Raw genomic sequence first — 72,089 nt, 5'->3', positions numbered from 1 at the left:
TCTCAGTGAAATGGACAAAGTGTTATAAAGTTTATAAACTAAAGCTCAACCCTCATCCTCATTTAGTCCACACCTAATGGTTAGATTCCTCCTGGCTCCCCACACAATTATATGCATAAGAAACAACACATAATGATTAAAATATATATTGGACATCAAGAAAAAGTATATATCAGAGATTAAATACTATATACAAAATTACGACAGTAAGATGATTAAAGAAGACCAAGTCCTATCACATGGTAACTTTTATGTCTTTGAGCAGCAATGGCTGGCAATGTAACTTATACCCCTTTTACACTGGAGCTAGAACCCGGGTTTTTGAAGGGTTAACCCGGGCAGCTCCCTGGTGTAAAAGGGGAGAGAGTTGGATTGCCGGGTCGAGTGACCCGGCAATCCAACCCAGGTAACTAGCAGGGTTTAACACGGGCGTAGCCCTTGAAACCCTGCTATGAGAACAGCGCACTCCGGGTCACGATGACCTGGAGTGCGCTGCTAGCCGGCCGATTGGTCCGGCTTCAGTGGCGCTTGGAGATGACGTCATCTCCAAGCGACCACTTTCACTCCGCAAAAGCCGGGTCTATGCAGACCCGACTGCGGTGTAAGCGGCGCTGACTCGGGAATATCCGATTCGGCGCCGGCAAAATTCCGGGTCTGATCCGGATAGGAACTTTGTTCCAGCTCCGGGTCAGACCCGGAATTTAGGTGGAAAAGGGGTATTAATGACTCCAACAGGGCAGAAGAAGTCTAGGTTCATATCACTGACAAACTAACCACCAGCTGGTATTGACAGAGAGAATACACATGAACACTCAGGGAACACATGACATCGGGGGCATACCTGAGAGCTTAAATATAAAACAAATTGGTATTCAGGTTGCAGCTTTATAAAATTATCAATTAAAAACAATCAAGGTTTTTACAAACTAATGACAATTACAGGTGATTGCCTCCAGGTGATAATAATGTTACAGTCTCACAAGCCAAGTTAATGAGTAACATTTACCAACAAAGTTTCATGGTTGGGCTGTACTTCCCATTCATGGTTAGAATGTTAAAACAAGGAAAGAACACACATTACTGGTACTAAAATAAGAGGAGATAATTCTCTGCATTTTTTTAAATCATGACTACTTTCTTCTCCCAACACATTCTCTATAAACTTTTAAATTTAATATACTTAATTAAAATGTTGTAATAATAATTCTGAGTGTGGAAATCATAAACCAATAAAAATCGTTAAAGGAATACCAATTATAGAAATAGAAATAATGTTCAAAACAATTTTACTAGTGCTGCATGTTCACCTCACTATCACAAATGAAATAATTAGCACCACCTGTGGATCTTTTAACATGTCTCAGCCAGTGATGAAAACATGTGTGTACCAACTAGGAGATCTGGAAAACATGTACTGTTAAGGCTGTACTGCTATGTGCAATCTATAGAGTTAATTATTAATACTGTTATCCAGGAGGTGCATAACGAATATGTCCATATAAGTCCAGGGCAGTGCTAGGTTCTGCTGCTGCTCCTGAGACTCCCGTTTTGCTCCCATGCTCTAGAATGGTGCCCACATGTGAAATAAAAACATTCAGCTCAGGCAGGATGGCTCTACTGCCACATCTAATGGCTTACTGTGATCGCTGGTCCTGTATATGCTGGAATTATGACACACAATACACTTTGTATGATGCATATTAATAACTGGTTAAGTGCTGATTATGCCCTCTTCATGGACTGGCCTCTAAAATCAAGCATTTGGAAACCTCCCTCTATAAATCCTGCACGAGAGCACACTGGACGATGTGGACGAATTGTTGTTGCAATTAGTTTAAAATCGTCAAATCATCCAATATATCTTCTTGTGTGTACCCAGCTTAAGGGTATTATATGGTGAGCCAGATCGGGAACCCTCTGCAGGGGCACATATTATATATATATATATATATACACATATATATTTATACAGTATATATATATATATACAGTATATACAAGCCTTGCAATAACATTCTGGGACAGTACTGTGTAGTACTGTACAACAGTTTCTGTTCAGCATTTTGCAGATCGCCGACTTGTTGTGAATATAATAATCCTGCACTTAAGAGTCAGTTCAGGCTGGGCTTAACTAAGGTAATTATAGATATACTTATCCAGTATCCTGTCCCAGATTCTTTAGAAAATGTGATGCAGCTATCAATTCACATAGATAAAAGAATGATGGAACGTGGCAAAGGAAAATGGGACAGTTGGGTATGATTTAGTGGCTAAATGTTTGAATGGAATCAGTATTTAATGCTGGTGGCTGATTAGCCACCGGATGACATACGTACGCCGTAAGCACGAACGTTCTACATCCCGACCGGGGCTGGTAAGTACCCTAACTCTCCCCTGTCCCCTCCCTATCCTTAACACTCCCTTAGTGGTGCCTAACCATAACCTCCCCCCTGAGGTACCTAACCCTCCCCTCCCCTTCCCGCACCCTAAGCGTAACCCTCCCGGGGCGGGTGCCTAAACCTAACCTACCCCCCTGGTTGTGCCTAACCCTAACCCTCCTTTACCTAGCCTAACCCTAATCTCCCCTAAGGGTCCCTAAACCTAACTTCCCTCCCCCACAGCTAACACTTAACATACCCCACTTACCTTTGTTAAGCATGGCGGCTGTCGGGATCTTGGTGTCGGGCTAAAGATAGGCGTCGGGATTTAGATGCCTGTCTTTAATCACAAGTCGGGCTTGGATTTTCTAAATTGTGTCCTGGAGAAAAATCAAGTAAGAGGTTTAATAAACTGTATCTTTACTGTCATATTGACCATTCTTGGCTCAAGAAGTTGGGAAATGCCAGAGTGAGGCTTCCTCAGTTGCTTATGTTAATAAAATGCCTAATGATGTCTATACAATATTATTTCACTCATGGACAGGTTAATCTTACAGCTTTTAAGGATAATGGGGCTGCTGGGAATTTTATTGATTATGAGAAATCAATTTATTGATGTTAGGAAATGGTGCCACTGAAATTACCTGTACACATAGTAAGATGAAATATGTCACGGCTTGGCGTGCAACGGGTAGCCGGTGTCAGGAGACAGATAGTAACAGGAGCAGAACCGCACCAAGGCTGAGAGGTGAATTTGCAGGAACACACTGGAGCAATGGCACTTTTAAGGAGCAAGGGAGCACAGAGAACTAGCTCACAGCATACGCTGTGATAGACGTTGCACTGGCAACTAAGGAGCCTCTTGACAGCCCTTTAGTACCCTCAGGTAGTGCAGGATTGGCTGCTTGTCTCCCTAGCCCAGGCTGTTACCTGATTGGCCCAAATCAACATGTGACCCAAATCCAAGATGGCCACGCCCAGTGGTCAGTGTGCAGAAATACTGTCAGACTCAACCTCTCTCACCTTCCTCCAGATGGAAGCCCTTAGTCTGCGGAGGCTCACAGTACCCAGCGCTGCTCTCCAGGTCCCTGCACCCCTGCCGGAGACGTCATGCCAGAGCGCCCGGAGCGGTAAGGACCGCAATCTCGGCAGCCTGTCAGCCCTAATCATGACAGTACCCCCTCCTTTAGTAGTGGCCTCTGGACACTTCTTGGGTTTACCAGGATTTTCAGAGTGAAACTTAAGCACCAGGCGAGGAGCATGGACATCCTCATCTTTGACCCAACAATGCTCTTCAGGACCATAACCTTTCCAATCCAGCAAATATTGAAGCTGACCATAATGAAAACGAGAGTCCAGGATTTGTTTGACCTCAAACTCTACACCCCTCTCAGTTAGGACTTTGGCAGAGTGTGGCAGGACTTTGCGAAAGCGATTCAGGATGAGAGGTTTCAGCAGGGAGATATGGAAGGAGTTTGGTATTTTGAGATAGGAGGGGAGTTTCAATTTGTAGGCCACTGGATTGATCACTTGAGTGATGGGAAATGGACCAATGAAGCAGGGAGCAAACTTCATGGACGGGACTTTAAGGCGAAGATTACGAGTAGACAGCAACACTAAGGACCTCATTCAGAGTCGGTCGAAGTGGCCGCATGGTCGTACGGGAAAAGGGGCCGGATATGCAAATGATTTCCTCTCAAGTTGCGTCCCTAAGTTCCGATCGGTAGCTGGCCGACCAAGGGGAGGAAGCGGCCGGAATTCAAAAATATACGCCCCCTTCTCGTACGCATTGCACATCATCTCCGGGCATATAAGGATTAATCGAGACCATCGGGAACCATCGGAAATGGTCGTAGAGCTTAAGGTTGACCATACCCACTCTTAAGCTCTACGATCATGTCAGTGTAAAAACCTCCCATGTCACATGTGCCATGACGCTACTTTGTTAATTATGCACTCCCATAAACCGCATGCACTCCCATAAAACGCCGTTCGCATAATTAGGCACGCCTGCGTTCGGATCTCCACTCCCCCATTTTCAAGCACCTTCCCCTGTTACCACCCACAAACACCTCATTCTGTCACTCAAACTACCGACCTGGCTGTGTTCAAGGAGAGAGAAATTTCTGAACGTAGCGGCTAGTATGCGCACGCGCATTGCGAACTTTACGCATGCGCAGTATAGCGAACATCGGTGGCGTACGACCGTGCGGCCGCTTCGACCGACTCTGAATGAGGTCCTAAATCACCCGTTTTTAGGTTGGGCACCGCTCTCCTTTTTTTGTCAGCTGCTAATTTATATCGAACAGAGGCTTTTTGTAAGGCGGAATGAACCTGAGTCCAAATCTGAGAGAATTTCTGTAGTGTGGAGGTTACCGCTGGTACATCGAAGACTGGCAATTCTTGAAACTCTAGTACTCTGGGATGCAGACCAAAAAACTACAAAAAATGGGGTTTGCCCCGTAGAAGAATGATAAGAGCTATTATGGGCAAATTTGGCCCAGGGCAGAGTGTCTGCCCAGTTGTCTTGTGAAGAAGACATGTGGATCCGCAGAAAGGTCTCGAGGTCCTGATTGACCCTCTCTGTAGATCCTTTAGACTGAGGGTGATAAGCTGTTGAAAATTTTAGTTTAATTTGGAAGACAGAACACAGAGCTCTAAAAAATCTTGCTACAAACTGCACCCCTCTTTCGGAGACAATTTCAATTGGGAGTCCATGGAGACGGAAGATATTGTCGACGTACAGCTGGGCCAACTCTGGAGCAGATGGCATTTTCTTGAGGGGAACGTAATGAACCATTTTGGAGAAATGATCCACCACAACCCAGATGGTGGTAAACCCATTGGAAACGGGTAGGTCCGTTACAAAGTCCATGGATAGGTGTGTCCAAGGACGGGTTGGTATCGACAGGTGTAGCAATGTGCTGGCAGGAGCTTGTCTGGATGTTTTATGCTGAGCGCACTGTGGACAGGAGGAAATAAAAGCTTCAATTTCAGATTTCATAGCAGGCCACCAATATGAACGTTGCAGGAATTCCAAAGTCTTGCGTATGCCCGGGTGTCCGGCGAAACGAGAAGCATGAGCCCACTTCAAAAGCTGTTTGCGCATATCTGAGGTCACAAAGGTTTTCCCAGGAGGGGGTTGAATGCAAGTGACAGCAAATACTCTGGAGTCCAGAACTGGAGTCTCCTTTTGACCTTCGGAAGATGCATCGGAGGAGAGAGAACGAGAGAGAGCATCTGCTTTTTGATTCAGTGAGCCTGGGCGAAAAGTCAAAGTAAAATTGAAACGGGAGAAGAATATTGCCCTCCAGGCCAGACGAGAACTGAGGCACTGGATATTCTTTAGATATAGGAGGTTCCGATGATCCGTATAAACAGTGTTGGGAAACGTATCACCTTCGAGAAGATAACTCCACTCTTCAAAGGCTAACTTCACAGCCAACAATTCCTGCTCTCCAATGGGATAATTCCTTTCCGCTAGGGAAAATTTCTTTGAGAAGAACCCGCAAGGATGAAACTTGTTATCCTCAAGTTTCTGGGATAGTACTGCCCCTACTGCTGCGGAAGAGGCATCCACTTCTAGAAAAAAATGGGTAATTAATGTTAGGTTGTCTCAGTACAGGAGCGGAAATGAAGGCTTGTTTTAAAAGTTGAAAGGCGGTTTCGGCCTCGGGAGGCCACTGAGATGGGTTTGCCCCCTTGCGAGTCAGAGCGGAAATGGGTGCCATGAGGGTGGAGAATCCTTTGATGAATCTTCGATAATAGTTCACGAAGCCTAGAAATCTTTGTACCGCCTTCAAAGAATTTGGACGAGACCAGTCCAAGATTGCCTGTACTTTCTGGGGATCCATTTCAAGCCTGGAACCTGAGACGATGTAACCTAGAAAGGGAACCGAGGAAACTTCGAACACACATTTTTCAGCTTTACAGTACAGGTGGTTCTTTCGTAAACGAGTTAGCACTTCCTTGACTTGGGACCGATGATTGTCAATATTGGAGGAGAATATCAGAATATCGTCTAAGTAAACCACTACAGAAATATATAATAAGTCCCGGAAGATCTCATTCACGAAGTTCTGAAAAACAGCAGGGGCATAACAGAGGCCAAAGGGCATTACAAGATATTCAAAATGACCGTCCCGGGTATTGAATGCTGTTTTCCACTCGTCTCCGGCTCGTATCCTAATGAGATTATAGGCCCCTCTTAAATCCAGTTTGGTAAAAATAGTAGCACATTTTACTCGATCGAAAATTTCGGTAATGAGGGGTATCGGGTAGCGGTTTTTGACAGTTATGTAGTTTAAGCCCCTATAATCGATGCAAGGGCGCAGACCTCCATCCTTCTTTGACACAAAAAAGAATCCCGCCCCTGCCGGTGAGGAGGATTGTCGAATGAACCCTTTTTGCAGGTTCTCCTGGATGTACGCTGACATGGCCTTGGTCTCAGGCAGGGAGAGTGGGTAAGTACGACCACGTGGAGGAGTTTTGCCAGGGATCAACTCAATGGGACAATTCCACTCCCGATGAAGAGGCAGAATATTGGCCCCGGTTTTGCAGAAGACTTCAGAGAAGGAGCTGTACTGGCAGGGAATTGGAGTAGTGGTTGCAATGTGAATTTCTTTGATGGGCTTGATTTGAGGAAGGCAGGACGCTCGACAAGTTTCTCCCCAGGACAAGATTTGCATGGTACCCCAGTCAATATTGGGAGAATGCTTGCGTAAGCAGGGATATCCAAGGATGACTTCATGGGAGGCTTTGGGAATCACCAAGAGTACATAGAGAGACGACTCCATTGCTAATCTGGGTGCCATCCACTGCAGATAGGGTGACGGTATGGTCGAGAGAGGAGATGGGAATCCGAAATCTCTGGACAAGTTTGGCGGTGATGAAATTTTTGGCGGCCCCTGAATCATGGAGAGAAAGAACAACTTAAGAACCATGGGAAATCTCTAAAGTAATGGTCAAGGTAGATTCAGTTTTTGACGGAGACGAGGACATCACTCCCAACCTGGTGTCTGCGGCACAGGTTAGGATTGGGAGTTTCCCGGACGAAGTTGACAGGCCGCGACCAGATGACCGGTCTCCCCGCAGTACATGCACAGGTTATCCCGTCGGCGCCTTTGCCGCTCCTCTACTGTGAGGCGAGCCCCATTAATCTGCATGGGTTCATCTCCCACAGGTTCAGATAGAGGGGTGGTCGGAGTAATGGTTGGCCGGAACCTAAAGCGATCTCCCCTATTTTTCTCACTCTGCCGTTCTTGGTACCGCAGGTCCACTTTATTACAGAGAGAGCTAAGCTCGTTGAGGGTAGCCGGCAGATCTCGAGTGGCGAGGTCATCCTTTAAACGATCTGACAACCCACTCCAGAAGGCGGAAATCAGGGCCTCCTCATTCCACTTTAGCTCCGAGGCCAGTGTTTGAAATTGGATGATGTACTGGCTGACCGGTTGATTCCCTTGGCGAAGTCGCAGGATCTCCACTGCAGCTGAGGTTGTTCTCCTGGGCTCGTCGAAGATCCTTCGGAAGGACGTGAGAAATTCGTAGTAGTTTTCTAATAAGGGGTCTGACCTCTCCCAGAGGGGCAAAACCCAATCTAGGGCAGAAGCGGACAGCAGAGACACAATATATGCCACTTTGGATTTAGGAGATGGAAAGTTCGCAGGCTGTAATGTGAAGTGGACGTCACACTGGTTAAGAAACCCTCGGCATAATTTGGGGTTCCCGTCAAATTTATTGGGAGTCGGAAGGTGCAGATGGGATGGTGCAGATGAAACAGGAACGACTGGAGCTGCTGCCTAGCTTGTGGCAGCAGGCATATTAACGGTAACCAGGGAGGCTTGTAACGTGTCCTGACGACGAGGTATTTCCTGCAGGAACTGAGCCATTTGTCGCTGTGACGCCTCTAAACCCTCCAGGCAACTGGCGATACCCTGGAGCAGGTCGGCCCTCAAATCCTGTCCACTAGCCGAATCCATTTGGCCAGTGCAAACTGTCACGGCTTGGCGTGCACCTGGACCCAGAGTGGAGTCGGATGGCGAGTGAGGGTTCATTTGCTGGTACTTGAAAGCAGCCGGCCTTAGGGGGGTATGACTCATGAAGGAATGGTTTACACGAAGGGGTGAGACAGGCTGGGAGACACTGGCGGCACTCGGAGAACCGGGGTTGGCTGGGTAAACAACGGGTAGCCGGTTTCAGGAGACAGGTAGTAACAGGAGCAGAACCGCACCAAGGCTGAGAGGTGAATTTGCAGGAACACACTGGAGCAATGGCACTTTTAAGGAGCAAGGGAGCACAGAGAACTAGCTCACAGCATACGCTGTGATAGACGCTGCACTGGCAACTAAGGAGCCTCTTGACAGCCCTTTAGTACCCTCAGGTAGTGCAGGATTGGCTGCTAGCCTCCCTAGCCCAGGCTGTTACCTGATTGGCCCAAATCAACATGTGACCCAAATCCAAGATGGCCGCGCCCAGTGGTCAGTGTGCAGAAGCACTGTCAGACTCAACCTCTCTCACCTTCCTCCAGATGGAAGCCCTTAGTCTGTGGAGGCTCACAGTACCCAGCGCTGCTCTCCAGGTCCCTGCACCCCCGCCGGAGACGCCATGCCAGAGCGCCCGGAGCGGTAAGGACCGCGATCTCGGCAGCCTGTCAGCCCTGATCGTGACAAAATAATAACCTACTTAATGGTGGTTGTATTAGATTCAAAATGGTTTCTGTTCAGTTATTGTCATAACCAGGGTTTCTCGGCATGGTGTTCGATGGGTATTACCTGTGAGGTCACTGTGGCGGGGGGTATCTGGCGGTGGTGCTGGTGTGTGGCGAGAGGCATTGGCTGTGCGTGGTTCTGCGTGGGCATGCTGTCATGTTGGGCTGGTGAGGCCTGGCAGTGCTTCTGTTCCGTTTGGCATGGGCGCCGTCATCTTGCCTCCGGCCAAGTGAGTTGGTCGCCCAATCTTGGTTTGTCACATGCTCTCTCTGGCCAGTCACGGCACAGCACTTGGTGTCACGGACCTCCGGCCGATCTCTGCAGATACTTCAATCTGAGAATCGCCGCCCGTGACTTATACCAGTTATCTCAGCGCTTGTGGTTTTAACTCTGGTAACTGCCACCAGCAGAAGACCAATTTAATGCTAAGCGTAAGGCAAGCTTCTGCTCTCACCTGTACACACAACTTATCAATAGTTAAATATAGGTAACATGCCAAACATGGGCGTTTGGGGTCATAAAAACACAGTTCCAGAACTAGAATTAGTTTAGTTTAATTCAAGAAATATCTTCAAAGCTTATGTACAAAAATTACAAAGGATATAAGAATGTTACAAAAAGTCACAAACACAGTTAATCACAATTTCCAGTAAATCAAATAAAATAATAAAATGGGAGAAAACAGACCATTCAGATCACGACGGATAGAACAATCTTTGGGAATGAGGCCTTTCCCTGTGACGACGTCCGGTGCCCTGTGTCTTGTAGACAACCTCAAGCAGAGAATTACACACTCTTACCAGTGAGCCTGTATTTTATCCATGTGTGCCCAGCTCCTTCCCCCCTCATCCCCCCTGGGGGGTGTTAACCCTTCTCAGCCCAGAGTGTATTGTCCCTCTAGCTGGACTATGGGGTTTCTCTATCATTTGGGCAGGGGTTCTTAATTACCTTTCAGACCTTCCTAAAGCTTGAGAAGTGGGCTTAGGTCAATAAACGTGCACACAGATTGAGTGATTAATCATACACCTCTATAGCCTGACTGTCTGTGAGAATAACCAACAAGTCTTTGATCTCTGACCATACACAGAACACAGATCTCTTACAGACTGGCTATCCAGGATCTGGCCAGCTGGCAGGTAATTTCCCTGGACATCCTTCTTATGGGCTATATACAAGTTGACATAATTATGGCTGGTAGGGAAACAATCTTCCTATAACCTCTGGTTAAACCTTTCTGTCCATCTTCAAAGGTTTGTCATTTCCTTTACACAAAACAGTACATATACATTTACAAGGGAGAGTTACGGATTCTGCTGACGCAATCATGTGCAATTATGCCCATGCGGACGCAAAATCCGCTTTTTCTCTACACCTCCCTTTTTTAAAATCAGCAGGGGAACATTTGGCACCTCATGCTACAGTCTCCCATGCTGTACAATGGTAGCTGTCATTACCCTCCCTGGATGGACTGAGCTAACAGTTCCTCCATCCTGGGAAGGGGATAGGCATCAACCACTGTGGGCTTACTCAGGCTCCTGTAGCCCACCCAGAACCTGGTGCCTTTGTCCCTCTGTCCTGTTTCCACAGAACTGGGGCCTACCATTTCCATATATAGCACCTGAGAGCAAACATCATCCATGTCTCGTTTCTTGGGGCCTATATCAGGAAAGAAAGCAAACCCAGACACCATATTTTTACATATTTTATCGTCCTCTTGGGTTTCTGGCTCGGGGGATGGGGTTTCCAGGAGTACAGGCTGAAAATCTGACAGGCCCTTCTTAGCCATTTCAGTCAAGGCATTATCATCTGGCATTACCTGCATGTCCTTGTCTAGCAGCTCCAGGGGGCTGGACCAGCCTCCGCCCTCAGGAACCATCTCAGCACAATGCAGCATTTGCCAGCCTGCTGTTTCTGATAATCCAGAAATCCTACATATACCATCAGAAACATATGGGGAACATAACTTGTACACTATAGATTTGGATATCATGTCTTGGGGACCAGACTCCTCTGTCCCTATGTTTTGACTAGCAATCTCCATACTATCAAGAGTAGATTCTAGCACATAGTTTACTACATCAGGCTCCTCATTGCCCATGGTAACCAGTCTAATGAGCTCCGCTCTGGTGAGTAGGGACGCTACCTGCAGGGTGTCAGCAGCCACAAATTTTGGGATACCTGTGGTTGCTAACCAATTCCTTTTCATGCATCTAGGGATGGCTACAGTACGGGTTAGAGAAGGTTCAGCCTTATCACATACAGTGGGACATACGGCATCCTCCCTTTCACACCCAATCCTATCCTGTCCCTGCCCTGGGTTGGCACCAGCCCTTCCCTGGCACAAATAATCTTCCTCCCAGCAGAGCTGGTCATAAATGGCTTCACTAAGAGGTTGATCTGTTTGTTTGCTTAGGAAGTCCAGGGGGGGGGGTCAGCCCCTTGATCCATCTGAATATCTAAGCTTGTCACAGAGGGCTCAAGAGGTGGGCGGAGATCTGCCTTTGTGTGTGCGTGTGAGTTGATGGCAAGAGGGGGGGTCAGGGGGGAATCTGCAAAGTCACACAGGTCTCCCTCCAGAAACTTGGGAGGCTGTGTGACCTCAGTGGCCACTGACGCCTCCCCCAGCATCACATCACCTGAGTCCTGGCTCATACTCTGACTGCCTGGCCCTGATACACTTTTACCAGCAAACACATTGCCACCTATACCACAGACATTCACAGAATTATTTTTCAACAGGTCATTTTTCAACATAAATCCAATACCATTAGAATATGTACCATCCTCAGCAGACATATCATTCCCCACCGTACCAGCATTAACCACCTTAACCTGATCTTGTGCATTTTCCTTGGGTACCTGTAAATCAACACAAGCATGTTCATCATTACATGGTATCATTGTCCCACTCTTACACATATGCATTGCTATTTTATCAGGCTCACTTGCCACCTGGGAAGGAATGAGGTTAGTGGGAAAAACTGACAACATTGCATTGGGTAAATCACATTCATCGATAGTTCTCAAACGACTTAGGTCAGTCCCAAGTAATACATTTGTGGGTACAGGGGGCAACACAACCACCTCCCGGAAATCACTGCCCACCCTCCAGTCCAGGTTCACCCGTGCCATGGCTACTTTCGAGTGGATTTCCCCGACCTCGCGTATGGCCATTGTCTTTCTGGGAATAAAGTTCTCCAGGTCCACTAGTGTGGGATGCACTAAAGTCAAATCTGTCCCCGTGTCGCATTGCCCCACAGTTACCTGCTTTCCTACAACCACGTCTTGCAGATTCTCACTGACACCCGTCTAGGACTCTCGTGCGTACAAGACAGAGTGCACGGGTTTCACTGGTGAGGCTCCTGCAGAAGAGGGTGTCATCTTCTCCTTTACCGGACAACTGGCACTGAGGTGCCCGGGATCATCACATACACAACACCGGCGGCCCGTGGCCCAACCGGTTTTCCCCCCATCCGCTTCACTGGTGCTGAAACAGGAGTCGCAGTTCCAGTAGAAGGCAATGGAACAGCTCCTCCAGGTCGCTGCTCCTTCCAGGTGGGTTCCTCCAGTTGCCATTTCCATGCAGCCTGAGGTAGTAGGCTGCTTGCACTAACAGCCTGTCCCAGCAGAGCACACTGCGCCTCTGGCTGTGATAACTCGGTATCATATTCCACAGTGGCTGACTCTGGTGGGGTTACCTTTTCCTCGTGGGGCACCCCTGTAGGCTGTGTCATTGCTTCTTCAGCTGGAGAAAGAAGTTGTTGTAGGCGATACCTTTCAGCATCCACCCGGCGACATTGATCTTGCCAGAATGGGGTATCGTGCTGACCCCAATAATCTGTTTCTTCCTGAGCAAATTCAAAACATTCCTCCAGGTAGTCCAGCCGTTCCACACAACTCATATTATAAGCTGGATTCAGAATCACCAGCCGATACTGGCTAAAGGCATGGTACACGTCGTCCTGTGCCCACATGAGCTGCCTGATCATCTCGCTGCGGGTATTGTCATTGCAGGAGAGACCTTGCAGCTGACATTCATCAGTCAGTTCCTCTGTACTCATGGTGGTAAAGGGTCCCTCTGGTGATGCAATGGATTGGCTCTCTGCAGCCTCCCTAGCTGCCACACATCCTGCAGTCTCCCTGGAACTAACAGAGGGGTCAGATCTCTGTCGAGTGTCTGTTGTAATGTCCGGGGCCCTCTGATTGCCCAAATTACAGCCAGCATTTGCTGAGCTTTCTCCATCAAATTCCCACACAGGGAAATGCTCTGGATAGAGTCTGTTGGCATTCATGTCTCCGGTCACAGACTGGTGCTTGAGTTTGGCTAACTCCAACTGGAGTCTGCGATCAGCCTCCGCGTTATGCTCTGCAGCCTCTGTAATATGGAACCTTTCCACAAGCTGCAGTACCATAGCCGGGGCGGGCTCTTTCACGTACTTAAGAGCAGAGTCTAGATATCGATCCAGCTTTGAGATAAACTCCATATCTCTCGCCCATTTGCTAATAGAGTCCACATCTGCGTCTGATGTTACTCTATTACTTTCCGCAGTTAGTAACAATCCAGTACAGGGTACACCCAAGACTACTGCAGTAGCCCCAGCCGATGCATTCTTTCCCTCAGCTTGGTGTCTTGCAGAACTCTCCTCTGCCAGGCACTCAACTCTGGCGAGCTCCACGGATGGATGGGTAAGAACAGAGTCCACATCAGAGTCCAACTTTCCGCTATTACTTCCCGCAGTAAGTAAAACCCCAGTACAGGGTACATCCAAGGCTAATGCAGTAGCCTCCGCCAATGCACTCCTTTCCAGTACTGACTCGCTGACATTCTGATGCTCTGTATCATAGTCCATTAGATCCCGGATCAATCTCTTCTTAGAATGATCCATCCAGACCAGACCTTTCTGCACACACCGCGCTACCAGCTCTTCCTTCTTGAGGTTTTTGTACTTTGCGGCCATTGTTCGTCAAAATAAAAATAACAGGGTAGGGGAACAGAAATTGCTTTCACTGTGTGACTTTTTAGTAATATAAGCTTTGAGTTCTGGAATCTGGTGAAATTGGGTTCGTCCCTTGGAGTACTCCCTTTTTCACTTAAGTTTTTATAAAAATAAAACACTTTTTTATCATCCCACCGCTGCAAACCAATTGTCACGGACCTCCGGCCGATCTCTGCAGATACTTCAATCTGAGAATCGCCGCCCGTGACTTATACCAGTTATCTCAGCGCTTGTGGTTTTAACTCCGGTAACTGCCACCAGCAGAAGACCAATTTAACGCTAAGCGTAAGGCAAGCTTCTGCTCTCACCTATACACACAACTTATCAATAGTTAAATATAGGTAACATGCCAAACATGGGCATTTGGGGTCATAAAAACACAGTTCCAGAACTAAAATTAGTTTAGTTTAATTCAAGAAATATCTTCAAAGCTTATGTACAAAAATTACAAAGGATATAAGGATGTTACAAAAAGTCACAAACACAGTTAATCACAGTTTCCAGTAAATCAAATAAAATAATAAAATGGGAGAAAACAGACCATTCAGATCATGACGGATAGAACAATCTTTGGGAATGAGGCCTTTCCCTGTGACGACGTCCGGTGCCCTGTGTCTTGTAGACAACCTCAAGCAGAGAATCACACATTCTTACCAGTGAGCCTGTATTTTATCCATGTGTGCCCAGCTCTTTCCCCCCTCACCCCCCTGGGGGGTGTTAACCCTTCTCAGCCCAGAGTGTATTGTCCCTCTAGCTGGACTATGGGGTTTCTCTATCATTTGGGCAGGGGTTCTTAATTACCTTTCAGACCTTCCTAAAGCTTGAGAAGAAAGGCTTAGGTCAATAAACGTGCACACAGATTGAGTGATTAAACATACACCTCTATAGCCTGACTGTCTGTGAGAATAACCAACAAGTCTTTGATCTCTGACCATACACAGAATACAGATCTCTTACAGACTGGCTATCCAGGATCTGGCCAGCTGGCAGGTAATTTCCCTGAACATCCTTCTTATGGGCTATATACAAGTTGACATAATTATGGCTGGCAGGGAAACAATCTTCCTATAAACTCTGGTTAAACCTTTCTGTCCATCTTCAAAGGTTTGTAATTTCCTTTACACAAAACAGTACATATACATTTACAAGGGAAAGTTACGGATGCTGCTGACGCAATAAAGTGCAGTTGTGGTAACCTTGACTTTATGTGGTAAGTAAAGAGTTTACCTTGTGTGTTGTGGTTCAATCTTCACTCGACTTACGGAGAGGTGAGAGTAATGGAAGCACATGAAGGGGTGACGAGGCAGCTTGCGGTTTTTATTTTGTGAACACAGGTTTATTAAAGAGTCGGCAGGGCACTTGCATAAATAACACTCCGCATTCAATGAGGCAGCCTTTGTATTGCATCAGTGGGAAAAACATCAATAATGAGATTACACATAAAAACAATGGCATTTGCACGGCACCATACGGATTGGTGTAATAATACTTCGGCAGTATGACCATACAATGTAAGACAACTTTTACGTTACTATTCACAGTTAAATTCAGTATTGAGCATACATTCTTATCCCAAACGGTTGCACACTACAAGAAAACGATTCAGCAATGATGACAGTACTAAACTAACTAACAATTTCAATGTCCAGATGACCTTAAACACAACACTGTATTCCTACCCGTCTTCGCTGCTGCAGCTGGTGGAGCTCTTATAGATCAGTTTAAGTTGACCATGGTACTAGTCCCACTTAGTGTAACGTTTGTTAGTATTTAATCTGGGAGGGAAGAATCGCCAATGTGAATATGGAAGTCCTGTACACAGTACAGCAATTCAGTCACTGAATGTTAATTCCACTTTTCTCTCTATAGGCACATCCAATTCTCAGGCAATCAGAAGGTTATTCAATATTCCTGGACAACTGTTACTGTAAAGTGTCCCACAGTTCTATCCCAGTTTGATGGGCTATATTATCTCCTTTAAGTAGTGTATTCCAGCTTTCAAGTATCAAAGAATCACTGTGCTGTGAAATAGGACAGTCTTGGTGTGGTCACTCCTGTAGCTACCTCTGGTGCAAGGCTATGTAACTTTTCCACTGCTGGAGCTGTATGTCTATACTGCAGTTAATTGGTGGCCATCTTGTGGTTGGCAGCATGGCAACTCAAAGCAATTGTTGCTGTTGGCCTGCGGCCATCTTGTGGTTGGCAAAAAAAGTTATAAATCACAATAGGACAGCGACTTCTCTTATAAGTAGTATAACTGAAATGAGGGTGCTTTGAAGTTACCCTATGATGGCTGCTGCTGTGGTATGGCGCAGGGAGGATGATTACCCTGTACTGCGTGTTGCCACTGTGGCTGTGTACCTCCACGAGCGGCTCTTGCTGCTGCGCTGGACGCCTTAATGGTGTGCTGCTCTTGGTCTCAACTTCCCACTGCTGTGGCTCACCTGACCCGGTCTATCTTCCGCGCGTCCCCGGTGTCCACGCTCCCGGCTCGGCTGCTCCACACTCCACTAGAGCTTTGCAGCTTGACGGTCTCTGCCCGCTGTCCTTGTGCTGCATGCCACACTTCTCCTCAGCTCCTGGCATGCCCTCTATAATTCACCCTCTTCTTCGTGGGCACCTGACCACACCCACCGCTTGAGAGACAGGACAGGCTCATCCAATCAGCACCAGCTGTCCCCTTGCTTCACACGTGCTGGGGAGATATGTATTAACTCCTTCCTTGCCCAAGGTGGTATTAACCCCTCACAGTCCTAGGGGTGTCCGTTTCATGGGTGTCACATCCCTCCATACTGAAATAATGCGTGTCCTCACGCTTGGTCCAATAATAAAGGGAAACAGGACAAAGGATCATTCCCAAATAACAGAGTATTGGCATCTGTAAGTCACAAATCCTGGGCATCAATGAACATAGGATGAATAGATCATGACCCTGACTACGCCTAACCATTAACTATCACACTAGCACAAATGTACACATAAATACAACATATCAATGTCAAACAGATTAGTGCAATCAGGAAAATATAAACAGTACTAAAGGTGCCTCTACCGACCTCTCTATTGTCTGTAACGTGTGGGCAGTATTCCTTGGGTGCTCCTGGTCGAGCGTCTCACTTCACCAATTTCAGGGACGTCTGCAATGACTTCCTCAACCACAGGCAGATGCCTCATTTCTGGGGTCAGGGAACCGGCCACGACAGGCCAATACATACTCAGGACAAGACCCAATGGGTCATTTAGCATCGACAACTGATCTCGGGCTGGGTGTGATGGTGGAGAATCAGGTAGTAATTCTGGAGCTCTGTGAGGGTTAGGGCACAATTTGAGTTGATCCCGATGTACAACTTTCGGTTGACCACCTTCTACCTTATCAATCTGGTACACGGCTATTTCAGCGTTGGGAATGCCGGTAACTACATATGGATCAGGCTCCCATTGCGAATCCAATTTGCTGTGCCGCCGATTATTTCGCCTTAGCACGACATCTCCTACGGTTAATGGTTAGGCATGTGCGGTCGCATCGTATCGATCCTTTTGTCGATCACGGATAGCATCCATACGTTGGTCCACAAGAGCTCGAGCAGTCTGTAATCTACGCTGGTGTTCTACGACCCAATCCCCTTGGAAGCAAGAATCTGTGGCATCATCCGAAGCCAGGCCTAAGTGAACGTCAGCGGGTAGTTTCCCAGATCGTCCAAAAAGCAGATAATATGGCGTGTATCCTGTGGAGCTGTGCACAGTGTTGTTGTAGACAAAAATCAGTTCTGCTAGCAGAGTGGGCCACTCACGTCTTTGTGGAAGGGGTACAGCTCAGAGTAAATTTATCACAGTTTGGTTCATCCTTTCGCAGGCCCCGTTGCCCTGAGGATGGTATGCTGTAGTGCGTAATTTCACACACCCGTACAACTGGCATAGTTCTTGGAAGAGTAGGGCTTCAAAGGCAGGCCCCTGATCCGTCAGAATACTAGCAGGGTATACCCGTAGGGTCGTACAAATGCTCGCCAGACGATTTCTGCTGTCGTCTTTGCCATGAGATCCCGAACTGGCAGTACAACGGCAAACTTGGTGTAATGGTCAATTATGGTTACAGCATATTGATATCCATTGCTACTTGGTTCTAGCTTCACATGGTCAATAGTTACGAGTTCCAGTGGTTGGCGGGTAACAATGGGGTGCAGCGGTGCTTTCTCTTCTGATGGAGCCGGTCTACGTGCTGTGCATATGTCGCAAGATTTGCACCAGTCTTCCACATCCTGACGCATATTCCCCCAGTAAAATCTTCGACGTAGGGTCGCCTCGGTCTTTTGACAGCCGAAATGGCCAGAGTGATCATGATAGGCCCGTAGGATAAGATCGATTTTCGCAGGGGGCACCACCAACTGCTCAATCAACAGATGTGTCTTTGGATCTGTGCTCTGTCGTAGCAATAGGCCTCTTCGCAATGTCAAACGGTCCTTTTGCCGCCACAATTGGATTAGGTCCGGGGTTGCAGCTTGTCTCTGAATTCGGGTCAACCCCTGACGGGAGGCCAGCAACTGTTTCACCCTTTTTAAGGTTGGGCTTGCGTCCTGCCAGACAGTCCAATCTCCTTCCATCTCCACGCCCTGAACTTCCTGCACTCTCGCAGGGATGGGAACCATAGCATTCTGTTCCGGTGCTCTTCTTTTCAAACTGAAGTTGGGAGTTTCAATCTGCTCCCACCTGTCTATTCCTTCCAATTCACTTTCGCCCGTCTGTAGCCGGGAGAGTGCATTGGCATTCGCGTTACTTCGCCCACTTCTGTATACTACTTTAAACTGGTAGTTGGCCAGTCTGGAGGACCACCTTTGTTCCAAAGCTCCTAGAGGGGTGGTGGCTTGATGAGCCAGTGGGTTACAGTCCGTATAAGCTACAAACGGTGTTGCCGCTAGATAGTCTCTGAATTTTTCTGTCACTGCCCACACCAAGGCAAGAAACTCGAGTTTGTAGGCGCTGTAATTGGCGTCGTTCCGTTCGGTGGGACGTAGACTGCGACTAGCGTAAGCGATCACACGCTCTTGATTTTCATGAACTTGGGCAAGTACAGCTCCCAACCCTTGCTTGCTGGCATCCGTGTACAGCCGGAACGGGTGGTTGTAATCTGGGTAGGCCAGCACAGGGGCCTCTGTCAAGACTTTCTTCAGCAGGTCGAAGGCTGTCTGTCGTTCAGTCGTCCACTCTATGGGAATTCGTTTGTTATACTTATCCTTAGGGATCCCTCGTAGAATTTCTAATAGAGGGCCGGCGACTTTGGCAAAGTTCTTCACAAATCGTCGATAATATCCTACAAATCCAAGGAACCGTCGGACATCTTTGACTGTCAGCGGGATGGGCCATTCCAATACCGCTTTCACCTTTTCGGGGTCCGGGGTCCTACCCTCAGGGCTTACAATGTGACCTAAGTACTGAACTCGGGGCTTGAGCAGGTGGCACTTGGATGGCTTCAGCTTCAGACTGAATCTAGTCAGCTGTTGGAAAACCTCCCATAAGTGTTGCAGATGGTCAGAGTAGGTTTTTGAAAAGATGATAATGTCATCCAAATATAGGAGAACCACATCAAAATTCCTATGGCCTAGACAATGCTCCATCACGCGTTGGAAGGTGGCGGGAGCATTGCATAAGCCAAATGGCATACGGTTGAATTCATAGAGCCCCATTGGTGTGACGAAGGCAGTCTTCTCCTTGTCCTCTTCCTTCATCTGAACCTGCCAGTAGCCGCTGGTCAAATCTAGGGTTGAGAAATATTTGGCAGATTTAAGCGCCGTCAGAGACTCCTCAATTCGGGGTAGAGGATAGGCATCCTTATGTGTGATAGCATTCAGCTTGCTGTAGTCTACACAGAATCTTAGCTGGCCATCCTTTTTGCGAACTAACACCAATGGGGCTGCCCATGGGCTGTGACTCTCTCGGATGATGCCATTGCTCTTCATGTCCTCCAACAGTTGCCGTACGGGCTGATATAGCGCTGGTGCCATTGGGCGATGCCGCTCCTTTATGGGTGGGGCATCCCCTGTCAGGATACGATGGTGTATCTCCTTCACGATACCCAGATCTGTAGGGCTATGGCTGAAAGTCTCAGCATTATTCTTCACAACCTGGAGGATTCCGGCCTTATGGTCTCTCGGTGTGCTGCCATCCCCTACCTGAATCTCTGTCCACCATTCATCTTCCTGCTCGTCAGCTGTACTACTCTCCGTGGTTACTTGACACTGATTAGCTTGTAAGGATGGATATACGACATCTTGAAATGAGGTCCACAACAATCGGGCCAGTGGCTGGCGTCGATACAACTTGATTGCGTAATTATGGGGATTTAAGATCCGCACTGGGACTCGTCCGTTCTCCACAGTGACTAGGGTACTGGCTACTACCGCCTCCTGGCGAGCGGACGTTAAACAGGGTTCAATTAAGGCCTCATAGCTTCTGCCAGCTGGTCCGCATCGTGCCTTGCCCCAGAGGATGGTCTCTGAATTGGGTTGCAATTTGATGGGTTTACTATCCATTAGTCTAACCTTTCCAATCTCTCCCTCACTATGGGCGAACCTCTGATGACCTTGAAGCACCCTGATAGTCTTCTGTATGATTCTTCGCTCCCCGGTGACCAACTGAGACAATTCACTCCTTAGTGTGGCCAATAGCTCCTCCGGACATTGCTGTAAGATGTTCATTCCTAGAATCACCGGTGCTATTTTAGCTTCACTGCTCTCAGTGATCAGACATCCCTGTAGTGGAAGGAGGGTTTCTCCGATCTGCATATTAGCCTCCCAGTACCCCACGCAGGAGATCCCCAGTCCGTTACTAGCAATTAGTTGCAGCCATGAGGGAGGTGGCATCAGCAACTGCCCCTCCTTCCAATAGCGTTGAAAAAAAGCAGGTAGCTGTATGGTGGTGATTTGGGATCCTGTGTCTAACATGGCCAAAACTTCCACGCCGTTTATGACAATTGGGATTGTCGGACACGTCCCGACATACTGGGGCCACCACTCTTCAGGATTCGGGTCTACTCCTCCTGTTCTCCCCGAGGCTTGACCCCCACCCTCGGGGTGTTGCAGTTTAACGTCTCCTCTTGCCTGCAGTGTCTCTCCACATGACCTGCCTTCTGGCACCGCCTGCAGATGGGACGGCCTTGAGCATCAAACCGATCTGTTGATCTTCTCCCTTGTTCCCGGGGTGGTTCCCACCAGTCATCAGCCCTTTGTCTTCTTGGCCGCCACCGCGGCTCTTCATAATCTGCCGGTTGGGATTGAGCTAGGCTATGCACCTCCCTACGTATCTCTGCCATTCCCAATGTCATTTCTTCCATCTGTTTCCTCAACAGTTGTATTGGGTCAGGGGATGGCAGCTGCAGCCCATGGGAGGCGGGGTTGGTTTCTTTGGGTACCTGACATGCATTCCGTAAGCCAGCTTCTGCCGAGTAGGACTGACTTGGTAATTCTGGGAATTCCGTATTATGCTCTTCGACCGTGCCCAACATTTTGATAGCCGCTTCTTTAAAGTCTAAGAAAGTATGCGTCGGAAGTTGTAGTCGCAGTAGTTGTAGTTGAACTCGTGTTCCTTCTCTGTTAACTCCCTCTATCAATTGGGTGACCAAGGTCTCATCCGGGTTCCTGACTTCTTCCTGATCGACAGCCTGGATTGCCCTCAAGGCCTCCTGCAGGGTGAGGGCGTAGTCACGCAGACTCTCCCCAGGTTTTTGTTTACATGCATATAACCTCATTTTCAAGGTGGATAAGGTACGGGCATCAAAAGTGGTCGCTAGTCATTTAAGGACTTGTTCTACGTTCTGTTTTTCTCTGGCGGGCCAGGACGTCACTTCCCTGAGTGCCGAATTCTTCAATTGCCCAATGAGTATCTCGACCTGCTGCTGATCACTTAGCGGGTACAAACGGAACATAGAGGTCATCTTCCTTTTAAACTCGGTGAGAGTGCTTCCTTCTGTGCCATGGTCCTCACCAGAATACGTGGGGAGCCACGCGGCTCCGAAGTAATAGGGGAGCGTGATAGGATTGATCTGTGCCACAGGTGGGTTGATCGGTGCTCCTGCGCCAGCAGGCGGTACTGCCTGGCCTGGTGGATCGGTCGACATGGCTCTTCTATACTTCCAACCTTCTCACTTTGGACTCCGTTAATCCTGTTCGTGACACCAGTTGTGGTAACCTTGACTTTATGTGGTAAGTAAAGAGTTTACCTTGTGTGTTGTGGTTCAATCTTCACTCGACTTATGGAGAGGTGAGAGTAATGGAAGCACATGAAGGGGTGACGAGGCAGCTTGCGGTTTTTATTTTGTGAACACAGGTTTATTAAAGAGTCGGCAGGGCACTTGCATAAATAACACTCCGCATTCAATGAGGCAGCCTTTGTATTGCATCAGTGGGAAAAAACATCAATAATGAGATTACACATAAAAACAATGGCATTTGCACGGCACCATACGGATTGGTGTAATAATACTTCGGCAGTATGACCATACAATGTAAGACAACTTTTACGTTACTATTCACAGTTAAATTCAGTATTGAGCATACATTCTTATCCCAAACGGTTGCACACTACAAGAAAACGATTCAGCAATGATGACAGTACTAAACTAACTAACAATTTCAATGTCCAGATGACCTTAAACACAACACTGTATTCCTACCCGTCTTCGCTGCTGCAGCTGGTGGAGCTCTTATAGATCAGTTTAAGTTGACCATGGTACTAGTCCCACTTAGTGTAACATTTGTTAGTATTAAATCTGGGAGGGAAGAATCGCCAATGTGTATATGGAAGTCCTGTACACAGTACAGCAATTCAGTCACTGAATGTTAATTCCACTTTTCTCTCTATAGGCACATCCAATTCTCAGGCAATCAGAAGGTTATTCAATATTCCTGGACAACTGTTACTGTAAAGTGTCCCGCAGTTCTATCCCAGTTTGATGGGCTATATTATCTCCTTTAAGTAGTGTATTCCAGCTTTCAAGTATCAAAGAATCACTGTGCTGTGAAATAGGACAGTCTTGGTGTGGTCACTCCTGTAGCTACCTCTGGTGCAAGGCTATGTAACTTTTCCACTGCTGGAGCTGTATGTCTATACTGCAGTTAATCGGTGGCCATCTTGTGGTTGGCAGCATGGCAACTCAAAGCAATTGTTGCTGTTGGCCTGCGGCCATCTTGTGGTTGGCAGAAAAAGTTATAAATCACAATAGGACAGCGACTTCTCTTATAAGTAGTATAACTGAAATGAGGGTGCTTTGAAGTTACCCTATGATGGCTGCTGCTGTGGTATGGCGCAGGGAGGATGATTACCCTGTACTGCGTGTTGCCACTGTGGCTGTGTACCTCCACGAGCGGCTCTTGCTGCTGCACTGGACGCCTTAATGGTGTGCTGCTCTTGGTCCCAACTTCCCACTGCTGTGGCTCACCTGACCCGGTCTATCTTCCGCGCGTCCCCGGCGTCCACGCTCCCGGCTCGGCTGCTCCACACTCCACTAGAGCTTTGCAGCTTGACGGTCTCTGCCCGCTGTCCTTGTGCTGCATGCCACACTTCTCCTCAGCTCCTGGCATGCCCTCTATAATTCACCCTCTTCTTCGCGGGCACCTGACCACACCCACCGCTTGAGAGACAGGACAGGCTTATCCAATCAGCACCAGCTGTCCCCTTGCTTCACACGTGCTGGGGAGATATGTATTAACTCCTTCCTTGCCCAAGGTGGTATTAACCCCTCACAGTCCTAGGGGTGTCCGTTTCATGTGTGTCACACAATTATGCCCATGCGGACGCAAAATCCGCTTTTTCTCTACACTTGGTATTTAGGGAGGTTCAGAGACTCACTTCATTGCCAGTACAACGTGTTTCTCAGCATAGCTGAGAGTTCCTTGTGCTCACCATCTGTTACCTGTGAAATGCTACCTGCCTGCCTGCTTGTCTGCTCCTACCCCGCTGGACTACCCTGCATCCTCCATTACCTTCCCCTTGCCTGAGTACCTGAGTCCTGCTGTTCACCATGCACCTTGCCTCCACTGACACTCTGCTGGATATTTCTTCCTCAGTCAGCACTCTTCATTAATCAGTCACCACCTGGACAGTTCCCCTTGTCCGCCACTACCTGGACATTTTCTATTTACCAGTCACTACCTGGACATTTTCTATTAACCAGTTACTGGACATTTTCCATTGCCTGTCACTAACTGGACATTTTCCTATTTGCCTCACTACAGCTCCCAAGTGCACTTTAGTGCTATACCCGGACTTTCTGTTTCACCACATTCATGTCTGTTAACCCACTCATTAAAAACTCCACATGTACTTTTAAACCTGCTTCAGTGTCTGCTCCTATTACCACCCCGGGTCCACAACAAAACCAGAACCTCACAGTTATCAGTTGGGTGCCTTCATTGTGAATCTATGTCCTTTCATCTTACAGATCACCCAGTCATTTGGGATACCCGTAGTTATGTATACATGATGCAGAATGCATTTCTCTTATTTAAAAGTAAAACTTGTTAAACATTCTAGACAGGCTCGTAGTGCAAAATTCTTTGTAGGGTTTTGAAATCATCCAATCAGAGACGAGCACTTTTGTAGTTTTGTTTTCTTGGGTTTAAAACCACCGTCCATGGCCCATTACCGGCAATTTGAATCTTAACCCACAAAACCTATAGATATAACATTTATTTTCATTAATGTCTGTAATAATTTGAGGGTTCCTCATTTGTTTATGAACTTTTAGGAATATGATATTGTTTTATCCAAGAAGATCTGGTGCTGACAATTTAATGCAAAACAGTATAAACTTCTGCCGCTAATATGCCAAAAAATAACCGCAGTTGTATTGTAATTATATAATAATATAGTCCATGTATATGCAAAATTGTAATTAAAGCAGCAGTATCTTAATGTAAGTGTGTGGAAACTCACCTAAATTAGTACAAAACTTAAAAAAATTAAGATAATAATTGTGGCTGTCGAACTCGAAACGCGACGGCGTTGTATGCAGTATCTACTATTGACTATCCACACCTGAGCCTCTGAGTGTCCTAAACGGGGTGGTGTCCAGAACCCCTGTTCTTTACCCTGAGTGACACTCTCCTTCAGCACATGGTATGGATGACTCATTTCTACTTTTATTCTCTACACCCTATTTGGGGAGCGATTTGGACTGCTCATTTTCAGAATTGGGACTTATTGCATTATATATTTGTACCCAGTGCACTTTATATGTGTATGTCCTTGATACCTGGAGGTACCAAGGACACTATATTATGCTTCTATTATTGTATGCACTAAAAGCACTTTGGATATAAATATTGTATTTTTTATTCCATGTCCATGACACCTGGAGGTTTTTGCTAAACAACCATATGCTGCTATTTTCGTATGTACTTTATGCACTTTGGATATACAACCTCCTTATGTTTTCTGAAGTTTGTTGTCTACAATGTGCGTCTTTGTTTATTGGCTTTGATTATTATTTTTATCTACGTTACTAATAAATACAGCTTGCCTTTTGGCTATAATTTTATTGAGATTTTTTTCACCACTAGCGCTATTAACAATACACCATATATTTTTCGTATTGTCTAATTTGGGGTCATTGATACCCCTAGTCAGTGATAACCAGCGGCTCTTTGGAGGTGCGCTTAAGGATCCACAACTACTGTTTTTCTATACATTTTCAAAAAGATCAAAAAGTTACGAGGTTTTACATATGGAGGTAGAGCATTGAGAGAGGGAAAAAATCCCTTATCACTTGTGTGCAGACTTTTAGTGGGGATTCAAAGTGGGGTCCCAGTATTTGATTTGAGGGGAGGGAGTCTATTATGACCATGAATTGGGGTTCCACTCAAAAAAAGTTGACAGCACCCACAGTTGGCTGCAAGAATGTATTGCATTGGGAATGCATGGATATAATTAGTCTCTCTCGCTCTTGTTGAATTGAAGGCATACAAATCCAAATGATGGACTACCCCCTCTCCAGGCTACATCACCCTTCTCTAGGCCACAGGTCACATATACAACAAGTGCATATAACTGACACAGATGGATTTACTTTTTGAGAGTGCATTTGTTTGTACAGTGTTTACTGATTGTACTTACATTGATCTTATCTATTCACTTTTATTTTAAGAGTAACCTCCGAATAATAATAAACCTGAAAAAATGCAAACAGAAATATCATTTCCATCATGTATTTATATGGCAGGTTTATCTGCTGTACATGTAATATATATTTTAAGTATAGGACGGAATAGTCAGACACCTGTCGCTAAGTTCAGGAGATCCTTTATAAGGCAGAGAGATGATCCAGCGTCATTACAGCAACAGACGGAGGTAACACGTGTCAGGGTCCTGTGTGCTATATACCTCCTCTACATGTTACATTCATGGTCCGATCATCGCCATTGAATTAGAACACATTGTAATGTCCATTTCAACAATGGCTTCAACTGCCGTGGTCTCCTATGCATTTACTTTGTTGTTACATTTGGTGACCCGGTGCGGGTTACTCTGCGGACCTGTGACCCAGAGCCCATTACCAGCATGCCACCTGCATCTAAGAAAACCGTATGAGGACTATGAATATTTCCAAGACGGCGATATCATAATCGCAGGAGTGTTCAGCATCAACCAGTTTATGATAGAAATACCATTAAACCAAATAGTCAAACAAATGATGTGTTTAAAGTAAGTGATGTAGGATTTGTACATCTTTTGAATGGGAGTCACCTCCGGAGAAAGAGAAAACCTATTAACAATGAACATTATTCATTTTGCTGATGTTATGTTTAAAACAAGAGCCACTTACCGGCATGTTTAAATTTATAACAATCATATGGGTGAAATGCTCTAAGTAGCATTTCAGCCATGTCGGTATCTCATCGTTGGCATACTGAGGTCGACATACTGAGGTTGACATACTGATTAGTGATACTGATACTGTCGACTTCCCATACCCAGCCCATTTTCCTGCCCATGTTCTAGTGTATTGCCTGACAGTATGACCAGTGACTTATCTATTAAAGAAGTCTGATACCTACAACTTAATGTTGTTCTGTTGAATGTAAAATACAGAGACTATTGCTTAAAGGTGTTTATTTAAATACACTAAGATAGGTTAGAAAACTGCTGTCTAGATACAATTGTTTCCAGGCAGTGAATACAGAAGAGCTGTGTCCTATCCCATAGTAGTGAAAAGAGTCTGATAATATAAAGGGAATGGGTATGCAATGCCAACTGCCGGGATGCCTCCTGTCAAAATACAGACAGCGTCATCCTAATGGTTGGTATCCCAACAGGGGTCGAGTAAGTATACATTTTGAAAATTGACAGTTAGGAGCTGCTTTGTTGGTACTTTATCACTCTCCACTTTATCACGCTCCAAGGCTTAGTACATCTCCTCATCACAGTCTGTAACATGACAGTTAGGAGCTGAATGGTTAGTACTTTATCTTCATCCAATCTCTCTCTCTCCAAGGTCTAGTACATAGCCAGATTTATCAACGAGATTCTTGCTATTACTAGTTAATCTTTTTAAATGGGGCTCCAACCAATCAGCTCCTAACTGTAATTTTTCAAGCACATGAGAGTTAGGAGCGGATTGGTTGGAGCACCATTTAAGATTAGTTACGTGAATAAGAATGTCACTTGTTGATAAATCTGCACCTATGGACTGTATAGTTCTGTTCTGCAGATCTGATTCATGTGGCTGGTGACCTATAGTACTGACTATAATAATCATACAGTATAATGCATATGTGATACTCTTGTATTCCTGACAATATAAGTCACCGTGGTTACTGAGATTTACAAAGTCGTCCACACATGCATGCTAATCTTGGAATAATTAATAATTAACTTGTGACCAATGTGGAATAGTCCATCATTTCCTATATAAATGTGCAATATAAGGATGGTTAACCTGTGATATATAATGGTTGAAGTGTAATCTTAACATATCACAGGTACATTCTGCTGTGGGTAACACATTTGTATTTTTCTGGTCAAAAAGAATTATAGACCGGTGAAACTAACTTGATGTTTTCCTATATACATTACTCACATGGAAGTAATGAGGATTATCACAAATATTTATATTAACCTGTCACCAGACAAATAGTCCATTGTCTACATATTCATTACCACACTCCCAAACAGTTTCAGATTACCAATATGAACCTGAACATATACAAGAGACATATACAAAATTTAAATATAAATGTGTATTCTGTATGTACTATGGTTCACTAGGGGAACCTTGTTTGAGATCAATAGTTTAATAGTACAATAGTTCTTTATCATTGCTCTTGAATGGTATCATATCACCAGTAACTATTGTAGACTACACAAGGAGGTTCTAACATTTACTTTAAAAATCAGGAGTGATACAAAAGTACTGTAGGCCCCATACTCACTGGTATTATGTTACATGTGTACAATAGTATTTTTGTTTTACCTTTTCTCTTGAAGTAATAAAGCGAATAACAAATATGACAGAGATACTTTAAATGGACAAAGCGAGAGAAATATAATAGACACATACAGGGGCATCTAGAGGAAAGGGACTAATTACCCATAACCGGGGTTGATTCAGGAGTTATGCGGAGACTTAGGGTAGCTGTCGAGGAGGATAAATGCTCCCCTTCAGAGCAGCAAACTTTCTTTTTCTCATTGTGTTATTGGTAGAGGGGGCATCCCTGGCCCTTGGCATAAGGTATACAAAGGGAAAATACAATAAAATGAGATAGAACTGAGGATTTAAAGGGCAAATTTATTAATCAACTCTGCCCTTAAAGTATGCAGAACACAGGTTAAGGGCAGGATTTAGTATCTCTAAAATGTACCAAGATGGAAAGTGGGAGATATCTCCTGCTTTCTGTCCCCCGGCTCCCATAGCAGCCGTCCCTATAGTTTTCTATTAGGATGGTATTTAACAAGATTCAGGTGGCATTAGCCCATTACTTGCTCTGGAACTGCCCTCTGGTGGAGAGATCGGTATGAAATACCACCGGACCTATGTCCGGCGGTTCAAATCCTGATGCCGAAAGACTGGCACCAGTGAAGATCCCGACAGCTGTAAAGGTAAGTGCTAACTAACCTAACCCACTCTAACCCTAACCCTCCTTTAGGGGTGCCTAACCCTAACCTCCCTCCATAGTGCCTAACCCTAACCACCTCTAAGTGCCTAAACCTAACCCCCCCTTCCCCGCAGCCTAAACCTAAGTCTCCCTGGCGGGGGGTGCCTGACCCTAACCTCCCCCCAGGGGTGCCTAACCCTAACCCCCCCTTCCCCTAGCCTAACCCTAACCCTCCCATGGGGGTGCCTAACCCATAGGTCCCCCTCCCCGGGAGCACCTAACCTAGCCCTCCCCCCCCACACAGCTGTCCGCACTCGGCGCTCGGCTTACCTTCGATCGGTATGCCAAGCATCGGGCTCCCGGCATAGGTCTAATGACAGGCATTGGGATTTCGACTCCTGTCATTAGTTCATTAGTGCCTTGCCGGGATTTGACAGTCGGGAAGCAGGCGGTCGGCATTTCGAACAACGGCTTCCTGACTGCATCCCCTGGTGGACTGTAGGAGTTTCTGAAGAGCATCAAGGCCGGTTTTGCACTGCACATTGACAGCTTGGAAACTGCTGCATGCACAGCAGACATGAAGGTGCTCGTAAGCAGAAGTAAAGTGATTGTGGATGCAATCACTTTCCTTCTTCCTGATCCCCTGGACACAGGGATGGACTGGGGCTATAGATCAGCCCTGGTATTCAGCTCTCGTCTCACAGAGGTGTGGCCTTATCTTACGGGGCGTGGCCTTGCCTCACAGGGTTAAATCTCACTGGGGCATGCTGCGAGTCACGGGGGCCTGGCCTCACGGCGCTCACCCCGGCCGAACAGTGCACTGGGAGGCGGGGGTTGTGCGGCCAGGGTTTCAGACTGGACCGGCCCATCAGGCCATCGGCCCTTTTGCTTTTGCCAGAAGTGCCAGATAGCAAGTTCGTCCCTGCCTGGACGGGCTTTTATTGGAACCCTCGTGATTAGAATTGGTAAATTTAAAAGAAAAAAAGATTTCTTATTGCAGCAATTTAGATTCTAAAATTTGGGTTGAAGACAGCATATTTTAATAAATATGCAAGTACATTATTTGGCAGGAATGGTCGGTCCTCAATATTTACACCTACACAAGACACAAAAGTTAATCCACCCATCTTAATATGGTAAAGCCCATACTAATAGTTAGCCCATACCCATACTAATAGTTATCCCATACTAATAGAAAGCCCATACTAATAGTTATCCCATACTAATAGAAAGCCCATACTAATAGGAAGTCCATACTAATAGAAAGCCCATACTAATAGTTAGCCCATACTAATAGAAAGCCCATACTAATAGGAAGTCCATACTAATAGAAAGCCCATACTAATAGTTAGTCCATACTAATAGAAAGCCCATACTAATAGTTAGCCCATACTAATAGTTAGCCATATCTCTCTACCAGAGTCACGAGGGCTGAGAGATGATCAGAATGGGAATAATAATACCGTGTGGCTACAGTTCAAAAGATGTCAGCTTAGAGGAACTCCCAAAAGTGCTCTCGTCTCACACCATGTGGATTGTTTAAAACAATAATACATATGTGATTTCAGGGAATCAGGTTAAGGGTGGTATTCAATTAGATGCGAAAACCCTTTTCCGCGGAGAAGTAGCAAGGATGATGTCATTTCGCTAGGCAGAAACTCTCACTGTATTCAATTGCAAAGATATTTCTCGTACGCGAAAAGTCACTGCAATGTAATAGGCGGAAAAGATTCGCCTATGAATAGCTGGCGGAAAAAAATGCAGAATTGCGGTTTTGGGGTGCAAACATTGAGAAACCACTCAGCGCCCTTGGGATAGCCCTCCAAAGCATAACTGCATCAAAAACTCATAAAGAAAAGTGAGGAACACCCCGAAAACTTGCAAAGTGGGGATACAAACTTTTAAACTAGCTAAATAGACTTTTGGGGGTTCTGCAAGTATGGGGGAGGTGTTTTTTTATTGCAAGTGTTTGCTGTAGGTGCGTTTTTTACGGTTTTAAAACTTCACTTTTGCGACTTTAAACCATGCTTGCACCCATTTTCAAGTACCCCAAATTTGACAGGACTACTTATTTTCTCCAAAAAAAACAGCTTAATGCTATTCTTCACCACTTGTGCAAAGACGCTAATTAGAAGCAATTGACAGCACTTAAGTACCCCAAATACCTTCAGCAGGGCGATTCGGGGCAGGGGCGGATCTAGACTGTTCTATTAGGGGGGGCGAGTTAATTATGAATTCCAACTCCTCCTCATTCCTGTACTGTCACCTCCCCTTTTTGGTCCCAGCTCCTCCCCTTCGCAGGTTTTTTTTTGCTGGCCACATTGATTTTTACAATCAATATATGTTTAAATACCCCCCCGCGCCCCCCCCCTCGCGGCAACCCCCCTCGTGGCAAACCCACATGACCCCCCCTCGCGGCTCCCTTCCCCCCCTTTTACTTTTACTTACCTCCGCTGCTCCGGTGATGTTTTCCCTCCGGGCAGAGCCTGCCCTAGGCATAGGCATTATAAGCAAATGCCTAGGGCAACTGAAATGCCATGGGGCATTCCAGGGCTCTGCCGCTACCCTTACGCCTACCGCTGACTCCGCCCTCCCGGCTGCTGCTGCGATCGGAGTCCAGTGGAGGCGTTGCTTCAGCACTGAGCCCCCACCCATTGCTGTCAGTCACACATGGAAGCCAGCCACAGTGTGTGTTTGTGCGGCTGGCTCTGTGTTAACGCCCGCCTCCTGTGTCTACTGTATGTGCTGAGTGTTCATCCCCCATCTGGAGCCCTGCAGCTGCGTGCCGCCGCCACTCGCCCACCAATGTGTGCTGGCTGCACGTCCTCCCTCGGGTGGACTCTGCTACAGGAGCCCTGCAGCTCGCCGCCACTACCTGCCCACCAATGTGTGCCAGCTGCCCACCCCTTGTCAGGAGCACTCTGCCACAGGAGCCCTGCAGTGTGCCACCACCATCCGCCCAGCAATGTGTGCCAGCTGCCCGTCCATATATATATATATATATATACGTGTGTATATGTATATATATATATAATGCACATACACACGTATATATATGTATAATGTGTAAATGGATGTGTGTATATATATATATATATATATATATATATATCTATATACAGTCAGGTCCATAAATATTGGGACATTGACAGAATTTTCATATTTTGGCCTCTATTCACCACCACAATGGTTTTGAAATGAAATAAACAAGATGTGCTTTAACTGCAGACTTTCAGATTTAATTTGAGGGCAATTACATCCAAATCAGGTGAACGGTATAGGAATTACAACGGTTTCTATATGTGCCTCCAACTTTTTAAGGGGCCAAAAGTAATCGGTCTATCAACTCAAAAGCTATTTCATGGACAGGTGTGGGCTATTCCCTCGTTATTTCATTATCAATTAAGCAGGTAAAAGGTCTGGAGTTGATTCTAGGTGTGACATTTGCATTTGGAATCAGTTGCTGTCAACTCTCAATATGAGATCCAAAGAGCTGTCACTATCAGTGAAGCAAGCCATCATTAGGCTGAAAAATGAAAACAAACCCATCAGAGAGATTGCAAAAACATTAGGTGTGGCCAAATCAACTGTTTGGAACATTCTTAAAAAGAAAGAACGCACCGGAGAGCTCAGCAACACCAAAAGACCCAGAAGACCACGGAAAACAACTGTGGTGGATGACAAAAGACTTATTTCCCTGGTGAAGAAAAACCCCTTTACAACAGTTGGCCAAATCAAGAACACTCTCCAGGAGGTAGATGTATATGTGTCAAAGTCAACAATCAAGAGAAGACTTCACAAGAGTGAATATAGAGGGTTCACCACAAGATGCAAACCATTGGTGAGCCACAAAAACAGGAAGACCAGATTAGAGTTTGCCAAACAACATCTAAAAAAGTCATTACAGTTCTGGAACAACATCCTATTGACAGATGAGACAAAGATCAACTTGTACCAGAGTGATGGGAAGAGAAGAGAAGGAAAGGAACTGCTCATGATCCAAAACATACCACCTCATCAGTGAAGCATGGTGGTGGTAGTGTCATGGCGTGGGCATGTATGGCTGCCAATGGAACTGGTTCCCTTGTATTTATTGATGATGTGACTGCTAACAAAAGCAGCAGAATGAATTCTGAAGTGTTTCGGGCAATATTATATGCTCATATTCAGTCAAATGCTTCAGAACTCATTGGACAGTGCATCACAGTGCAGATGGACAATGACCTGAAGCATACTGCAAAAGCAACCAAAGAGTTTTTTAAGGCTAAAAAGTGGAATGTTATGCAATGGCCAAGTCAATCCCCTGACCTGAATCCAATTGAGCATGCATTTCACTTGATGGAGACTAAACTGAAGGGAAAATGCCCCAAGAACAAGCAGGAACTGAAGACATTTGCAGTAGAGGCCTGGCAGAGCATCACCAGGGATGAAAACCAGCGTCTGGTGATGTCTATGCGTTCCAGACTTCAGGCTGTAATTGCCTGCAAAGGATTTGCAACAAAGTATTAAAAAGTGAAAGTTAGATTTAGGATTGTTTAGTTTGTCCCATTACTTTTGGCCCCTTAAAAAGTGGGAGGCACATATAGAAACCGTTGTAATTCCTACACCGTTCACCTGATTTGAATGTAATTACCCTCAAATTAAATCTGAAAGTCTGCAGTTAAAGCACATCTTGTTTGTTTAATTTCAAAGCCATTGTGGTGGTGAATAGAGGACAAAATATGAAAATTCTGTCAATGTCCCAAAATTTATGGACCTGACTGTATATAAACACGCGCACACACATATATATATATATATATATATATATATATATATAGTCCAATATTGGTCCACACTCACGTCTAGGGCTTCCAATTGCTGGGGTAGCTACCCATATGGGATCACCTGTATCTCTGCATACAAAAAATGAACGGAGGGGGGTGCACTCACCAGTCTTCTAAAATAAATCTTTATTTCATCTCATTAAAAACGTTTTACAGCATCTCAACAGAGTTCCGACGTTTCGGTCCTATCCATGGACCTTTGTCAAGATACAATCCCAAGCAGTGCATCACACCTATATATACCACTGAGACCAATCAAGAAACTCCTCCGTCACATTGAAGATGATACAATCGATAAAAACAGTATGCTGCAATAGATCCAAAACGTGCAAAGACATCAAAACATCCTAACTATCTATACAGTAATGCCTATCTAAAGCTATTAGTATGAAAAACATATTCATAGACAAGCACATTTAACAAACCTTACAGCCATAATCGAGCTGCATCCCCCGCTGGCGTGCATGTCATCTCCTCCCATTTCCTGTCATATGGAATGCAAGCCAGTGCGGTAGTCATAGTAACCACTCTAGCAGCTTCCTAGAACTAAGTTGTAAACAATGACGCGTAGATTGTCATGATCCCAGCGCGTGTCACATAGGACACAATAGACAAACTTAATCAAAAGAAAGGATTTACATCCTAACACAACTCACTAAATCAAAGTGAATAATGCTGTCATAGCGATCACATAGTGGCTCATCATTCAGTTGTCCGTGGAAATAATAACATACACGCCCATTCAGGGAATACAGCCCACAACCCACCAAAGTACTAGCAGCACATCAAGAAATTGTGAATAAACTCAATGCTAGAATGTTGTTATAATTTATACATTATCCAATAAGACATAATATGCCAATATACATCTGGATACATATACCTGCATCCGAATGCATACACACATATAAACATAGTTTGCCAACTATGATTTAGTGTTGGAAGAGAAATCCTATTACTGTAAATACAACCAAAATAAAAATAACAAATAACAAACTCCACAGGAAAACCGACACTGCCTAAAAAAATAAAAAGTTGATAAGTCCAAAAAAATTGATAAGTCCCAAAAAAATTGTTGAAAACAACCTGATGATGCACTCCCACATAATGTCCAGAGGGCCTGATTCAGAGCCGGACGCAATTAGCGCTCGCTCGTCCAGAAAATAGGGGTGGCTATTCAAATCAACCGTTCGCTCTTTGCGGTCTGTTCACACCTCTAGGTCTGAATGAGCGAACAAAACTTGCGGTCGTTTTTTTAAAAAATACGCCCCCTGGCCGCTCGCATCCTACGTCATGTCCACTATTTATTAGATTAATCGAGTACATCGACCAGGTTATGAACTGCTCGCTATTCTTGGGGTTAGTTTTTGCTACCACAATTTTGGGAGCAGTTCTGGCTATAAAATAACCCAGTGACGTGGTCAATGACGCTGCTGTTTTAATTATGCACACCCATAAAACGCCCGTTTTGACCTTTAAGCACGCCTGCGTTCTGATTTCCACTCCCCGTTTTCAAGCACCTTCCCCCGTTACCACCCACATACGCCTCCTCCTGTCACTCAAATTATCAGGCATTCGCTATTTTGCGAGCACATGAATTTTGACCGCACTGACTGGTTCGCGCATGCGTATAATGATCCGTACGCATGCGCAGTTGGGCAAACATGGCTCGGAGCGAACGAGCGGCCGCTTACGAGCGGCTCTGAATCAGGCCCAGAGTGTACTAATCCAAAAACATGCCCAAATGTATGGCTTCATTAAGGCTGTGTCCAGTTTGTGTATCCACATCGCTTCTCTCTGGAGCAAAAGCTTTGCCCGGTCACCTCCTATCCTAGGTAAAGGTACCCAATCGATGATCATACATCTCAACGATGCCAAAGCGTGCTGTGTTTCATGAAAATGTCTTGCTACAGGTTTATCAGAAAAGCCATTGGCTAGCGCAGCTCTAATAGAAGATCTGTGGTTGGCCATCCTCTCACGGAGAGGACGAATCGTCTTACCCACATAATACAAAGAGCACGGGCACACCAATATATAAACCACATGGTCAGAAGTACAGGTGACTCGATGACGAATATAAATTTTGCTACCTGTATGTGGGTGGAGAAAGAATTGACCAACCATCATGCTCCTGCATGTGATGCAATTCACACATTCTTTCACCACCCACATACAGGTAGCAAAATTTATATTCGTCATCGAGTCACCTGTACTTCTGACCATGTGGTTTATATATTGGTGTGCCCGTGCTCTTTGTATTATGTGGGTAAGACGATTCGTCCTCTCCGTGAGAGGATGGCCAACCACAGATCTTCTATTAGAGCTGCGCTAGCCAATGCCTTTTCTGATAAACCTGTAGCAAGACATTTTCATGAACGCACGCTTTGGCATCGTTGAGATGTATGATCATCGATTGGGTACCTTTACCTAGGATAGGAGGTGACCGGGCAAAGCTTTTGCTCCAGAGAGAAGCGATGTGGATGCACAAACTGGACACAGTCCATCCCCGTGGCCTTAATGAAGCCATACATTTGGGCATGTTTTTGGATTAGTACACTCTGGACATTATGTGGGGGTGCATCATCAGGTTGTTTTCAACAATTTTTTTTGGACTTATCAATTTTTTTTGGACTTATCAACTTTAAATTTTTTTAGGCAGTGTCGGTTTTCCTGTGGAGTTTGTTATTTGTTATTTTAATTTTAGTGTTTAATTTTGGTTGTATTTGCAGTAAAGGTGCGTACACACTACACGATATGCTCCCTGAGCGATATCGTGTAGTGTGTCCCCGGCAGGCTGTGCTCAATGTCGTTCATGACATTGAGCACAGCCGCTGAACGATATCATTAACGATATCGTTCAGCACCGGGCTCTCTCCCCCATTCCCTGACATGCAGCAACCTGACGAGGTCGTCAGGTTGTGCTGCATGTTCAGGCGATGGACAATGTCGGAAACGACCAGCGGTAGTGCGCATCGCTGGTCGTTTCCGACATAAAAGTGCACGATTTGTGCACGATTACTGAGCGATTGCATGATTACGATGTTGTAATCGTGCAGTCGCTCTATAATATCGCCCAGTGTGTACCCACCATAATAGGATTTCTCTTCCAACACTAAATCATAGTTGGCAAACTATGTTTATATGTGTGTATGCATTCGGATGCAGGTATATGTATCCAGATGTATATTGGCATATTATGTCTTATTGGATAATGTATAAATTATAACAACATTCTAGCATTGAGTTTATTCACAATTCCTTGATGTGCTGCTAGTACTTTGGTGGGTTGTGGGCTGTATTCCCTGAATGGGCGTGTATGTTATTATTTCCACGGACAACTGAATGATGAGCCACTATGTGATCGCTATGACAGCATTATTCACTTTGATTTAGTGAGTTGTGTTAGGATGTAAATCCTTTCTTTTGATTAAGTTTGTCTATTGTGTCCTATGTGACACGCGCTGGGATCATGACAATCTACGCGTCATTGTTTACAACTTAGTTCTAGGAAGCTGCTAGAGTGGTTACTATGACTACCGCACTGGCTTGCGTTCCATATGACAGGAAATGGGAGGAGATGACATGCACGCCAGCGGGGGATGCAGCTCGATTATGGCTGTAAGGTTTGTTAAATGCGCTTGTCTATGAATATGTTTTTCATACTAATAGCTTTAGATAGGCCTTACTGTATAGATAGTTAGGATTTTTGATGTCTTTGCACGTTTTGGATCTATTGCAGCATACTGTTTTTAATCGATTGTATCATCTTCAATGTGCAGGAGGAGTTTCTTGATTGGTCTCAGTGGTATATATAGGTGTGATGCACTGCTTGGGATTGTACCTTGACAAAGGTCCATGGATAGGACCGAAACGTCGGAACTCTGTTGAGATGCTGTAAAGCGTTTTTAATGAGATGAAATAAAGATTTATTTTAGAAGACCGGTGAGTGCACCCCCCTCCGTTAATTTTTATATATATATATATATATATATACACATACATGTATGTATATATATATATACATATATATATATATAATGTGTAAATGGATGTGTATATATGTGTGTGTACATATATATCCTGATGACATGTCCTGATGAAAAGATAGATGGATCTTAAAACGTCGACAGCACTTACTGAGGAGGGCTGCCTGTTTTTTCCTGAGGGGCTGTTCAGCTTGGTATGGAAAGTTGTTAGGGGGCACCAGTTAAAATTTTGCCTAGGGCACCAAATGGGCTAGGGCCGGCTCTGCCTCCGGGCTTCGGTCAGCTGCTCTCCCATCCTGCACTGTGACCCGGTCAGCTGTTTAATGCAGCACCTGACCAAGGTCACAGTGCAGGAGCTGGGAGACCAGCTGACTGGAGGGAGGACATCACCGGAGCCCCGATCTTCGGTCCCTGGACAGAGGTGAGTTGTTTTTTTTTTTTGTTGTTTTTAGCAGTGATCAGCGTGTGGTCTGTTTAGACCACACAGCTGATCACAGGGTGTGAGGAGTCGGCTGTGATCCCTTCATCCCCGGCTCCAGGGTGACAGCCTGTCACTGACACATCCCCCTGACTGGGAGATGGGAGCTCTGATCATCTCTCTCCTCTGAATGATGCAGAGGAGGAGAGAGATGATAAAGGTCAGACAAACTGTGCTAGGGGGGCGATCGCTCCAATCGCCCCCCCCTGGATCCGCCACTGATTCGGGGACATCTATATTGATCACCAATGTTAGTGCATCTTTTGGGGGTGTCAGGCTGATTTCCCCAATTCTGACAGCACTTTTTTGCCTGTTTGAGTTTCGCTGGGATGCGTTTTTGCGTCCTTTGGGTTGAATACGGCAAATAGCGGGGGCGCATCCGAAAAGTTTAGGCGGCCAAAACATGTGATGTAGGCGAAAAGTTCGGCAGACGAAACCTTTCCGACTTTTCACGGCTAATTGAATACGGCCTTAAGTGTCAATAAAACTCTCTATATGTTAGGGGGCTCCTATTCATGTACTCCTACTGTATATGCAAAGAAAATCTTAATAAACAGGATCATCCTGAGTGACTGGTCCTGTATCCACATCTGCAGGATACACTCGCTCTGCTAGCCCATATACAATCTCCATGCAGTCAAAAACCTGACTCTTCAGATCCCCTTTCTATGTTATGCTCAAAGAAAAAAATAGGTCGACAGTGACTGAAGGTCGACAGGCAATAGGTCGACATGCAATAGGTCGACACACTAAAGGTCGACTGGTAACAATGTCGACAGGTATGAAGGTCGACAGGCAGAAGGTCGACAGGGTCATTATGTCGACACACATATAATCGACGTGTAAATGGTCGACGCTCATATAGTTGACATGTGAATGGTCGACACATGTCGCCACATAGTCAACATGTGAATGGTCGTCACATGTCAACACATAGTCGACATGTGAATGGTCAACACAGTCGACATGCGAATGGTTGACACGTGGTCGCCGTGTGATTGGTTGACACAGTCGGCATGCAAATGTCCGACACATGTAGTCGCCATGCAAATGTCCGACACATGTCGACACTCATATAGTCGTCATGAAAATGGTTTACACATGTTTTTTTTTTCCCTAATCTTTATTCCTAACTCTCCTCTTGGTGCCTAACCCTAACCGTCGGGGTAAGTGCCTAACCCTAACTATCGTGGTAAGTGCCTAACCCTAACCGTCGGGATAAGTGCATAACCCTGACACTGACCCTAAAGAAAAAAAAATGTGTTGACCATTTGTCTATATGAGTGTCGACCTACTGCCTGTCAACCTTGTTACTAGTCGACCCGTCGGAGTAAGTCCCTAACCATTGGAGTAAGTGCCTAACCCTAAAAAAGTGTTGACCTACAGCCTGTCGACCTTCATACCTGTCGACCTTATTACTAGTCGACCCGTCGGAGTGTCTAACCCTGACACTAACCACAAAGAAAAAAAAAATGTGTCGACCATTTGACTATGAGTGTCGACCTACTGCCTGTAGAGCTTCATACCTGTTGACCTTGTTACCTGTCGACCTTTAGTGTGTCAACCTTCTGACCCTGTCGACCTATTGCCTGTCGACCTTTAGTACCTGTCGACCTATTGCCTGTCGACCTTTAGTACCTGTCGATCTATTGCCTGTCGACCTTATGTACCTGTCGACCTATTGCATGTCGACCTTCAGTACCTGTCGACCTTGTTACCAGTCGACCTTTAGTATGTCGACCTTCAGACCCTGTCGACCTTCAGGCCCTGTCTATCTATTACCTGTCTATCTTCCCTTGTCTACCTAATCACTGTCTATCTAGAAATTGTAGACCCATTGAACCATACCCATCAAAATGCTGCCTCCAAAACAACCAGTGATTTCTAAAAAAAAATGGGCACTCATTTTATTGTGTCTATGAATGCAAGAGTTCATTCAATTATTTCTTACAATTTTTGCACATTTTTCTGTGCGTAAAAGTGCACTACTAGTAAATAGTACACAAAGTTACTCTTCCCTAATCCGATACATTTTTACGGTGCAGTTAAATATAATTTAAATGATTATGGGTAGAATGTAACAATACAAGATTAAAATGCTGAGTGATGAAGTTGGGTCTACATACATTTTGTGGATGTGTCACTTGTAGTTTTCTACCCCCTAGTAGTAGGCTTTGATGTGTCTGCGTGTGCCAGTGTGACACTAAAATTCCTCTGTGACTCTGCCAGGAACATTTGCATAAAAATGCCCCAGACTCAGCAAGATAGAAAGTGAAGTTAGCTAATTTGACCAAATCAAATTGAATGCAAAACAATCAACATTAAGGGGTCTATGTACTAAGCCTTGGGGGTATATTTACTAAAGGTCGATTTTAATCGATTGAAAATCGATCAAAATCGATTAACATCGATGTGTTTCTGGGGCTAAATCTAACATTTACTAATACTTAAAAAAAAAAAATAATAATCTGTAAGTAAATGTGGGATTTAGCCCCAGAAACACATCGATGTTAATCGATTTTAAATCGATTAAAATCGATTAAAATCCACCTTTAGTGAATATACCCCTTGGAGAGAGATAAAGTGGACGGAGAAAAAGTTCCAACCGCCCAGTTCCTGTCACTCTACAGGCGGTGTTTGAAAAATGACTGTTAGGAGCTGATCGGTTGGTACTCTGTAAATTGCTGCTTTTTACAGGTATCAGCACCAAAACTTGGGAATCTTATGGAGGTCATAGATGATCATTTTCAAAAACAGGAAACAATTACAGACATGGAAGATGTTCAAACCATTTAAATTCCCCTTAGATTAAATCTTCCCCTTACTTTGCCAAATCTATGCTACGCAATATAGTGTGAAGTTACCTCCTGTGGCAGGCCCAGGACTAGTAGTTTTAATTTTTTCCCATAATTTTATTTTTACAACAGCTATTTAAGGATAAAGCATAAAATTGGACAAAATACTGTGTTTTTCTTCTTCACAGACCATCACCTCAATTTTACAAAAATTTACTGACTTTTCAGTTTGCCATTGAGCAGGTGAATAGCTATTCTTTCATTTTACCTAATATAACACTAGGATACCATGCGTATGATTCATGCACTACTGGGAATAAGGCAATAAAAAGTGCATTACAGATGTTATCCGGACCAGGACGTACGGTGCCTAATTATTCCTGTACAGAGCGGGGCAAGGTGATTGGTTTTATTGGTGGTCACCATTCCATAACCACTGTGCCAATAGCCCAACTGCTAACAGTATATCGGTATTCACAGGTAAGCAAAGTGAAATTCTCCACTTTATCTCTTTAGAAGGTTTGAAACATCTCCCCCTCCAACTATGAAGCTGAGTCAAAAATTATCCGCACTCCAGTTATATTAAAACTACTGTTGGCTGCACTGTCTCATCAACACTTTCCATACTAGGGGCCTGATTCAGGCCCGCTATTGCGCTCACAAGCGGGTCAATGGTGGCCCAGTGAGCACGTGCGGCGTGTGCACTGCACGTGAGCAAGCCCCAGAACCAGCGCAAAAAGCGCTCGCTCCGGGACTCACTACAAAAGGGGCGGCTGTCGATGTTGATCGACAGCTCGACCCATTTTGTAGGCGTGGCGGGGGGTGGCTTCACAAACGGAGGTGTTCCCATGCGAACGCCTCCCCCCCAGGCGTTCCCATGCGAACGCCTGCCGTTTGTGGGCGGCCCCACTGACATCACCAGTGATGTCAGTGAGAGATCTTCCGGCTCTATTTGAGCCAGAAGCTCTCTGGGGCTTGCGGCCACGAGACCCTACCACAAGGGTCCCATCATCATGGCCGCTCGCAATAGCTGTGGGTGGTAACCCACAGCTATGCGAGCTGGCAAGAGGGCGCATCTAAAATAACAAGCGCCCGCCCTGATTCAGGGCGAGCGCTCGCTTTTTGCGAGCGCCTCTGAATCAGGCCCTAGGTCGCTGTCTCCCCAGTCACTGCTGTGCAGGTTTGAGCGTGTTACGTCAGTTCCTTTGTAACTGCAGTGCAAGAAAAATTGGTTGCCTCACTTGTGATTTGCACGAGAGAAGAGCAGAGTGCAGCATGCAGTGATTCGTTTTATGAGTCTGAGGGTATGTCTTGTGCCAATATTTATCGAAAACTTTGTGACAGTCTGGAGAATGTATTTTTGTCATGAAGAAGTGTGTATGAATGGATAGAGAAGTCCAAAGAAGGTCGCACAAGTGTCAGCCTTGAAGAAGGAGCCGGATACCCGTCCATGTCCACGACTGATGAGAACATTGAGCGTGCACGTGAACTGATTCTGTTGGATATCTTGCCCCATCGGAATATCACCTGTTTGGTCCCCTGAAAGAAACCCTAAGAGGACGAAGATTCATGTCTGATGAAGAGGTGAAGACAGCGGTGCATTCGTGGCTCGCAGCTCATCCTACAACAATTTTAAATGAGGGAATACGAAAGCTTGGTGACAAATGGAAAAAGTGTATTGAAAAACAGGCAGATTATGTCGAAAAACAATGTATTTGTCTTTTCTGAAAGCTGATTAAAATAAATTCTACAGCCAGAGTGCGGATAATTTTTGACTCACCCTCGTATAAACACTGAGGGTAATAATGAATAGATTTTTTTTCTGGTTAAAAATAGTTACGCTGAGGGTATTTAAAAACTATAGGTTTTCCATTTTTGTATCTATCATATATATATATATATATATATATATATATATATATATATATATATATATATATATATGTAGTTGTTTGTATTGTATTTTTTGTAATTAATATATTATCCAATTTTGTCTGTATAACACACGGAGGCCAATATGTTTATGGATACAAATATGGTATGTAATGCTCCTGCCTCTATTGGCAAGTTTGCAATGATTGGAGGGATTGTATTCAATGTGGTACAACTTTATTTAGTCATGTCCCTCTCTATAGCTTTTGTACATGAAAAAGGGATTTTGAATCCAGAAAAGTCTGCATCATTCAAGATGTCACCCTGTTAGTCTGCTCTGCTATAATAAAATAGCTCTAAATTAGTATGTTTTGATTTTACAATTCACTGTACATTATAACAGGTACATCTTCTGGAGTATACTATTCGTCACCGGTGCCACTTCCATGTGGTCTATCTCCCATGCTTTTTGCAGGATACATGCTACCACTGAGTGAAATAATCAGACATCATGGCCTGGTCTAACCCTGCTATGCAGATGATATAAAACTGTACCTGTCTTTTGCTCCAGATTATGAGAACCCAATACCGACCATGAATGGCTGTCTAGTTGAGCTCCAGGAGTGGATGAGTGGCATTTGGCTGTGACTGAACCCTAATAAAACAGAGGTCCTTATGATAGGTCATAGGACAAGACTGCAGCATAGGCAACCAACAGGACTATGCTTGGGGTTTCAGAACTACAAAACACTGAACATGTGCCGAATCCTGGTGTTGTCCTGGATAGAGGCTTGACACTCAAACATCAGGTATCAGCCAGAATCATATCCTCATTCTTTCATCTGAAGAACATAGCCAGCAGTGGCGTAATTATAAATTTTGCTCCTCCCTGCCAAAAAAAATTCTGGCGACCCCCCCTGGGCTGTTTCTAGGCACTTTGGCTTTCAGTGCGAACAGCTAAAAGTGCAACCCCACCCCATAGACATTTTAAAAAGAAAGAATTTGCGCGCGCTGTTGGCATGTGTTCCAAAAAGGGGGTATGGCCTCGCGGTAAGGGCATGGGGTTGCTGCAAAGGGCATGGCCTTGCAGGAAGGACTACCTTATACTCCATTTTTGCAACCTGCATGCCCAGACATTGGTCACCACAGGAAAGAAAAATCCTCATTCATGCCCCTTACATTATTTGTCATTTTCCTCCTATTAATTAATTTATTTACTAACAGTTTCTTATATAGCGTAGCATATTCCGTTGCACTTTACAATTGTAAACATTAATAGAACAAAACTGGGTAATAACAGACAGATATATAGGTAGGAAGGCCCTGCTCGCAAGCTTACAATCTATAGGGAAATAGGCATTGATACACAAGGAAAGAAGTTATATATTGCATTTTGGTCCAGCCAGAATGCACAGTTTCTTGGTTGGCTGCATGATCCAGTCACACAGGAATGTCGACCAAATGTCATAAGGATGTGAGAGGAAGACGATGTGTGAGATTGTGTGTGGACTGTAAAAAGGGGATGTAATTAGATATGGAAGCTATGAAGGTTATGTGGGAGGTTCTGGAATTTGATAAGCTTGCCTGAAGAGGTGAGTTTTCAGGGATCGCTTGAAGGATTGGAGACTAGAGGAAAGTCTTATTGTGCGAGGTAGTTCATTCCATAGAGTGGGTGCAGCGCGAAGAAAGTCCTGTAACCGTGAATGGGAGCAAGTAATGCATGGGGATGAGAGACGCAGATCTTGTGCTGAGCGGAGAGGTCGGGTTGGCAGATATTTTGAGATGAGTGAAGAGATGTATGTTGGTGTGGTTTGGTTAATAGCCTTATGTGTAAGTGAAAGTATTTTGTATTGAATACGGTAGAAAACCGGCAACCAATGGAGGGACTGACAGAGCGGGGCAGCAGAAGAAGAACGTTTCGCAAGAAAGATAAGCCTTGCAGCTGCATTCATAATGGATTGTAATGGTGATAGCCTGTTTTTGGGAAGACCAGTAAGGAGGCTATTGCAATAGTCAAGGCGGGAAATAATGAGTGCATGGATTAGAGTTTTTGCAGTGTCTTGTGTGAGATATGGTCGAATTTTGAATATGTTTTTTAAATGTATGTAACATGATTTTGAGACAGATTGAATGTGGGGAACAAAGGACAGTTCAGAGTCAAGGATGACACCAAGGCAGCGAGCTTGTGGGGTGGGGTGGATGGTCGAGGTATCAACAGGGATAGAGAGATCAGGTTGGTAACTGTTATTGGCCGGTGGAAATATAATTAATTCTGTTTTAGAAATATTAAGTTTCAGGTGGCGAGATGACATCCAAGATGAAATGGCAGAAAGACATTCAGGACATGGACCAATACAGATGGAGATAAATCTGGAGAGGATAGGTAGATTTGAGTATCATCTGCATACAGATGGTACTGAAATCCAAAAGAGCTGATTAGTTTGCCAAGAGAGGTGGTATAGATTGAGAATAGCAGAGGACCTAAGACAGAGCCTTACGGTACTCCAACTGATAGAGGTAGCGAAGAGGAGGCAGAATCAGAAAAACGAACAGTAAAAGAGCGATCAGATAGGTAGGAAGAAAACCAAGAAGGAGCTGTGTCCTTAAGACCTAGGGATTGCAGTGTTTGTATGAGCAGAGAGTGGTCAACAGTGTCAAAAACAGCAGAGATATCTAGAAGAATTAGTAGTGAGTAATGGCCTTTAGCCTTGGCAGTGACAAGATCATTTACTACCTTAGTCAGTGCTGTCTCTCTGGAGTGTTGGGAATGAAAGCCTGACTGAAGTGGGTCCAACAAGTTGTGTGAGTTAAGAAAGTGTGTGAGGCGGGTGTAGACAAGTCTCTCAAGTAGCTTGGAGGGGCATGGGAGCTGGGAGATAGGACGGTTATTTTGAGAAAGTACTAGGGTCAGAATTTTGTTTTTTCAGAATGGGAGTAATCACTGCGTGCTTGAAGAGTGATGGAAAGTTGCCAGTAGAGAGAGAGAGATTACAGATTTTAGTTAGGGTTGGGATAAGCACAGGAGCCAGAGCTTTACTGATTTGTGAGGGTATAGGATCTAGAGGAGAGGTAATAGAGTAGGAGGATGAGAAGAGTGTTGACTATTAATGCCCCTTACACATTAAGCCACACAATGTAATGCCCATTACACATTATGCCACACACGGTAATGCCCATTACACAATATGATATACACCATAATGCCCATTTCACATTATGCTATACACCCTAATGCTTATTACACATTATGCCGCACAAAGTTATGCCCCTGATACCATTTTATGCCCCACAGTAAGACTTCTAATTACTTTAAAATTACCTGCTCGTTGTCAGGGGTCTCATGCTCGTAGTCAGGGGTTTCATGCTCTGGGTTCCATGAGCGTTGCCAGGGGTTTTATGCTCTGAGTTCCATGCTCATTGTCAGGGGTTTTATGCTCTGGGTGCCATGCTCATTGCCAGGGTTTTCATGCTCATGGCCAGGGGTAATACAGTATGTTTAACATCGTAAACATGAGAGGTCAATATGTAGCCGTCTTAGATTACTGCTTAAACCAGAAGCACAGCCATCAGGACGGGCTGGCATCTTTTTCATTACTCACATGGAGGGCTAATAGGCGGCCATCTTTGTATCTGGCATACAGCCCTATTTTCATACTTTATATATACACAATATACATATATAAAAATAATGACACAAATTAGTAAAATAAAAATATATAATGGAAAACAATATTAACAGTTTTCCTAGACATAAATTACATTAAGAAGCAAAGATTATTGGTAATTTTTCTGGATTGATGATTCTGATCTTCCATATCAGATTTCACCCATATACATGATGATTCATTTGTGGAAGTAAAGCAGTATATACGTGTCAAATACTTCTGTTGAAAAGGGCCCTTTCCTGGCAAGTACAAACACAGTGTATAAATAATCAAGATTAATCGATTAGAATTCAAATAAACTTATTATTTCAAGAACCATTTGACTTCAACGTCCTTATTCAGACCATGTGGTATTAAGGTTTTCAAAAAGTATATATATTCCATTTCAGTTTTTGCTAAAATATTTGGGGCATTGTTGTACCTCCAATTCCCTTTCACCAGTTTTAATGCCCCAAAAGATGTTACTTCATTCTGGTCTCCTTTATGATGTTCCTTGAAATGTAAGGAGAGGGCATGGGTTTCCAGGCCATTCCATATATTACGGAGGTGTTCCCCGAATCTCACTTTGAGACTTCTGGAGGTGCTACCTATGTGATATTTTTCACAGCTACAATTTAGTAAATATACCACATTCATTGAATGAGTGGCAGTAAGCTTCCCACAGCCTGACCGACTGCTGGCCACGTAAGAAGCCAGGAATCTGCGTCCATCTACGCAGACCCTGGCCTCATCCCTCCCAAACAAAGTGGTTGACATGCCCCAGTTTCCGGGAACAATGACCAGGCATGCCCCCGCTCTGCCCTTTAAATGCTTGGGAGGTCTGCAAGCGAGATTGCAGGACCCATTCTGCACATGCACAGACCGGGTTCTACACAGGTGCAGACCCCTAACAATCGGAGATGTATGTTCATTATTTATTAGTATAAAAGGGTTTAAAATTTAGAGAAGCAGCATGAAATCATTTAGCTTAAGTAGACTTAAAAAAATAAAGATAGAAACTATATAGCAAAAGTGTAAAATTGACAATTCTGCATTTAAATATTATAAGAATATACATCACATTAAAGGAGTACTTACCAGACATAATTGTTTACTAAACTCTAATAGAGAACAATATTTTTCCAGTTATTGTTTTTAAAAAATAACTTCTATATTTAAAAGTAAAAAAATAAATATCTAGTATAAAGATTTTTTATACCCTAAAAATGTTTTTTATATGCAATTTTTAATTTGAAATTTAATAAAAGATTTGTGCAAAGTATATCAGGAACATTGTGACTATCAGTGTTCTCCCCAGAAATACCCCAAAGCCGGCTGTCACTATGAGGCAACCAAGAGGGGGGGGGGTGAATATGGACCACAGGGAGGGAGCAGGCAGAACCCTATCACAGGAGGCATGCAGCAGCCCACTACACACCTTTATCCCTTCCTAACCAGCATTCCACCCACTGTCCGGCAGGCTCCAGGCAGACGCTGCAGGACTGCAAGCCCACAGCTCACCACCAGCACAGGATGGGTTGGGGCTGAAGGGGTGGGGGTGGCCAGGAGCCTCCCATTTGGTGAAGGTGGCCCACTCAGTGAGAGCCTGTGCTACCCATGGCATCCCACTCTGGCCAGCACCAGCACATTCTGGAAGCTGGGCTGGTTCAGAGCTATGTAAGAAAAAATTTGGACAGGATGAGCTCCAACAACATGGTGCAGCGTGACATCTCCTTGCGTTCTTGGGGTAAGAACCCAAGGAGATCTTCACAATAACTTCACAATATTGTAATACCTTATTTGTAGTATTTATTTCTTGTAGATCAGTTATGGTGCAACAAAGTCTGATTTACGTGACAAACATATGTATCCAAGATTTTTTCAAACTTTTCAAAATGACCACACTATTTATGCAGCATTTTCTAAAGTTCTAGTATATTTTGGATGGACGTGGATTGGAATTTTATCCTCTAGTGATGACAGTGGAGAGACAGAGGCTGAATTGCTGACTAATTATTTAACCAATAAAGGCATCTGTGTCTCATTCAGTATACAAATGAGTTATGGTAGAGACAATAATAAAGGCTGTAATAATAAAAAATCTGTAGAAATAATTAAAAATTCAACTGCTAAAGTGATAGTTTATTGTGGGACAGTTTCTCAGGTTTTCATAAAATGTCTAGAAAAAATGCATGATGTGCTCAGAGACAGGACCATAGTCCTGAATCCAAAATGGGCAAGTAACAAATATCTCATAGATTATTTTGCCAATATATTTAACTGTTGTTTGGTTCTTGAGAATTTACCAATAGATTTACCAGAAATTGCAAATTTCTTTAAAAACATTAAACCTGGAAATTACCCTGATGATAAGTTGCTTGAACATATTTATATTATATACTACCATTGCTGCTCAATAAACCATTCAACATGCTATTATTATGGCTCCATATATGGCATACGTCCACATAAATGCTCCGGAGAAGAACTGATTATAAGACTTCGTAATTTTTGCTACAATGGAGTTTTCTCAAAAGTGTTTTTAGCAGTCTATGCTACTGCTTGTGCTTTAAATAATATTCGCTTATTACTATACCATAAACATCAAAAAATGGAAACTAATATCTATTATTTTAAGCAACAGGTAACAAAAATGTATAAAGAAATTAAAGTCTCCAAATGGAGGCACCGAATCATGCATTTGTCATAAAGAAATATGCTTCATATGTCTAGAGAAATATTCAGTGCTTTTTTTAAAAAAAACTTTTTAAATCTTATAACTAGTTCCAGGAGAAAAAAAAACATTATTTCACAAATTAATAAAATTAGGGGCAATTAGGTGAAAAATTTTGAAAACTCTGTGGTGGGCAGTATTTACCACAGGCGCAAGATTTTTCCTATTCAATTGCTGGGGAGAAATTCAGCTGCAATAATTTCAATAGGAAGTAACGCAACTTATTTCTTGCAGCCCCCAGCAGGTGCAAAAATAGTGAAAATTCCTATTTTAAGTTAAGAATGTTGGGACTTTCTTCAGAACCCCTTGAAAACATGCCCTAATGACTACTTAGGGATTTGGCAGTTTCCAATTAGCTTAAATAGGGGGAGATGTATTAACGGCGACATCGCCGTTGCGGTACATCCCCCCCGACTTCGAGTACATACCGCGGTTCATTACCGCGGTATGTAGCAAGGATTTCGCAAAGGACAGCCCTCTCGATGAGAGCTGTCCTTTGCGATGCGGCCGGGCAGAGGGACATCCGGGTTGAACACCCAGAAGTCCTTCTGCGCATGCGCAGAAGGACGCGGGCCGCGGGGGCTCATGGGAGGGATCCGATTGGATCCCTCCCGGCACCGAGTGTCGCGCTAAGAAGCCCATAGGCTTCTATTGGGTAACGCCTCCTGAAGGTGGCGTTACCTAGCGACGCGAAGCAGCAGAATGCAGCGCATTCTGCTGCTTAATACATACGGGGAATGCGGTAAAACCCCCGAAAACTGCATTTTTGGGGGTTTTACCGCATTTTGCCGTTAATACATCTTCCCCATAGTCCAATAATTACATGCTATTACTGGTGTTAAAAAAAAATTGGAAGTTTCTAATTAGTTTAATTAGTCCAATAATTACATGCTATTATTGGTGTTAAAAAATGGCCTAAAAATACCGCAAAGTAAACTTTTTTGTTTATTTAGGTACACCAAATTATAGTATCTACAGTAATGTAAACTAAAATTAATTGTATTTATGATTATTTGTTTGTATTTAAATGAAAAGTTTGCTTTTTAGAATTATTTTTACTTTTTAAAACAAAATGCACAAATCAGCTATTTGCAGCATTTTTAAATATCAAAATATTTTTCTTTGTGACAGTAATTTGTGGTAAAAAATACCACATCATCTTTTTTTCAATTGGATAGTGTGGGTATCGGGAGCATGCATACTTGCTTTATTGAAATAAATGGCCACTATAATTTTCACTACAAAAATCCTGCACCTAATTGAATATTCCCTAAGCATCTGAAGACTAGAATATGGAGATTACTAGTAAAAATCTTTTTCAAGCAGTAACTTTAGGTGTGGAACAGCCAACTTTTCCCGTGTACTGGTACCTGTTTTTATAGAATACCGGACATATTGCATACAAAATGCTGATGAGGGGTAATCACATGGGTGTAAACTTTTGTTTCTGGAACTTTGTTTTTTCTTATGCAAAAATTATGATCTAAGTTTAGGATAGAGAGTGATCCTTTCCTAAAGGGTTTGTTCACAGATGTAATTATTTAAGTGAATATACAATAAGAAACTTTAGTAATAAGACAATGTACAGGACAGGGAGGTCTATTCAGCAAGAGTGACGATGTTGCCCAGAATATTATCGGGCAACATCATCACAAGATTTTATCAATTATGATAAATTTTGGAAGCTATGCAGCAATATTTTGTACAGGGACAGCGGTTGCGGTAACACGCTGTCCCTGTGATGTCACAGAAGGGATTGTTTTCGGGATTCCGAAAACTATCCCTTCTGTTTGTTTCTCTGCGCATGCTCAGTCATGCACTCGGGAGCAGTCTCCGTCCCTGCTTGTGGTGACCGCAACATTTATATATACATGTTAAATATAATCAAACATAAATATACATGTATACAGGCTAGTATAAAGCCTGTATACACATATCAATCAATTTCGGGAGGTTTAAAAGGCTCTAGAGTGACTTACCTGTCGCCGATCACCAGGAAGCAGGGACGGAGACTGGGTAGGCTTACAAGATGCTGCCGGGACTTATGGGAAAATTTCCCTCTGTCCCTGCAGTTTTCGGGATATTTAAGTATTTTCTTAATATAACCCATTCTGAAATGGCGTTATATAAAGTAAATATTTATCGAGTAATTTAACACTTTTTGCTTTGCTGAATAGCGAAAAGTGTTAAAGCACTGTAAAGATCAATGGCTGATCCTTACAGTGCGGTACTCAGCGAGATGGGAAACAATGGAGAAGATATTTGCGTTATCTTCTCCATTATCCCATTGCTGAATAGAGGAGATACATAAAAAATACGGAAATTATAGTTTCTGGATTTTTTATATAAAAAAATCAATGCTGAATAGACCCCCTTAAGTCCTAACTAAGTAAATGTTTTTAGAGCTCCTTTAATCAATTTGTGTTTGAGTGCATCATTTGCAGTCACAGAAGTAAAAAAAAGATAAAATAAAAATGGAAGCAATTAATGTGTATATCCTAAGTCATAGATATCTTAAGATGTAAAATGTGACTCAATGATGTAAATCTATAATACATTTTAAGCATATTATCGTCCTTTTGAGACACGAGTTATCACCATCAACTTGACGAATAACATTTTAGAGGGATATTTTATTAGTTGCGAGGCTTACTGCAGGCATTCGGCAGTGTCTGCAGGCTCCACTTACCACGGATTTCTGTTTTCACCCCTCTGAGGTGCGAGAGGTTGAGAACAGAAATCTGCAGCAAGTAGAGCTTTTTGCACTTACTGTGGCTGCCACGATTGATTTAACCCATAGCTCCATGTACTTAACCCTGAATCTATGCGTTAATGTGTGTTAGCTGTGGGCTATCTGCAGGAGGAAATGAGCTTATAATTGAATAACTCAGGGCATTAAAACTTGAAGCAATCGTCTAACGGTAAGCCCCGCAGCTAATTGAATATGCCCCTAATGTAGATTTAAACAAATATTTGAGTAACAATGGTGCTTTTTTCAATCAAGAGGAGGGAGTCTGGCCCAGTGTGAACTCTGCGGCAGTTGTGAGGCTTTATTAGCGTGGGTAGCACTCCTATTAGTGTGGCTAGCTCCCCCTTACACACATGCCCCTTAGAATTTAAACTTTTGAGAGCAGGGCCCTTTCTTCTCATGCTTTTTTTTCATAATTATTAATTTTGAGTGTTGTAATATTGTATCAATACCTTTTTTTTAAATTGTATCTGTCTATATTGTTCACTGTATACCCATGTAGTCCTGTATGTTGTTTGCACGTGTAGGACGTTACAGGACTTTTGTTGAGGTATGTGTGGTAGTGCATTAATTTGGACAGTGAGGGCTGGAGCAAGGTAATCTCTAAAACAAAAGAGTTTTGCAGGGTGTTTTAGGGAATTCCATAAGTGGGTAGTGGCATAGGAAAAGTCTTGTAAAAAGGGGCACTGAGAGAAGTGGGTACTAATTACCTGGGCCCAAGCCTGTTACAGGACCCTAGCGTGGGCCCCGGGCCAGTTACTGAGGGGGATATATGTCCTTCTTTGCAGCAAGCTGAGCATTGTATTTTACATTGTTCTTTTTCTGGAAGGGGCATGGCCTCCTGGATTTCACCATAACCCCCTCAGTAGCCAGGCCTTCTTGTAAGCAGGGTTCAGAGGTGGTTATCGTTGTGGTGCATTGGGCAGAGTTAGATCTAAGAGGGTATGTGGGAGAGTATTTTAAGATGAGATGTCAGATGTATGAAGGGGTGTTGTTGAGGAATTTGAAGGTAAGAATGAGCAACCTGAATTGCATTCTGGAAGACACGGGGATCCAGGAGATGTAGTCAGGATGCGTGCGCGCAGAATGCCGGCACAAGAATTCCAACAACAGTCAGAACCCCGGCTCCAGGATCACGACTGCTGACATCCCAATGGTAAGTCTTAGGGTTAGAGTAAGGTTTAGGGGTTAGGGTTAGGCACTATGAGGAGGTTTAGGGTTAGGCTGCAGGAGGACAGGGTTAGGTTTAGGCTGCGGGAGGGGAGGGTTAGGTTTAGGCTGCGGGAGGGAAGGGTTAGGTTTAGGTGTAGGCTTAGGAGTAGGGTTAGAGTACTTACCTACAGGTGTAGCCAGTGGCGGAAGTCCCAGAGACAATGGAGTCATTTGCCGCCGGGCACCAGCCCTGAAGTGGGCACCTGGCTCCATTGTCCCCGGGAGCTGCATGGAGAAGGAGCGCCGCTGATCGCGACCTCCATTGGCGTAACTACGGATGGTGCAGGGGGTGTGGTTGCACCCCCTGCACCCACCATTTGCTGGGCGCCCGCTGAGTGTGTTACCAGCGGGCGCCTGGCTCCTATTCAAACCCCCGGCGGTAGCCGGAGGACGGAGCTCCCTCCGTCTTCCGGGTCCCGCAGTGCACTATGGGAGTGACATCATGACGTCACTCCCATAGTGCCGAGGAGCGGACGACGGGGACGGAGCTCAGGAGTGAGCTCCGTCTTCCGGGTCCCGCAGTGCACTATGGGAGTGACGTCATGACGTCACTCCCATAGTGCCGAGGAGCGAACGCCGGGGATGGACAGCAGAAGCACTGGAGCGGGGATAAAGGTAAGTGGTTTTTTTTGTGTGTGCGCGTGGGGGGGGCTCACTACAGGGGCAACTACAGGGGGCAACTACTGGGGGCAACTACAGGGGGCAACTACTGGGGGGCAACTACTGGGGGCTCACTACTGGGGGCAATTACAGGGGGCTCACTACTGGAGGCAACTACAGGGGGCTCACTACTGGGGGCAACTACTGGGGGCTCACTACTGGGGGCAACTACAGGTGGCTCACTACTGGGGGCAACTACAGGGGGCTCACTACTGGGGGCAACTACAGGGGGCTCACTACTGGGGGCAACTACAGGGTGCTCACTACTGGGGGCAACTACAGGGGGCAACTACTGGGGGCTCACTACTGGGGGCAACTACATGGGGTTCACTACTGGAGGCAACTACAGGGGGCTCACTACTGGGGGCTCACTACTGGAGGTACTGCATAGGGGGACCGCTACTGGGGGCATTGTATAAAAGGAACTGCATAGGGGGGCTGGCATAGGTGCTGGGGGTTGGTACATTTTAATTTGGGGGGGCACCAACATTTATCTTGCCTCCGGGCACCTGGGATGAAGTTACGCCACTGGGTGTAGCTATTTCAAACCAGTCAGCGTTCCAGCATCGAGATTCTGAGTGCTGGTATTGTGTGCGCTGGGACACTGAACCTACCCAGATCCAGGAAAGGGATGTTGTACAAGAGAAGGATATCAGTTTTGCTTCTTCATTTAAAATGGACTGAAGTTGGGATTGATGTGTGAGGGGAATACCAGAGGCTGCAGTAGTCAAGGAGGAAGATGACGAGAGAAAGGATGAATTTTAGTAGCATGTGGGGTAAGAAAAGGGCTTATTTTGGCAAATATTTTAATGTGGGAAGAACTGGGAGAGAAATTGGGTATGAGGAATAATGCAGAGGGAAGAGAGACGTGTGAAACCTGTGGTGGGTTTGGGAGGCTGTATTAATAGTGGTGTTAATCTGGGGTTGATGTATCAAGCAGTGAAAAGAGTGAAGAAGTGGAAATGTGGAGAAGTTGCCCATAGCAACCAATCAGGTCCTACCTATCTTTATATATAATGATAATTGCTGACTGGTTGCTATGCACTGTTCCACTTCTCCACGCTTTTCACTGTTTAATACATCAACACCTCTTGGAGAACAGGAGATGATAAACACTGTTTTGGACATATTAAGGTGTAGCTAACCTTGGGACAGCCATGTGGAGGTAGAAGAGACAGGTGGTACTGGAGGCCAGATTAACTATTTCATTCCCTAAGAGAAATGTATTAGTGAGAAAACGCACTTCACCTCTGACATTACATTACCTGAACCTAAATAACTGTAATATTGTACTGCTTATTAGACATTCCAATTTGCCTGCATGTGGTACACACTATGATGCTCTAGGTTTAATATTAGTTCATATTTTGTTTTAAAGCTACATCACTATTTGAGTAAGATCACAATTCCATTCCAAGATGCATCAACTAGAGGCTTTGATGAAAATGGAGAATTTGTCAGTTCATATCGTATTTTAAATTGGATAATGACAGAATCGTCAAAAGTGAGAACAAAGGTTGTTGGCTATCTAAATCCATCACTTAAAGAAGATCAGCAACTTTGGATCAATGACAGTGCAATAACATGGAAGAACGGTGACACTCAGGTTAGCAGAAGTGCGTACTACAGTACAGTACATATTTAAATGATGCAAAACAATAGACAAGATAGACTGATGTTTCTGGCAATAGTATGAATATAAATGGTGCATTCTGATGTCAGATATAAAACTGCTTCACTTACCTCATTCTGAAATGAAAGACCACCTAAAGTCCTTCCCCTCACTCTGTTTGCGGCCTAGCAACTCCTGAGTCCAATGAAACAACCTGTCATAAGAAACAGGAAATCACATCATAGCAACTTCCTGTAGGCCACATCCTTGGACTCAATTATTACTGCAGCCACAACCTGAGCGTGGGGGATCTGTGACACATAGAATAGCAAGAAGATTAAAAGGAGATGGTGGAGAGGCCTGTCAGATATGTTTATTAAAAAGAATAAAGTACATATAGTGACAATCAGGCTATCTTTCAAGGCTCTGACTTATGGAAATGTGCATATGTAATGTAACCCATTCCCCAAAAGTATTATGGACATTAGTATTAATTTGTACCTCAGGTTTTTATGAACTATATAATGAAATAAAGCCTCATTTTTTATTATATGGTGTGAAAACTACTCTATTATACTCTAAGATCTCTATTAGTATAATCCGCATTTAAAATGCAGATGCAGTGTGACATTTCTGACTAAATTTGCATTGCGAATTAAAGAAATATCACAGGGATTTATCAAAAATTCCTTGCAGTGACAGAGCTTGCGATAAAGCTCTGTCCCTGCGAATCCCATCTGCACACTTTTCCCTGTATTTTTCCCCAAAAATACAGGGAGACTTTGCCTGCGCATGAGCCCGCCGCTGGCTACCGCAAATCTCCCCCACGACTGCCCCCACGTGATCTCCACAACCCCCCCTCTATATCATAGAGTAGAAGGCAAAATTAGGGGAAAGTGGGAGGAGTTGTGTATAAATCCAAGCACATATTCAGTTATTTCTATCTATCTATCTATCTATCCCATATCTATCTATCTATCTATCGATCTATCTATCTATCTATCTATCTATCTCATATCTATCTATCTATCTCATATCTATCTATTTGTCTATCGCTCATCGACTGTGTATAAACAATGAAAGTTAAGTAGCGCCCAATAGTGAAGTATTTTTTTAAAACACTGTATTTGACAAAAATCTAGGAATAACAATCACAGAAAACAAGTTTTAAGGTATTTTATTATTTTATCTACAGTAAAAGTACAATTTGACAAATGTAAAAGTGTTTCCCAATCACCTTACTAGGAAGACTACTGACGCATTTCAGCCAAGGGACTTTTCCAAGGGTGCAGTCATTGTTATGATATTACTCCTACCATTGTCAATAAAATCACCAATTCAAAGTCTTGTCACATGACCTCTAGATCATATTTATTAAATATCAAAACATAAAATATAGTATTATGCATATTATATTGCTTTATATTTGACAATCATTTCTTGGAAATAACTAAAAAAATCTATTGATCTTGGCACTTATCTAACACACCTGATATTATTCTATAATACCAATGTGTAATGAATTGGTATATTTCATATATTAGATTACAGCTGCATGTCTTACATTTGGGGATTTGTGAATACCCATTAAACACACTAAAAAAGAAATATATTAAAAGGACTGCTCTAATAAAAATCTTTCATTTGTGAAATGGCAGAAATTTAGATATAGCAATCACAGCTCCGTTAATCATAAGGTAAATTGTTTTATTTAACTCACAATTAGTTAACATGTAGATCTCTCGCTGTATGCAAATAGACAATCAATACACAATAAAAATATACATAATTAGAAGTAAATAATAAAAATACTGCAAACATTAAAGCATAGTGATAATAATCATACAAAGTCTCTTGTGTGCACACATCACTTTTGTTGCAATATTGCGTTGGGTATAATATTTCTATAATTATGATACTTGATCCAGTTTAAAAATTCCACAATGATATCCAAATGGACTGGTAAGTGAATTGACAAGCTGAATTATCACAAGGAAATAACTCCAAAGTACCTGCTGTTGATCTGTAGAGCGAATGTCCTTGAACCCTAATATAGCAAGTGGTGGATCTGGCTTCTCAAGTCTCCAAGGCAGCCACCAGAGATTGGTTGACACTGCACCAGCAAATCCTCCATCTCCTGTGCTCACCAGCTGGGCATGCCAAGCTGTTCAAACCAGAGCCTAGTGAAGATCCAACGGGTTGATAAGATTGCTTACATCAATAATTCTGCTTGGTATAATTGTATTCCTTCAAAAAGGCTTGTCACAAACAGGGGTACTGGCTACCTGGAGGTCATTTGCCATGTTTTGCCCCTATAGAATGGGAGCTTTATCAAAAAGCTATATCAAAAAGCCCCCATTCTATAGGGGCGAAACGCATCAGGGGACCCCCTGGTTGCCAGTACCCCAGTTTGTGACAAGCCTTTTTGAAGGAATACAATTAAACCAAGCGGAATTATTGATGCGAGTATTCTTATCAGCCCATTGGATCTTCACTAGGCTCTGGTTTGAACAGCACGGCATGCCTAGCTGGTGAGCACGGGAGACGGAGGATTTGCTGGTACAGCATCAACTCAGCTCCGGCAGCTGCCTTGGCTATAAGGAAGCCATTTCTGAACCTAGCAACAGCCAAGATTGGTGAGATCATGGAGTAGATTTCAGATAAGCTATTTTGGTATGAGGCTTGGCCTTACGGCACTTTATTTAATTTATTGCATGTGTCACAAAGTTTAAAAAAAATACTTCTGTATGCTTCTTAGCTTTCTTTTGTACAGGTCTCCAATTATTCCCTATAAGGGAATGTGATGAAGTGATATATGTGATCTTCTCTATAATTAGAATTTTTTCTATCCTACACTCCTACACATGTAACTCCTATGCAGCTTAATGGTGTGTGTGTATATATATATATATATATATATAAATATATATATAAATATATATATATATATATATATAAAAAAAAAATATATATATATATATATATATATAAGGTTCCTTAGATCAAGCACACTCCTTCCCAATGTGAAATGCCACAGTGCCTGCTACAGATAAATAACAACAGTCAAAGTGCGGCACTCAGCGGTCTAATAAAAACACGAATCGTGGATTCATAGCAATGTTTCAGGCTGTAATTGCCCATCTTCAGGTATGTATAGCCTGAAGACGGGCAATTAAAGCCCAAAACGTTGCTAGGAATCCATGATTCGTGTCTTTTTTAGACCGCTGAGGGCTGCACTTTGACTGTATATATATATATATATATATATATTTTTTTTTTTTTCTTTATTTATAACGGCTCAATATATCAATCACAACAGTGGTAAATATGTAGTATATATAATCTATATTGCAACTCAAATATCAGTATTCAAAATAATTTTCAGCATATCTTCTGTGCAATGTTCAAATAACTGGGAATAAAACTAAATGAGTCTTAATTAAGAGAAAATCACTATAACATTGCTATAACAAAGCTATAAAAGACTAAATCATACATGGAAGTTCAATTCAAATTTACTTTAAAATGAAATATCATATATACTATTCAAATAAAAAAAATGCATTACCCAAGAATCAAAACCAAACCTCTCACATATAGGTCATAGATTGTACAACTTATGTATAGTATATTATAATGTTAATGCATAAAACAGAAATTTAATATTTTAATTATATGACAAAGAAAGTGTGGATAAATTAAAACTTTTAAATATCAAATGGAAAAAAGGTGTAGACTTAAGAAACAGTGTGAATGAATTAAATCCAGCCCTTCATAAGAAAAAATTTAAAAGTCTATTTATATACTACAATCAGTGTTGTTATTGATATATTCTCTAAATTATATAATGAAATACAAAACAAAACAAAAAACAAAGCTAAATTAATTAAAACATTATATTACATTAAATATTAAAATTAATAAACTGATTAAAAGTAACATGATAAAGGACATACATTAGTAAATATTTGCTTAAATATTGATAAATAACTGGCCAATAATAATAACTTGATATCATTTTTCAGGGTAAAATGACAGTGTCATTGTTGTAGAAAGAACTGTCCAACTTCATAAACCAGAAAGAGTTGAACTTTACAGAAAAGTTAAGATAATTTGTGAAAGTGCAAACATTTTATGTTTTGTGCTATCCCACAATTATTTAAAAAAAATACACCAATTTTTATGAAGAAGAAAAAGATGGTGATTGTGAGGAAACTAGGATGTCATTCCCATAATGGTCATTTAGAAAGGCATCTTCAGTCATTGTGTATCTTTGGAGAATCAGGTTGTCTTTGCTTAGACTAGATATTAAGATTAGAAACTGAAGTCAGAATAGTTACTGTAGGCTACTTAGAACTAGTTTTACTTTGTTCTACCTTGAGGGTCAGACAATAGATCCATTTGTTATCTACAAGATGTTCACTTTGATCAAGTCATTGCGGAAGTCCAAATATGCTAAGGCATTTGGTAAGGCCTCATGGTAATTTAACATACAGAGAAGTGAAGGCTATTATCATGAAGTCTGGACCTAAATTAAGATTCTAGGTTACAATAGATTGAATGCTAATTTGGTTATTTAACAAGGTGGTGTCTCAGTAGAATGGAATAAGGGTATTCCTTTGAAGGAAGTGAAGTATGCATATTTTAATGTACAGAACAAAGAGAATACACACAGGTTATGTCACTTTGAGGCATACCATGAGAAAAGATCAGGTAGATAAGATTAGTGGTATAAATATGAGTTGCAGGAAGGAAGAGAGAGGTGTGGTGAATAAAGGAGCAGTACAAGATGGAGGCCAGAGGGACATAAAAGACGGTAGATATGTATCATCCCTTATATGGTGTTTATTCCCCTTAATACATATTAATTATGCATTCCATGTACAATGCAATCTACAAACTCTCACATACCCCATAGCACCCACATACTAAATATTCTCTATTATATCACCTCTCTCACTCTCTTTCTCTCTCTCTCTCTCTCTCTCTCTCCCTCTCTTCTATTACCTCCCTATATATTCTCTAAGTGATTTCTTCAGATAGACTGTATTCCCAAATGTATCAATAAATCCAGGATTTGCTGTACATGCATGCTCTTTTTTATCACCTCTCTCTCTCTTTCTCTCTCTTTTATCATCTCTCTATATTTCCTCTAAGTGTTTTTTTCAGATAGATTTCAATAAATCCCGGATCTGCTGTAAATGCATGAAGAAACATTCGTACCCTACACACACACACACACACACACACACACACACACACGCACACACACATATATACACGTATTGAACACATTAAACATTTTAGATGCATATTAAGAAATGTAATGAAAATATTCAAATACACAAATGTGATGCATATAATAAAGACAGCCTCATGTCCTTTCACTTACATGATTAGTGTATCACACAAGGCTAAACAGAATTTAATTTTAAGATAAAATAACAAGTTTAAATTAATGAAGGGGTTAGCATAAAAAGTGGAAAGGACTTTGAAGTTTACAGTTTCCACCATGTACATTGGTCCTGTGATCCCACAAAAATCCTGTAGGCATAGCTGACATTTTCAAGAACCAGATGGGGCATTCACCTACACTCTGTTACAGTAGGTAGCCAATTGCTTTTCTTTTTTCACTTTGAAGTTTTATAAATGACCCGTCGTGTGTAATTTAGGTGTGTAGTTTAAAAATTTAGATAAAAAAATATTCAACAAAAGCATTCTGAAATTATGGTTGCATAAAAATATTGCGTCCATTACAGATTCCAGAGTCTCGCTGCTCAGAAATGTGTTTGCCTGGGAACAGAAAGATCCTAAGAACTGGAACACACCCCTGCTGTTATGACTGCATTCCATGTTCAGAGGGAGAAATATCCAATACAACTGGTATTATTTATGTGCTCTAGAAACAAGCAAATGTATCATTATAAATCTATATGAATAGGTCTTTAAAGTTTCAGCATTGATAAATTTTTAACAAATATTGTAATAATGAAGTTGGAATCCCAAACTTTGGACACATTTTCACTTAATATGTAGCTAAAAAAAAGATAACTTTTAAACATTTAATTAATAAAAATGTAAATTGTCAGGTTAACTGGAACAAAACTTTTTTTGAAAATAAAGTTTCTATTTAGTTAACCCAAAAAAGCTCTCATTTACAGCAAATGCCCCTGGGGACATGCTCTTCTTACATGATGAAAATAAATAAAACATAACCTTATAAAGAACTTTACGCGAAAGATTCAAATTTAGCTTTAGTTGGAGTATATTAAGTTAAGAAAAACTTCAAGTATGTGCATTCCCCAAAGGTACTTGTGCTGCTCTCCTTTTTGATACTAAAGGCAATTTGTTACAAACACAGACTAGCAGCGGAACAAGCATTAAGGATTATTGGAGACTATGGGATGCCTCTCTGGTCAGAGGAAGATAGAGAAAAGACCTACTGTAGCAATGAAAATTATTGAAGACTACAAGGAAGGCGGGCTGTCATTATTATCAAGATAATTTTGTTTTGTAAAATGTTGCTATAATAAGCAATAGTCAAACAAACATAGTAAAAAAGTTTTAACAATTTTGTCATCAATTTTACTAATTTATTGTTATCATCAACCAATCAAAGTCGGGGAAAATGTAAATATTTTTCCCAATGCATGCATCTGATTGGTCAAAATAACCATCTAATCAGATACAGTACATAACAATTTATTTGTGACATAATTTAATATTTTTTTTACTTAGTGATTTGTTGACACTTTCAACAAATTAGATCTCAGATAGTCTATAAAATAATTTATGAAAAAATATCACTCAATGAGCACCATGAAATGGATGAAGAAGAAAGGAAAAGTGCAAAATACAGAAGAAAGAAAAATAATGAATTAATCATTAATTAATTTATTTATTAATTAGTATAAGTTTAATTCTATCAAATATGAGCACAATTATCCTCTTTTAAAAATAAATTGTTAATATATTTTTTTTTAAATATACCCTTAAGTTAACAAAAGCAATTCAAAATGTATATACCAATTAAAATCAATTAACACAGTAAATATACCAATGCAATGGTAATTGAGCAAAACATTATAAATCAATGTAACAATTATTTCATATTGTTATCACTACAGATGACCCACCCCCACTCCATTACTTACCTCAGGACTATACATACATAAATGACATACAGTGCAAAGTTGGGTGCTTATCTTAAGTGCTCCAAAGCTAATTGCCTAATGTGCCAGGCCCAGGGTCGCAATCAGGGGGGGACCACCGGGCCTCAAGTCCCGAGCCCAGAGGGAAGGGAGAGAGAGGGGGGCTGGCTGTAGTAGTGCTACACCACACCAGCAGACAGGGATGCAGGAAGAATTCATACAATCCACGCCTGCGGCCACAAGTCAGCCTGAGATCACTGAATGGCAGCCAATCAGGAGCGGCCACTCCCGATTGGCTGCCAGTCCGCAAGCTGTGATTGGCTCGCAGCCGCATTTTGAAATGCTGTCAGAGCTGCTGTATGAATGTTCCTGGCTTACTGTTCCTGGTTGCCGGTGCAGCACCACTGCCACCCGGGCCCACATATCTGAAAGTTAGGGCTGGCTGGGCTGTGTAGTGTAGTGTTGTGTTGTGCTGTACTGTGCTGTGCTGCTGTTGTCCATAGGGGCTGTGTCCACTCCTCCAAAGTCCATAGGGGCTGGCTGTGTTGTGCTGTGCTGCTGTTGTCCATAGGGGCTGTGTCCACTCCTCCAAAGTCCATAGGGGCTGGCTGTGTTGTGCTGTGCTGCTGTTGTCCATAGGGGCTGTGTCCACTCCTCCAAAGTCCATAGGGGTTGGCTGGACTGTGTTGTGCAGTCAGTTGTACATAGGGGCTGTGTCCACTCCAAAGTCCTGTGCAGTGTCCCAGTCCTAAAGGGGTGCTGTAGTGTTGTCCAGGGGGTGCTCTGTCCATCAGGGGTGATCCCCCCAAGTGCAAAAAAATAAATATTTTTTCTGTGTTTGTGAATTGTGTGCGCAGTAGCCGCACGTGCATCAACAAAGTAGTGCCAAGCGTGCGCCTGTGTCATAAGTAAAGGGCCGGCTGGCTTGACCATTAAAGGGTGCTGTAACCCCCAAAGTGCACTCCAAACCAAATAAAAAAATATTTTCTGTGTTTGTGAATTGTGTGCACTGTGGCTGCACGTGCATCAACAAAGGAGCAGCGCCAAGCATGCGCCTGTGTCCCATAAGTAAAGGGCCGGCTGGCTTGTCTGTTAAAGGGTGCTGTAACCCCCAAAGGGCACTCCAAACAAAATAAAAAAATATTTTCTGTGTTTGTGAATTGTGTGCACTGTGGCTGCACGTGCATCAACAAAGGAGCAGCGCCAAGCATGCGCCTGTGTCCCATAAGTAAAGGGCCAGCTGGCTTGTCCGTTACAGGGTGCTGTAACCTCCAAAGGGCACTCCAAACAAAATTAAAAAATATATTTTTTTGTGTTTGTGAATTGTGTCCGCAGTAGCCGCTCGTGCATCAACAAAGTAGCGCCAAGCGTGCGCCTGTGTCATAGGTAAAGGGCCAGCTGGCTTGACCATTAAAGGGTGCTGTAACCTCCAAAGTGCACTCCAAACAAAATAAAAATATATTTTCTGTGTTTGTGAATTGTGTGCACTGTGGTTGCATGTGCATCAACAAAGGAGCAGCGCCAAGCGTGCGCCTGTGTCCCATAAGTAAAGGGCTGGCTGGCTTGTCCATTAAAGGGTGCTGTAACCCCCAAAGGGCACTCCAAACAAAATAAAAAAATATTTTCTCTGTTTGTGAATTGTGTGCACTGTGGCTGCACGTGTATCAACAAAGGAGCAGCGCCAAGCATGCTCCTGTGTCCCATAAGTAAAGGGCCGGCTGGCTCATTTCTTAAAGGGTGGTGTAACCCACAAAGTGCACTAGTCTCCAACAAAATTAAAAAATTATTTTCTGTGTTTGTGTGCGCCTTAGCCGCACGTATATATCAATATAACATAAATGGAGGACCAAACTTTCTCCGATTAAAATAAAATAGGGAAAGATCAAGAACCACTTCCTCCTAGTGCTGTTGCTGCTGCTGGGAGTTGTTCATCATCCCAGAGAGGAAGTAAGAACACCACTACGTTTACTAAACAATTGACCCTCCAACAGTCCTTAGCGAGGAGGATGAAGTACGACAGCAGTCATCCTGAAGCAAAACGTATAACTGAGGCCTTGACTGCTATGTTGGTGTTAGACGAGCATCTGGTATCTGCCATTAATGCAGTGGGATTTAGACAATTGATGGAGGTAGTGTGTCCCCGGTTCCAAATCCCGTCTAGATTCCACTTCACTAGGCAGGCGATACCGAGACTGTACAGAAACGTCAGAAAAAGTGTCCTCAGTGTCCTGAAAAATGCGGTTGTACCCAATGTCCACTTAACCACGGACATGTGGACAAGTGGAACAGGGCAGACTAAGGACTACATGACTGTGAAAGCCCACTGGGTAAATGTATCACCTTACGCAGCAACAACAGCAGCGTCACCAGTAGCAGCATCTCAGAAACGCCAGCTCGTTCCAAGGCAGGCTACGCTGTGTATCACCGGTTTCAGTAAGAGGCACACCACCGACAACCTCTTAGAGAAACTGATGGAAATCATCGCCCAGTGGCTTACCCCACTTAGACTCTCCTTGGGATTTGTGATATCTGACAATGCCACCAATATTGTGCGGGCATTACATCTTGGCAAATTCCAGCACGTCCCATGTTTTCCTCACACAATAAACTTGGTGGTGCAGAATTTTCTGAAAAGCGACAGGGGCGTGCAGGAGACGCTTTTGGTGGCCTGAAAAATTTCTGGCCACTTTTGCCATTCAGCGACTGCGCGCGCCTTTGTCATAAGTAAAGGGCCGGCTGGCTTGTCCGTTAAAGGGTGCTGTAACCCCCAAAGTGCACTCCAAACAAAATAAAAAATTCTTATTTTTTTTTCTGTCTTTGTGAAATGTGTGGGCTGTAGCTGCACCTGCATCCTCAAAGCAATAGCCGTAGCCGCACATGCATCAACACAGTAGCAGCGCCAAGCATGCGCCTGTGTCATAAGTCAAGGGCCGGTTTGGACATCTGGTCCGGACTGAAGGACGTGCCAGCAATTTCTGACAAGTCTACTGTCACTGCATATGATACTGTCCTCAAAGCAGCAGCGACAAGCGTGTGCGTCTGTCTGTTAAAGGGTGGTGTAACCCTCAAAGTGCGCTCCACAAACAATAAAAAAATCTTCTTTTTTTTTCTGTCTTTGTGAATTGTGTGGGCTGTAGCCGCACCTGCATCCACAAAGCAGCAGCGACAAGCGTGCGTCTGTCTGTTAAAGGGTGGTGTAACCCTCAAAGTGCGCTCCACAAACAATTAAAAAATTCTTCTTTTTTTTCTCTTTGTGAATTGTGTGGGCTGTAGCCGCACCTGCATCCTCAAAGCAGCAGCGACAAGCGTGCGTCTGTCTGTTAAAGGGTGATGTAACCCTCAAAGTGCGCTCCACAAACAATTAAAAAATTCTTCTTTTTTTTCTCTTTGTGAATTGTGTGGGCTGTAGCCGCACCTGCATCCTCAAAGCAGCAGCGAAAAGCGTGCGTCTGTCTGTTAAAGGGTGGTGTAACCCTCAAAGTGCGCTCCACAAACAATAAAAAAATTCTTCTTTTTTTTCTCTTTGTGAATTGTGTGGGCTGTAGCCGCACCTGCATCCTCAAAGCAGCAGCGACAAGCATGCGTCTGTCTGTTAAAGGGTGGTGTAACCCTCAAAGTGCGCTCCACAAAAAAAAAAAAAAATGTTTTCTGTTCACTGTAGCTGCACGTGCATCAACAAAGGAGCAGTGCCAAGCGTGCGCCTGTGTCCCATAAGTCTGTTAAAAGGTGGTGTAACCCCCAAAGTGCTCCAAAAAATAAAAAACATTTTTTTTTCTGTTTGTGACTTGTGTGCGATGTAGCCGCACGTGCATCAACACAGTAGCAGCGCCAAGCATGCGCCTGTGTCATAAGTCAAGGGCCCGGTTTGGACATCTGGTCCGGACTGAAGGACGTGCCAGCAATTTCTGACAAGTCTACTGTCACTGATATGATACTGTCCTCAAAGCAGCAGCGACAAGCGTGTGCGTCTGTCTGTTAAAGGGTGGTGTAACCCTCAAAGTGCGCTCCAACAAAATAAAATAATCTTTTTTTCTGTGTTTGTGTGTGAAATGTATGCGCAGTAGCCGCACCTGCATCCTCAAATCAGCAGCGCCAAGCCTGCATCTGTCTGTTAAAGGGCGGTGTAACCCCCAAAGTGCGCTCCAACCAAAATAAAATAATCTTCTTTTTTTCTGTGTTTGTGTGTGAAATGTATGCGCAGTAGCCGCACCTGCATCCTCAAAGCAGCGTGCGTCTGTCTGTTAAAGGGTGGTGTAACCCTCAAAGTGCGCTCCACAAAAAATAAATAATTCTTCTTTTTTTTCTGTCTTTGTGAATTGTGTGGGCTGTAGCCACACCTGCATCCTCAAAGCAGCAGCGACAAGCATGCGTCTGTCTGTTAAAGGATTACATCGGTGACAGCATCCAAGTAGGCATGTCAGACAGTCCGTACCTGTACTGGCAGGAAAAAGAGGCAATTTTTAGGCCCCTGTACAAACTGGCTCTATTTTACCTGAGTTGCCCCCCCTCCAGTGTGTACTCCGAAAGAGTGTTTAGTGCAGCCGGGAACCTTGTCAGCGAAAGTCGTAGGAGGTTGCTTCCACAAAATGTGGAGAAGATGATGTTCATAAAAATGAATTATCAACTCTTCCAGGGAGACCAGCCTCCAGAATGTACAGAGAGACCTGTGGTTGTGGATTCCAGCGGGGACGAATTAATACTCTGTGAGGATGAGGATGTACACAACACTGAAGAGGGTGAGGAATCGGTGGATGAGGAGGATGAGGACGACATTTTGCCTCCGTAGAGCCAGTTTGTGCAGGGACAGATTAATTGCCAGCTTGTTTTGTGGGGGCCCAAACGAACCAATCATTTCAGCCACAGTCGTGTGGCAGACCCTGGCGCTGAAATGATTGGTTTGTTAAAGTGTGCATGTCCTGTTTATACAACATAAGGGTGGGTGGGAGGGCCCAAGGACAATTCCATCTTGCGCCTCTTTTTTTTCTTTGCATTATGTACTGTTTGGGGCCTAGTTTTTCAAACTGCCATCCTGTCTGCCACTGCAGTGTCACTCCTAGATGGACCACGTGTTTGTGCCGCCCACTCGTGTCGCTTAGCATAGTCATCCAGCTACCTCGGTGCAACCTTTTGGACATAAAAACACTATTGTGAGGTGTGAGGTGTTCAGAATAGACTGGAAATGAGTGGAAATTAAGGTTATTGAGGTTAATAATAGCATAGGAGCAGAAAAACCCACAAATTCTGTGATTCTAGCTGTTTTTATGCTTTTTTTCAAAAAAATACAGATCCAAAACACAAAACCCAGAAACCCAAAACACGGAAGGGTGGTTTTGGCAAAACCAATCAAGATCCAAAACACGAAGAAAGATCCAGATCCAAAACCAAAACACAAAACACGAAAAGTGGCCGGTGCACACCCCTAATATATATATATATACAGTGCATCCGGAAAGTATTCACAGCGCTTCACTTTTTCCACAGTTTGTTATGTTACAGCCTTATTCCAAAGTGGAATAAATAAATTTTTGTCCTCAAAATTCTACTCACAATACTCCATAATGACAATGTGTAAAATGTATTTTTGAGATTTTTGCAAATTTAATAAAAAAAAAAAAATAACTAAGAAATTACATGTACATAAGTATTCTTCTCCTTATGTCTTTGCACAGGACTTTAATCTGTTTAAATAAATTCTTCTTCAAAAATTAAACTAGCTCTGATCAGCTTTATTCTGTTACCTTTAAATGGGGACATGAGGTTTCTGCAAACTCTTGGTCTTTTGTACATTTATAGCTCTCAACTAGTTAAGTTAAGCAATATCAAATTCAGATTAGTAATGTGACTATGAAGGTGATCTACAGTATGGTATTTAATGCTTTAAGGCAGTGCAGTGTTTCCCAATTCCAGTCCTCAGGAACCACTAATTGATCCATAGAGAGAATAAAATGTCTGGTGTTATTTTATTGATCGGGCACCATATCCTTGTTAGGTGTCCTCGATAATACGATAGATTATTGCTGATTTTACTTGCGCCTCTAAAATGGATAATCTGCGGTCATCACAATTAGAGTATATTGATAGTTAAAGCAAAGTCTGCTGACCACTGACACGTTTTGTCTGATTGACTTTCTCCAACACTTTGAGCAATAGTGCTTCTCAGAGTGATTATAAGGGGTAAATTCACTAAAGTGGGAGTTTTTAGAAGTGTAGATGTTGCCCATAACAACAAATCAGATTCTACTTAACATTTAACTAGCACCTTCTAGAAGATAATAGCTAGAATCTGATTGGTTGCTATGGGCAACATCTTCACTTCTAAAAACTCTCACTTTAGTAAATTTACCCCTAAGAGTAGGTGGTGTCTGTATATATGAAATTTCTCTCCTAAATAACTTATGCAGTATTGCTTGTCTTTGTACAGTAACTGTAACAGTTAGCGCTTAGTAATTATGGTTGTGTCAGGTCTGTATGTAAATATGACATAACTAATTTATTTGTATAAAAAAAAATATTTTAGTACGAGTTGATTTATAATATTTGGATTTATTAATTAGAGTGTATCCAAGTATTACTTACCTGCTCTTTATCTATCCTCTATTTAAAAAGGTTGCCTTGTGATTTTTCTAAAGCTCCCTAGTGTCATCTCCATCTCAAAAATATTTCCAAGATCAGACCCTTTCTCACCCAGGATGCTACTAAAACCCTCATACACTCACTGGTCATCTCCAGATTGGATTACTGTAGCCTCCCCCTATCTGGCCTCGCCAACTCCCATCTCTCTCCTCTCCAGTCTGTGCTCAACGCTGCTGCTCGGCTCATCTTCCTCTCCAAAAGCTCTACATCTGCCTCCCCTCTCCTACAAGCCCCCGACTGGCTCCCCTTCTCTTTCAGAACCCAATACAAGGTTCTCATGCTCTCTTACAAAGCCCACACCCATTCCTCTCCCATTTACATCTCTGATCTCCTCTCCCTTCACTCTTCTGTCCGCCCTCTTCATTCAACAAATACACGCCGCCTCTCATGCCAACTGATTACTTACTCCCACCTCCAAGATTTTGCCCGTGCTGCTCTCCACCTTTGGAACTCTCTCCCTCTCTCCATCAGACTCTACACCTCTCTACAATCCTTCAAACGGGCTCTTGAGCCGACTACTTCATCAAAGCCTTCTAGCTCGCATCCTAACTTGCTGCTACATGCTCCTTCCTCCCTGTCTTCCCCATCTGTATCACCCCTGTTTGTCTGCCCCTCCCCTTCAGAATGTAAGCTCTTATGAGCAGGGCCCTCTACCCTCTTGTGCTTCTCCTTACTTTACTTTAATTTCCCAACTAGGGCACATAACACTTGCTTGCTTATGCTTTGTTGCTTTTTTGGGTGTAATGGTCGCTTTGTATATTATCCATGTCTTTGTCCTGCATTGTATTGTATTGTGCTGTAAGTCGCTGGTCACCTATTTGTTTATGTACTTTGTAAGGCGCTGCGGAACACTTGAGATGCCATATAAATAAGTAATAATAATAGTGCATAAAACTGTGCCCAATATCAATAATGTCATTCTATATTTATGTCATTTTGCAGATAGTGAAAATTGCCATAAATGTCAGGATGATGAATGGCCGAACGTACAGAGGGATTTGTGCATTCCAAAAAGTGAAGACTTTCTGTCCTACACAAATGATGGGATCTCTGCAGTATTTATTTCTGCCTCAGTCTTCTTCTGTTTTATCACCCATTTAATATTGGGAATATTTATATCACATGGGGATACACCTATAGTAATAGCTAATAACAAGAACCTTAGCTTCCTTCTCCTGGTCTCCATCATGCTGAGCTTCCTCTGTATCTTCTTGTTCCTCGGTCGTCCTGTGAATGTCACCTGCAAGCTGCGTACGGTCTCCTTTGCGATACTCTTCTCAGTAGCCGTCTCCTCTGTGTTGGCCAAGACTATAATGGTTTGCATCGCTTTCCATGCCACCAAACCCGGCACTGTGTGGAGACAATGGATGGGAGCGACACTGCCCAATTGTGTTGTCTTTATTTGCTCATCTACCCAAGTTATTATCTGTATTATCTGGTTGTCTGTCTCCCCCCCCTTCCAGGAGCTGGACACACACTCCTACCAGGGGAAGATCATCGTTCAGTGTAATGAGGGCTCAGTTATTGGGTTCTACTCGGTGCTGGGTTATATGGGGATTCTGACAGCTGTGAGCTTTATTACAGCGTTTGTAGCCCGGACATTACCGGACAGCTTTAATGAGGCCAAGTACATCACTTTCAGCATGCTGGTGTTCTGCAGTGTCTGGATTGCAATGATCCCGGCATATCTGAGCACCAGAGGGAAATACATGGTGGCTGTGGAGATCTTCTCCATACTGACCTCAAACGCTGGACTTTTAGGCTGTATATTCTTCCCCAAATGTTACATAATTTTATGCAGACCCGAACTGAATGATAAAATGTATCTGCTTCAAAACCGAAGCAGATCATTGTGAAATTGTAGACTGCACATAACTAAAGCTGGTTACACACTAAACGATGCATGTACCCAGCAATGTCGCTAACGATCCCAGTGCCTACGGGCCGATATAACAGGTGGTCCGTACACACTGGGTGATCCTTTGCCCAACCATCCGATATGCCCCCCCATGCATAGCACTGTATGGGATCGTCAGCCGCATCGCCTGATCTTACATGCTTCACATAAGACCAGACGATGAGGCTGATGACCCCACGGGAGTGCGCACTACACAATGTACTGCATACACACTACACATTTTTAACAATTTGTTGTTCCAATGTGTCGGAATCGGCCAAAATGTGAAAAATATATTATTAGTATAAATAAAGATGAAAGCCTGATATATTACGCAAATTAAAGACAAACTTAAAATTGTTGTATTTATGTTTAAAAAAAGAAATATCGTATATTTTAAAGAATAAAATAAAATTAAAGTTGGTCAATGTGCTTTAACAAAAGACAAATCTGCCCTTTAATTCATTGCATGTCTAAAGTGCCAAATCTCAGAGAAATGGACAAAGTGTTATAAAGTTTATAAATTAAATCTCAACCCTCATCCTCATGTAGTCCACACCCAATTGTTAGATTCCTGCTGGCTCCCCACACAATTATATGCATAAGAAACAACACATCATGATTAAAATATATGTTGGACAACAAGAAAAAGTCTTTATCAGATATTTTGCTACAGTA

At 43.4% G+C, this 72,089-nt stretch overlaps 1 protein-coding gene across 1 annotated transcript; it reads left to right on the top strand.

Annotated features, from left to right (window-relative positions):
* The first annotated feature begins 37,600 nt into the window (after window positions 1–37,600).
* Window positions 37,601–71,370, top strand: LOC148442160 (vomeronasal type-2 receptor 26-like). Its single transcript, XM_088464157.1, has 5 exons — window positions 37,601–37,611; window positions 41,436–41,727; window positions 48,586–49,407; window positions 61,490–61,613; window positions 70,457–71,370. The coding sequence occupies exons 1-5, from the start codon at window positions 37,601–37,603 to the stop codon at window positions 71,368–71,370; spliced, it is 2,163 nt and encodes a 720-aa protein (XP_088320283.1).
* Window positions 71,371–72,089: the final 719 nt, after the last annotated feature.

This window comes from Taudactylus pleione, unplaced genomic scaffold, assembly GCF_031769625.1.
Source record: "Taudactylus pleione unplaced genomic scaffold, aTauple2 ptg001598l, whole genome shotgun sequence".
Classification (NCBI taxonomy): domain Eukaryota; kingdom Metazoa; phylum Chordata; class Amphibia; order Anura; family Myobatrachidae; genus Taudactylus; species Taudactylus pleione.
This window is presented reverse-complemented; position numbering and strand designations above follow the sequence as displayed.

Bases quoted from the DNA above. Each gene is read 5' to 3' on its own strand.
- LOC148442160 (XM_088464157.1), top strand. The intron at 49,408-61,489 runs GTAACAAAAATG...CGTCCATTACAG, and splicing joins TCTATTATTTTAAGCAACAG to ATTCCAGAGTCTCGCTGCTC. The intron at 61,614-70,456 runs GTATTATTTATG...GTCATTTTGCAG, and splicing joins AGAAATATCCAATACAACTG to ATAGTGAAAATTGCCATAAA.